General features: G+C 36.7%; 3 protein-coding genes across 6 annotated transcripts; 1 reads left to right on the forward strand and 2 right to left on the reverse strand.

The window, feature by feature from the left end:
- The first annotated feature begins 8,395 nt into the window (after positions 1–8,395).
- Positions 8,396–9,616, forward strand: LOC128233486 (protein mono-ADP-ribosyltransferase PARP11-like). The gene is made up of 2 exons (XM_052947174.1): positions 8,396–8,608; positions 9,070–9,616. Exons 1-2 carry the CDS (start codon positions 8,442–8,444, stop codon positions 9,560–9,562), a joined length of 660 nt encoding a protein of 219 aa, XP_052803134.1. The 5' UTR covers positions 8,396–8,441; the 3' UTR covers positions 9,563–9,616.
- Positions 9,617–19,683: 10,067 nt separating this feature from the next.
- LOC128233490 (uncharacterized) lies at positions 19,684–32,004 on the reverse strand. Of its 4 annotated transcripts, XR_008260703.1 has the most exons (10): positions 31,765–32,004; positions 31,338–31,485; positions 28,328–28,485; positions 27,776–27,916; positions 25,268–25,374; positions 23,958–24,156; positions 23,123–23,164; positions 22,544–22,667; positions 22,219–22,325; positions 21,297–21,427 (listed from the first exon to the last, which is right to left on the reverse strand). XR_008260703.1 is itself a non-coding variant. In XM_052947180.1 (9 exons), exons 1-9 carry the CDS (start codon positions 31,826–31,828, stop codon positions 21,205–21,207), a joined length of 1,206 nt encoding a protein of 401 aa, XP_052803140.1. In that variant the 5' UTR covers positions 31,829–32,004; the 3' UTR covers positions 19,684–21,204. The 4 variants fall into 4 exon arrangements, 3 of the variants coding, with proteins under 3 accessions (XP_052803140.1, XP_052803142.1, XP_052803141.1); XM_052947180.1 differs by lacking the exon at positions 22,219–22,325 and having other exon boundaries at positions 19,684–21,427; XM_052947181.1 differs by lacking the exon at positions 22,219–22,325 and having other exon boundaries at positions 19,685–21,427; positions 31,338–31,482.
- A 6,980-nt stretch (positions 32,005–38,984) lies between these two features.
- Positions 38,985–56,457, reverse strand: LOC128233489 (uncharacterized). The gene is made up of 9 exons (XM_052947178.1): positions 56,281–56,457; positions 55,969–56,113; positions 50,839–51,002; positions 48,211–48,357; positions 46,043–46,149; positions 43,831–44,023; positions 42,738–42,779; positions 41,894–42,020; positions 38,985–40,848 (listed from the first exon to the last, which is right to left on the reverse strand). The coding sequence occupies exons 1-9, from the start codon at positions 56,357–56,359 to the stop codon at positions 40,221–40,223; spliced, it is 1,632 nt and encodes a 543-aa protein (XP_052803138.1). The 5' UTR covers positions 56,360–56,457; the 3' UTR covers positions 38,985–40,220.
- Between the last annotated feature and the right edge of the window lie 15,632 nt (positions 56,458–72,089).

Below are 72,089 nucleotides of genomic sequence, written 5' to 3' on the forward strand. Positions count from 1 at the left end.
GTGACCATAGTGTTTCATAATACAATAAAACTGGGAAAAAATAAAGAAAAAAACATTATTGAAAATAAAAACGATATGTATTAGCTACCTTTTCTTCCCAATGATTACCTTTGTAAATATTGTGAAGGAAAACACATCACATGCCGGAACATTCCTAGTCAGCTAAATACGGTTTTAAAGGTAATTTGAATCTGCAAAATGTTCATAAAATCAATGGACTAGTTTAGTTATGTATAGTTATGTAAGGAGGCTATATTCAACCTTAGATTTTGTTTGTGAAATTCACTTAAATAACAAGAAGGCAAGTCCTCTTTAAAGTATATCCTCGGTTTAAATAAACTCCAAGCAATTGATTGTATCTACCAAACAACCTGCTTGGAGCATTTAAATCTTACGATTTTCTTTAAGACAGCACCATTAAAATGATGAGCATTACCTTTTGCAATCAGCGACTTAAAACCACTATTGTACTTTGATGTAATATTAAAATGACCATTAACAAATGTTGAGAAAGTTTTCCTTAAATGATGATATCTAAAAACCTTTTTTAGAAGTTTTTCCGTCGTAAGTTTACTGCGAGAGATGAACTTTTTGACATAGTTGCTAAACTAGGAACATTTCACTCTAAAGAAAGGTTATTAGTTATTTTAAAATTCCAATCATCACGTTTATCATACATATTGATATTCAATATATATTATTTCAGGGTAATGAAAGTGAGAACATGGGAATATAGGTTTTCTTCATACCCTTTATTTAGTTTGAATATGCATGATTCATAGCTTTTAACGGGATTTTAAGTTTGGTACATTTATAGTTCGATATTAGCCACTTTAAATGCATGGCAATGATATGAAAATTTTCAATGATTGTACTTCCTTGTATCCTGTTTCATTTATCGCATTTTTAGAAAATTGCGACCGCATAGTTTTCTGAAAAAGCTATTAATTTTAATAATTATTTGTAGGTTTGTCAGTGAAGGGTGAGTAAAATGGATTCTGATGATGAAAATGAGACGGAAATAACCGATGGCGATGACGAAGGTAGGCTATGATGATTTTAATATACTATACATTTGCAAAAAATGATTGTTAAATTGTACTTTTGTGTCTCTTGTTGATTGGCTGTTTGGCTTTGGCTCTTGATCCAAGTCCCATTTCATAAGGTTGCAGTAAGTATTTAACTACTGGGCTTGTCGCGGTAGTTTGAATTGTACGAACTCTGTACTTAATTAACTGTATGGAAGAAAATCCAGTACTGTAGCCTGAGGACAATACAAATTGAGGCAGTGTAGGTGGGTTTGGGGGATGTTCCCCCCGAAAATAGTGTGGTGTTGAAGCGATTTCCTGCATTTTCGGGTTATTTGTTGGTTATTTTAAAGACACCCATAAGGTAAAAACAATGTCATTAATAGATCATATTTTAGGTTCATTTCAACAGCTCAGTTGGTTAGAACGCCGTGCTACTGTTCTGGTGGCAGTGTGTTCGAGCCCTACACTGGGCGTACTTTTCCTCCAAGGTTTACTCACATGTAGGCAGCGGTAAACGACAGGAGTGCCTTTTCGGCCTGAAAGGTTAGGTCCGAACGAGGCCTTCTATTTTCTGTAAAATTAAAAAAATATATAATATCGTGTTTAGAGGCTGGGGCAACCTGTGGACCTACGGGAATTTAGTTTTATTCATGTTTCTGTGTCACAGCTCCTGATTTACTGCTTGCAAGAGTTTTTGTCAATTGTCTCTACCTAACAAATCAAAGAATTTAAACTTTGTCAGTCCATTCCATTTCCAAATATATACAGCTACCAAGCGCTGATAGGCGAAATATTAAATAATTAACGCACGCACGCACGCACGCACGCACGCACGCACGCACGCACGCACGCACGCACGCACGCACGCACGCACGCACTGCGTTGTAGCATGCTCCCGAATCACCTAAACAGACGTGTTAACACATGTTACCCTTTCTAACTTGTGTTATGCATTTTTGTCACAAAAAAGAAAACAATGACGTGCAAATCTGACAAGTAGAGACTATCATGGCGATGCGTTCTAATAGATCCTCAAAAAATTCGAAAAAGTCGAAAGACTAATGTTAGTGTTAGAACTGTGACATAAAGGTAACGCTAACTCAAAAACAAGCACGCAATCAATTCTTAGGAGATATTGTACGACAACATAGATGCACCAATGTTTTACGCAACACTATTCTCCCTTATTCTCCAGGAGAAGATGAAGAACATATTTCATCAGGGCGTGGAAGAGTTGGCATTGGAATAGGTAGGGGGCCTGGAAACCGAAGAGGTCAGGTGGGTCGTGGGGGTCGAGGTGGACGCGATACAAACCAAAATCGTAGAGGTCGCGGCTGTCGAGGCGGTCGCGGCGGACGCGAAGAAAATCGAAACGCTCATCAACATTACCATGGACCGCATTTGAACCGTGGAGATACTATTGGTCGTGGGGATCGAGACGGACACGACGCGCAGCGAGATGCTTACAGGGAAAATGACGTACCCAATCAGGATAGCAGAGATCAGAATAGTTTCAGAGATGATCAAGGATCCGGATTTAGGAAACCCAGAAATAGGAACGACGTAAATGTAAATGAATACCGAGATGGTCGCCAGCATAACCGCGAACCGCACTCAAACCGTGGCGGTCAGGTAGATCGTGGGGGTCGAGTTGGGTTCGACGCACAGCGAGATGCTCATAGGCAAAGGGAAGAACCCAATCAGGATCGCAGGGGTCAAAGAAATTTAAGAAATGGTCAAGATTTCGGATTAATGCAACCCAGAAGTAAAAACGAAGTCAATGAATATCAACAGCATCAGAGGGGAAATAACCAGGATCAATTTCGAAGACCGCCAGATCCTAATTACTCTAACAGCGCTCCTCCACTGAACGCCAGCTATCAACAGTATACACCTCCTCCTCACATGATGCCAACAGGAGTTTACGGAATGCCGGCGCCTATGATGTCAACAGCACAAGGTGAGTTAAAATATAAAAGTAGACAAGGGCATAGATTTTAGCAAGTACATAAGTATATACTTTAAGTTACATCTAACTTAAACACATGAAACCGTTCATGCCCTATATATATATTTTAGGTCCGATGATGATGTTTCCTGTTGCAATGGCCCCTCAATTTAACCAAGTAGGTCAAAGTTATCAAAATAACCCATTTCCTTTCCCGCCACCGCTTTTGCCTAATATGCAATTGTCAAATTTGCATAGAAGCTCAAGCCAATCCGATATCAATGAGTTTCGAAAAGGATCGGCCAATCCTAAACAAGATAATCCAAATTTTAAAGGTGTGGACAGAAAAGGATTTTCTCGAAGGGAAAGTGCCGCCAGTCTTGATGATCAGGAAAACTCAATTGGTAATGCAGATTGCACCAAAATCCCAGTTAAACAAAGAAAGAGGACTGCAAAGAGTAAGGGTATGTCTGGAACGGAAAAGAAAAACACTTTTGACGACGCAGAAAGTGGCGAAAAATTTGGCAGTCAAGTCGGACTAACCGACTTGGGCAACAAACAAGGCAGAACAAAAGTCGCAATTAAAGGCAAAGTAGCGGCAAAGAAAAACGAAAGAAATGTAGAAGCAATTAATGGCAAAGTAGCGGCAAAGAAAAAGGAAAGTAACGTAGAAGCAATTAAAGGCAAAGTAGCAACAAAGAAAGAAGAAAGAAACGTAGAAGGAAATGACGATAACAAGGAGAAGGAAAATAACGACCGTAAGCTAGCAGATGATGTTGTAAGCTTTATGCTCAGTTCATATGGCTGCACCGGAAGTCCAAAGGATATTCAAAGAGAATGTGGATTGTTTCCGATAGATATTGACGTAGACGAATGGTTTAGATCTAAACCGCAATTTGTTTGTATCGAACGCGAAGGGAAGGTAATAAAGGTCTCCGTGTTCATAAAAGGTGCATCATATTGCCTGAACTACAACGCAAGTACCGGATGCACAAAAGATAACTGCAAACGGTTTCATCTTTGTAAAGATATGCTGTGTGGGCACTGCGCATTCGATAAAAAATGCAGTTTAAGTCACGATGCACTTGACGACAGAAACAGGAATGTAACCCGTAACCTTCGATTGCCCAACTGCACAAAAGAAGATATCATCATAATTTTGAAGGTGAGACTACCACGGGTTTGTGAAAGCTGGTCGGAACATGGCAATTGTACAGACAGCACATGTACTGATCTTCATGTCTGTCCTGGATTCGTCGATGGAAAATGTAAAGAAAATAAGTGTACAAAAAGCCACGATTTGAGCTCTACACATAATTTGCCCATTATTTCGGCATATGGAATGACAGAATGGAACGAAATGAGCCTAAAAAGAAATATAAATCTACAACGAAAGTTGCAGTATGATACCAATGTTGAACAGGACGATAACGGTGAAACTCCAAATGAAACTGAACGTTTGGGAGAATCTGCAGGTAAGTGTTTGTGTTCGAATGTATAATTATCGTAAACTAGTCTGTAATTATGTGCGCCATTTACGGCTCTTATCTTACCGACTCCATTTTAGATGTAGAGGGTCATTCGTAAAGTTCCTGGACTCTGCTTATGATATCGAAACTGTTATAACCAAAATAATACAACAGTACGGTAGACAAATGTATTTAGAAGTGGTTTTTGTAAATTTTACAGGATACAAACAACGTACAATAGCATAACCATATTACACATAATCACGAACAACACGGAGCACTTTAAACGTTACGCCTTTTCAAAATATTCGCCGCACGCACGGACACATTTTCTCTCTACCCACTTATCAAACATATCGTATCCCCGGATATGCGTCCGAGCAGCAATAGCCAGTTCCTGTAACGATTCGAACTTCCGGCCTCGAAGCTTACTCTTTAATCTCGGAAGCAACGCTAAATCTATGGGAGCCAGGTCTGCACTGTATGACGTATGCTGCAGACGCACATATCCAAGGAAGTCAATTGTCATCAGCGTATCCTCAGCCCGATGACTTCGTGCGTTGTCCTGGTGAAAAATCAGGTTCTCTAAATCGGCAGCTGTACGCTTCTTCCGTATAGCATTTGTCAAGTCCCGGCGAATTATCTGCAATGATTTAATAAAAAATCATTTAACATTTTTATCTTTTTCACTTAATCACTTTTTTTTAAATAATGATGATTTGGCATATACATTACATTTTATATGCTGATAACGCTATAAACAGTATTAAAAAATGTTTTACAAAAATATCATTTTAATGTTAAGAAATAACAGTTTACCTTCTGATAGTACGCCTTGTTGACTGTCTGGCCAGATGGGACTGCGTGCTGAAGTAAGACTCCGCGGCAGTCCATGAAGAAAACATCGTCTTGTTCCGTGACTTGGCCATGCGCGCTTTCTTTGAAGGGGGGGGGGGATTGCGTTTTCCATACCATTGAGGCTCTTTTACTCTCGGGCTCGTGGTAGTGTAGCCACATCTTATCTGTTGTCACAATACGATCAAGGAAAGTCTGGCCGGAACGTCCCCAACGCCTCAGAAACTACCTTGAAGATGCTACGCGTACTTCCTTTTCTGTTACAGACAGCAATCCCGGCACCCAGCGCGCACAAACTTTATTCTACTCAGTTCGTTTTTAAGACTTTTATGAACTGTGCCATGGCTCAAATCCATGGTGTATGATATTTCGTCAACCGACTTTCGTCTGAAATTTCACCTGTTACAGCATGAACATCTTTGTCGCTGAATGTTGGCCGACCAGCTCTTGGGTTGTCTTTTAGTTCATCTCTTTCGTCCGTGAAGCGCCTATGCTATTCAACAACTAAGGTTTGGGTGACATCCTTATTAGGGTCCTTTTCCATGAAGTTAAGCGTTTCGGTAGGAGTCATTTCTGCACTTGCGCAAAACATAATCACTGCACGTTGCTCCGTACGAAATGACGTCGGTGTTTTTTCCATTGCAACAGTTGCGGGGTAGCGATACTCAACTTGCGATTTCTCAAGTGTTATGACGGATATGACGTCAAAACTTTCCAGAAGAATTCGCCAGATACGTTTCTGACCTCAGGTCTATGAAGTAAACGCGCCAAATTCAAAAGATTCCAGAGAAAATACATTTATGTTTTGTTTCTAATTATGTAAGATTTCAAACTGCTCCGTAACACCTAAATAACATAAATAATTTTAGATAAATATATTTATATCCATCCAAATTGGTTTTTGTTTATCTGACTATGACCTGCCGTATTTAAATATCACTGAGTATTTGAACGATTAAATAAAAAATGCGAATTTCATTAGGACAGTCCGGGAACTTTACGACTGACATTCGTATTATTTTTTTCAGTCTTAAGATAATAAAACCCAGAGTTTTAGATTTAAACATTTGTTTTTATGTTTCAGCCGACTTCAAGTCGGAGCATATTTGTGAACGGTTTTTGACCAAATCTTGTCTTCGAGACAATTGCAAATTGATACATAACGTTAATGGATTGCCATATATTTGGCAAGCAAACTAAAAGACAAATGGACAACCATTCCGAACTGCGACAGGCTTGAAGCGAAGTTTTGTGAACCAAAACATGAAGAGTCGGACGTCATTGCCTGGAAAGATTTTGTAAGTCTACTTTGATCGACCGGGGAATAATAGGGTATATAAAATCACATAATCAATTGTATAAATGAAACAGCAAAGCTATAAATACAGATATATTAAGAACAAGAATTAGTATCCGTTACAATTGTAAGCTAAAACTCTCTTTGTGTAAAACAAGTATTTTAGTGAAAGTAGTCGGGTTAAGGTTTTTTTGAACAATTTGTATGACAATGTCTTACAAATCGAAACAAAACATGAGTCACCTATCTAGGCACGTGCTTATTTTACGAACAAATGACACGTTTTAAATGTATCCGAAACAGTCACACAAACAGCTTCTTTGTGATGTTTGTTTCAGAACGAAGAAAAAACAACAATGTCTGTTTCGTTTGATCCAGTGCTGAAGGGCAAGGTTTATGAGAGCAAAATCCGAGAAGCCAAGACAAGACGTCTATCTACCTTGTCGTACATTCATGGAAAAACAAAAACGGATAGTTTCAAGACACAATGGAGATGCTTTTGGAAAGACAATGCTAGCAGATATATTCTTTTTGAACCTGTATGTGTTCACTTCCTTTTATGTGGAGTTTATTTAGGATTTCTTCAACGATACGTGAAACATTAAAGAGGAATGTCAAAAATCAATAGAATGATGTATTTGAAAAATATTGCAACCAGTTACATTTACTACCTTTCCTTTTCGAATGTGACATATTTTGACGAAATTGAACGATTACATTCGAGTCCTTATGATTATTCAACATTTATTGCTGATTTTTTTTATTACCAGGAAACACTACAGTATACAATTGAAGCCAAATTTCTTGCGAGACAGAAAAGTTATTTGTATGTGCAAGATAATAAACAGTACAGGATTGACTTTGAAGGAATGATACATCGCCGACTAAATCAAAACAGACCAACGTCAAATGGAATAAAACGGCGTCCATTATTTGTAAGCTCGAAAGACGTCGAAGGTAAAACATTGTATGTATGAAGGAAATATGTTCTAATTACTATTACTAACTTTTTATCTACAAATTAAATTGCTTTATAGTGTGTTTACTCCTACACTTGCACAAGTAGTTTCTATCGTTTAATTCGAAATAGCTGCTATATTTTCGAATTACTAAGTTTATTCTTTAAGATTTCTATATAACAATGTTTTCGATCACAACGCCTGCCAACGTGGTTTCCATGATTTAATCAGGAAGTGCTGCAATGATTTCCGCACTGTCTGAAAAATGCTATTTATAGAGATAGAAACTTCTGATTTTATTTCACATTCAACCTAGTGGTTAATCATCTGTTTTTCGAATACAGGAAAATTATGTGCATATAAAAAAAATGCGTTTAAAAAAATACCCAGTCATTAAAAGGCGCTTTATAATTTAACATTTATTGCCATCATATAAACCGGTTAGTATTTAATATATTACCAAAGAACTTATTTTAATATAACATTAACTTATTAGAACACATCTTACAGATACTCCTTGTGGTCTGACAAACTTTGTGTCAAAGGTATACTATGTCAAGTATAACAAAACAAAACCTCAATACAGCTACAGCGTTATAAGGGTGACGCCAAAATTGAGTTTTAATTTTTAGGACAGCCTATCATACTTATTTGTTCATATCAGTATCTGCCCGTATCCTTCATGGTTTTTCTAAAGAATTAAATAAACACAAACACATATTATTTTATTTTATTTTAGAATTATAAACATGGAATACGTCGGACATTTTTATATTCCGCGTTGTTCTCAATCATAAGTCGACATTTCAATACTTTTTTGTTCTCTGTAGCCCTCCATCACTCGCTGTTCAGACGGTGAATGTTCCTCGTCCAACGTTGTGGATGCCTTGGGATCATTTTCAGCCCTTTGAGCTAGTAGAGCTTCAAAACAATGAAAGCGATTTTTCTTCAGTGGCTGAAAATTTCTACAAAACTTTGGACAAAGAGAAGCAAATCATTTGTCGAATATATAGAGTGCAAAATCGCAAACTTTGGTCTTCATTTTGCAAGTTTGTATACTTTCAAATTGTCATTAATATTGTTTTATATGATAGTAAGTATGATTATGGCTTATGTGATAATTTTACACACAGTGCTATCTAATTTATGTTGATTCGGGGTCATGGCATAATTATGTCAGTCACACCGTATTTAGCAATTCATGGTTTCAATAATGTTAAATGTTATACGTTCAGTTTTACTTTACAGTCAAATTTGACAATTTGTTCTTAAGATCCACATATTTTGAAACCGAGGTGTTGAACAAATCTTTGAAGTCAATAAACACTCTCTATTTTAAGCAAGATTGTTTTATTTATGCTATTGATTTATATTTCAATGCATCAATGCATCTATATTCCTGAGTGTATTCCACATGCTTCTTAGTTCAAGTCTTAGATAATACCCAAAATAACAGCAATCTGTTTTGATGTGGATGTATATATACAAATTAGCTTGTTTTGTTTTACAGCCACGAGGAAAGTATGATGATGTCACAAACAGATCACTCCTCAGCGCTTGACAAACGGAACCTCTACCATGGCACTGATTCTGACAACGCAATTCGGGGAATCTGCACTAACAACTTTGACTTCCGATTATCTGGCAAGAACGCGACTCGACATGGAGATGGGGCGTACTTTGCTAGTGATGCCAAATACAGCCACCTTTACACTCACCCGCCGACGAGGTACATGTTTCAAGCCGTAGTTTTGGTAGGGAGTTACACGCAAGGTAAGCCCGAATATCGCAGACCTCCTCCAAAGCCCGGGCGCGAGCACGAACTGTACGATTCCTGCGTTGATAATATGGATAACCCTCGAATTTTCGTCGCTTTTGAGAAGACGCAATATTATCCAGAGTTTCTGATTCAGTATTGCGACAAGGGAGATCACCCCTCCACCACAACGACGTCGAATACTTCACAGGATAAGGCTGACCCACTCACTTGCTGTTTACAATAAACCTGACTTAAAGAACACTATCAACATTTTAATTGTTGAATTGTGAAACAATGAATAGAGACAATCAGCTGAAAAAATAAAACATTTTATTCTGGAACGAATTTGATTGTATCAGTCATGTTTGCCCACATTTTTTTACGCATCAATGACGTGCAACCTTTAATCCATCTATATTATTGATAGAATGTTCAAAGGTTAATGCAGTCAGGTTTACGAGAAGAATTTCTAAGTGTGGCAAATGTACGTTTTCTTATAATGGCTTTGTGTTTGGGAAATGTTTTTATAATTTATAAGTTTTCCAAATAAAAAAAGGATGACCTTTTTTCTGTATGACAATAATTATAAACAATGCGATTTTCATTGAAGCAATACACATTTAGTTGGCCATATTTTCTCTAGAAATTAGTTTCCTGGAAGGTTGTAAAGTGTCTAAAATTCACTAGCACATGTGTAAGCAATCATACCTGTTACAAAATGTATGTTGCATTACCAAAGTATACTGTCAACTTAACTGTACACACATGTAACTTGTTATGTTTTGGCCTTGTGGTTAGGTTTCTGTACACTTATCTCACGTTTTGCTTTGTATAGATCAATCAACTGTATGAACTCATTAGCCGCTATACATTAAGATGACATCCGCAGTACGTCTTATTGCTCATGTCTTTACCAAGGCTGAATATGGCATTCATAAATCATTATTATTTACAAGAATGTATTTCCATTTGTTTATAAGCGATTTAACGGAGACAAAATAGTTTTTACACAAAACAAATGATTCCTAGAATATCAAACATTACTTGAATTAGAACGGAAAAGCCGCATCACGCTCGTATACCAATCAGAAATTGCCGGGAAGTTTCAAAACGGTATGTCGCCAACTCCTCTTACAGTAACACATATCTTTCAAAATGGTGTAGCACATAATGAGCTGTAAATATCATTGTATTTCTTTTTTTGCTGGGATGTAAAGTAACTGTATCTGATGTAACTGTGTTAGCTCTCCACCCATTTGTATAACTCATGACATGACTATGGGATGTTTGTGATGATGTTAGGTATTTATGATGTTTTATCCTATGTATATATCTTTTTTTTACTGCTAATATAAAATTATAATTAAAATAATGTTTGTCTGTCTTATCAAAAGACAATATATTCCCATCAACGGTTTGTTAGTATAAATATTTTAATTTGATATTGCAAAATTAAAAACAGAAAATTTATTTGAAAAGCGAAAAACAACAGTAAAACAAAATTTTAGATTGATATTAAAAACTATTCATCACTGTTCGGAATTTAGTCTGTTGCAAAATGTGTATTAATGTGAGTTCAAGAACGGTGAAATATGGGATCTGACTACAATTTAATGTCTTCCATAAGTAAAATGACTTTGTTAAGTATATTTCATTATGGAGCCGTTTAGTTCCAAAAACTTTGCCAAATGAATATATTTTTTACTTAATAATAAAACTCATGTATCCAATACAATGAACACGTATATTTACACCTTTTGTTACATTATTTTCTTGCGTTTCACTGTCCTTCCTATCTCTGTTCAATATTTATACGAAAAACTACAGAAAAAAGTACAGTAAAGTACAATCGAAAGTTTAAGTATAAAGCCCGTTTAATGACAGTGGGTTAACACCAAGACTGCTCAAAGAATACTCGACAGCATCTTTATTTGTGTTGTTTTTATTAATTGTATTTTTTGTTAAGCTAATCCTTTTGGTTGGTACAATGACACAATTATTACGAGACAATATGGTCAAATAATTTTAAGCCTTCCATTTACTTTGGCGGTCTATGTTTTACATGCGAGGAGTTGACACTGATGCTCCGAATTTGATTTATTCATTGGTAAGCACTGTGTGTATCTTGTCGATGAAGCCTTGAAGTTAGTATATCTGTTTGATAGAATTTGCTTAATTTTTCAATTATATTTTTAATAATGTTTTCTTTATTTGTTCCCAGTCTTAGTACACTGATGTTTTTTATTATGAAACTCTATGATCACACAGTTTTAAACCTTTTATTTTATAAGGCAGACTGTGTGTGATGCTCATAGTTTTAAACAATGACTGTATCGTATCTTTGAAAAGTTTTTTCATTAGGTGCTCTGAATTGTATTCCTTCATCTGCAGATAGAGTTGGGATCTCTAATCATTGAAATACTTGGGGTTTACCTATACGTTTATTATTTTTTGTTTTATTATTATGTTTCCTCAAGTTAATGCATACTTTAATACGATTTACCTTTTAATATTTTTCTTAATTCAGGATTGTTGGGATAAGAGTGAGGTTTGTGCACGCAAATTGGTTTGAACCCAAATAAATTTACATTTTACTGACCGTCCCAAGGCGGTACCTAACAATTCTTGATAAACATACCTAGTTTTTTATATATAGTATGTATGCACTGTGCTGTTTGTGGAGTTTTATCATTCTTATCAATAAGATTTACTAGTAATTGTTAAGCATTTTCCATGAAAAAAAGTGCACGACATGTTCAATTTTAGCTTTTAGCTCCAATATTTTAAGACAAATACTATACGATTGTAGAAGGACAAATGCATGCAATTTAATAATGTTTATAAGTTTGTGTTCATCAATGTTTTGTTTAAATACATTTTAGGCTCAGATATAATGCTTAAATTTTTGTTGAACTAGTTGCAATAATATCAAATACTATCCACGAATAAAAAAATTGTAATCAAATTTTGAGTTTGTTATTATAAGTTCTGATGATGTTTGCTGACATTTAAACACTTGAAAACTTCGAAAGTATTATCTTACTGGAAAATATTTAAAAATAACTATCAGAATGACGTGTTATGTATCTGCTCCAACACACTGTATTGTCCAATAAACATGCATTCCTTCGCAAGATGGGCAAGGGAAAGCGGCAAATGAAACAGTAGAAAAGCAGGAGTTCCTTATAAGTATTTAAACTACAGTCGCAGTTCACACTGTAACTATCCTTGTAGTGTTCATTGTAATATTTGATTTCTTCGTAAAAGCCTCACTGACATCGCTCGAACATTGGACCCGGGGAACCGGTTTTATATTTTCAAGAATCAACGTGTCACATTCAACGCGTATCGCATATAATGTGAAATACTGATATTAAAATGAGAACGTCCGAACTCTTTTTTGAAACCAGATTCCATCAACCGTATTCGGGTCATACGGACCCACTTAACAACTTTCATTCGTTATCAACACATTTAAAAGTCTCGGGTACAATAAAATCAACCATAAATTAGTCGAACGAAATATACATCTTCTGTCATGGTTAAATTTCGTAGGAAATAGAGAGAAATATGCGAGTTTCGAACGATATATTGCGATTGTCATGAGCTTGTCCCACGTATTAGACCAAACAAATGGTACCCGCGACATGTCATTTTTCGTTCGAATGTCGTATTTATAAATTATTAATTTATGATTATTTATTGATCTGCACTAACACACATAGTTTAAAGAACACATTAAAATAAGTAGAGTAATCTATCAAATTGGACAGAAGTTGTTGGGCTATTATAAAATTGTAATAACGAAAAAAGTGATAATTTGTCGTTGTATGCGTTAAGAAACATCGCACACGACCTGCAGTCTCGTGCGACATTGACTTAACGAAAACAATTTGTGAATAGCGCAAATGAAATCCTTATACATTACATCTTAAAAATTGAGCACGGATCACGTCGACGGACAATAAATTATTCCCATGTCCATTGTTTTTTCCTCAATGATGGTAGACAGACAAACGAATTGACAAATGAAACCGCGACTCCTACATATTCCCTTTACGTCCACTAGTTTGTCTGTGTTTCTAGGATGGGGGAGGGGGTCTGGGATAAATTGAATAGCATATATCTCATTAACACGTAAAAAAGATTGTCATTAACTTGAGAACAATAAGGTAATGTTTTAATTAACACGTGGTTGTGACATATAACATTAAGCCAGTCGAAAAATATCACTTTTCGAAAGTTTATTATCCGGTGGCAATTTGGGCAACAACTTTCTTAATTCTGTTATAGCGAAGTTGAACGCTTCCACGCATTCATGATCTCGCGTATCATGTGAAGAGTGATACTTCTGGGTCGCACGACGTCTGTTTCGACGTTCCTCAGAAGTAAGTTAAGTATTTTTGTTTGGTTTGCGGCTCGTTGTTCTCGATCAGAGGCTGTAAAATCGTTATTTAAGTTGTCTCTTACGAGCCCGTACGTCATGACGCCGACGCCGTTGATGGATGTTAATGGCACAGTACAGTTTGACCATATTTTAACCAACACGGTGGTCAGGTCGGCCTCGTAACAGTAAACATGGCAAACGTCATTCTCCTGCAAAACAGATACTCCAGTACATAAGTATAATAAAGGGACTAGACACCAGGTGACTTGTTTGACTTAGTTTGAAACGATCACGTGACTTGCAAGGTGCTCGGAAAAGCCATCTCATCGTATTTTTTTTAAATTAGGAGACTCAGCTGAGAAAACGTGTGAGACGACATGAGCTTTCTGTATACTTTTAAAATCAAGTAAAATTATTTATTTTTGGCCATATAGAAGCTCGTATTGACAATTGTAGGCTTGTTTCGAGGAAATACTGTAATTGCCGATTTTGGGACAATCTGGTGTCTTGTCCCTTTCAATTAAATTTTACAAATGAGTTAACTCTTGATATGCTTTTTAAGAAGATTCGTTCATGTTCGGTAAAATGCACTCCTTTTTATGACCAAATAAAGTGTATTAAATCATCATGAGTGTTAAAACTAAGGAACTGACGACGGCTTGAAGCCATCAACAAATGTTTATACTGCTTTGAATATTTTGAAAAGTATAAGTAACACGATTAAAAAAAGGCTTAAAGGTTAAATTTACGATATGTTTATGTCTGAGTCCTTGTTTGCGAGCGGTTTTATTGCCATTTTTTTTCAAAAACAAATCTTGACTGTACCGGCGTATTTTATTTGTACTTTCTCTGCAACTTCGGTACCAAAACGTTAAGTTATAATAGTATTAGTAGTTTCAGATTCATCACCGTGAAATTAAATTTGGTCCAAAAACAGGAGCGAAACCCTTAAAGAATGAAAAGTGCACGTTGTTTTGTAAAAAAATGATAGAAACGAATCTTTTCTAATAGTATTTATGAGTATATATATTCAGCATATGGTAGTGTGGGGTCGACCGTTTCGTGGTTTCGACAGATACTTGATTACAAACCGACCTCAACTAGAAACAGGTCATCATAAAACAACGTCTTGTCATAGTATCCACTATATATTAACAAATGTAGAAGTAAAAAAGTGAACTAATGAATCCATGGTAAAGAAAGCAAGTTCAGTAAAGATTGGATACGGAATGTTCAAAATAGAGAGAGAAAAAAAAATCCAGTTAGAAAGGTAACATGAAAATGTAAGGCCGCGGACTGGGAAGACACCTCGGACGTCGGTGACGACACCAGGCAAATGAGTCATATAATATGTATGTTATACAAAGTCGACATTATATATAAATACTGTAGTTTGCATTTGCATTTACAACGGACTACTGGACTTATGCCAAATTCCTCACAAATATCACCAATTAATGTGTCCTTATGAAGATAAATTTCGAAAACAGTCACATGTACAAATGTAGTGAAGTATTCCTGCATGCTATCTTTACTAAAAATGCATCATTATTGTTTCTCCTTCTTATTGCATCGTCCCATTTAGAAAGTTAATGCTGTTGGTTTCAAACACGGGTCTATAAATGTCACTTCTAAGGCAAATGTCGTCCATATATGAATTTAAAACTTTTTTCAAACGTTTGAAATATAAGATGTATTTTTAATTAAGAAATGTCTCCTAGAGAAAACAAGAAAATACATAACAGTTTCTATTTTATTATAATTGCAGTTAAATCTACAAGGGAAACTCAAGTTAAATCATATTAATTCGTTCAAAGATATATACCAAATATATCAAAAATCAGATAGCAACAGAAATATGATGCGCCAATTACAATACATAGAAAACATCCTTAAATTTGGCATTTTGTATTGATGATTATTTCATTTGTAATTATTATGCTCATTTAATTTAGATATGATGAAGGTACAATTCTTTCGACTGCTCATATAAAGTGATAATTCAAAGAATGAGTTTATTATCGTTCTTTATTTTCAAAAATTGTTGTCATGAAATATTTTAACTCTTATATATAAAAAATAAACAGGAAAGCCGCTTAAAAAGCTAAATTCAACACAACAGAACAAATATGTTTTTTTATTGATTTAAAATATATTTCAACAATATTTGAAATTGAATTCGCTTGAATTTGTGAATTAATGACGTTTAGTGTTGTAAAATAACAAAAAATAACATGAAGGTCAATTTGATGACCTGTTGGTTTAAAATTCCCTAAGCTACATGTTATATGTTTGTCATGAATAGCTGTGCATTTGCGAAAACTATGCATTAAACAATAAACCCATGTTTGCGATACACCGAACATTGATCTTTACTTCTTTCTTTACATCATTTGTTATGTTTCCTGCATAGAGAGGCAGACATATATACCGGCGCCGCCGCCGTCGTTCTGGGTGTTGCTTTGACATTTTTTTTCTGCTCTCACTGACACATGTTTCATTGGTTCTTTACCAAACTTGGCTACAATTCTTATTGGCAAAATCAATAAACTGTCATATCTCATGATTCACTCCAGAAATCTGGCCAGTGAATTACTAAACTAAACTGTTTCACACTATTATTATAACTTTCCTCAAATAAGTTGTATCAACTAGATGACCAAGTTTGATAAATAGCCAGTTTGGACTATTTACTCTGCAGTTATGGCTCTAAGCACAATTTAAACAAAGTCACTGTACGCTCTCTAACACAATCAGTGTTTATTCAACCTTCAACAAGCATAGTAAACCCTGTTCAGGGCAGCTCGAAGAATTCTCGATAGCATATTTATTGGTGTTATTTTTTCTAAAATAAATGTTTGTAATTCTGGTTTGTAAAATGATTATTCATTATGAGACTAAATGAGCACATACTTTTAAACCTTGAATTTATTTGGGAGATCTATGTCCTACCTTTGAGTAGTTGGCACTGATGTCGGCTGTATTCATACGTTGAAAGGTGATGGTTGACGAACTTCAGACATCCCCTAACACAAATATACCAACAATGCTCTGGACCAAATATACATTCAAATAACTCTATGGTCTAGACTATAACGTTATTTTCACATCTGTACTGGTTTTCGCACATTGCGTGACCTATACAAACTTAATCCTGGAACAGACAGGCTGCTTCATGTTCATGGTACTTGGATACACTGTCGGATTTATCACCTTCGGCATTATAGATACACATTGGATCGTTCTTACTTTTGAGGTGCTTCAAGGTAAATATCAAAAAGGTACCTCTAGTGACAGCATTTATAAAATGTTTTAAGCGAAGTATTTGTTGAACAAATTTAGGACTGGCCAGGTATTTTAAGTGAACTAGATCCATGACCAATTGTTTCCAGTACGGATACTTTTTTCGGACTGGAAGTATGATATAATGTTTAACTAGTTTGGAATGAAAACAGTTGCATGTCATGAATATCTATTATATCATCAGGGTTAACATTTGCTTACTTACTGAACAACAAAAAAGGCTTATGTACGGTTGCATAAAGGTAACATGTGTGATATTTTTTATTATCGTGGCCGCGACTTAATTAGTCGCTCAAACGAGAAAGTTATACCGTGGCAAAGACTTGCTACTTACTTGTTCTCACGACTTAGTATGTTGTGGCGAAATCAAAATTAATTTTACGCCTCTATGCCTCTTTACTTATGCCATATTGTTGTGATTTGGATGTGTTGTTTTAAGTGTTCATTTCTCATAGTGAGCGATTGTGATATCGTATTGTCCATTATCTGACCCCAACACCTTAACTTTTTAATACTACATTTAGCCTACTGTTCATCAAACTTGGTTCGAATGCGCTACTTCATTACCTCTAGGTTCTGCTTTGAAGCGGGCTTCACCGACCTACAGGTAGGTTACCGTACGACAAATATAAAATCAACTTTGTGAAGAGGACATACTTTCTACTAATTGTTCTTTAAACATAAGTTTTATCTTGATACAATCTAGATCAAGTTCGAATATAGTTTATGTTCACAAGCCTGATCAGTAGGTCATATAAACCTTACTTTATTTAGATATTTGAGGAAACACATAAACTTAATGCCATTGAACTTCATTCTAATGTTATTTTTTTAAGATCTATGTTTTATAGATGTTTGACAATAGATCGGGAATCAGTATATGCATTTTTTAAAAAAGTATAGGTCAATACATCCAGTTTTGGAGAAAAAAAAATCAACAATTTACATTTTTCTAAACATTTTTCTAGATATTACTAAATATAAACTTGATCAGAATGTTTGACTTATTGAAGTCGTTTAGGGCAGTCTCGTATCGTGCATATTTGATTATTTAAATCTATCCCAAATTACACAATAATAATAAGTGAAACAACCATACGTGTTGATCACAGTATTTCCTTCCTTTGTTATAGGCTTCATGTTCAGCGGCATCTTTTCAGTTTACACACAAGCTACTTGTGCAAAGGTGTACCTAGCGAGTATCCGGGTACTCTCGAAGGTTGTTTTGCACGTGTCTATTGGGATCGGGACATGGGAGCGGGTACGAGTTACCATCTGGATGCTCGCTGTTGGCTGTTTCGTTAGCGCCGTTACTTTTCTCATTATTCTAAAGGTTGGTACATGCTTTCCCCATTTTGTCGAGACTGTTAAATACATTTTAATGAATTTTCCCGAAGCTTCGTTCGCAATGGTGTTGCTTTTCCCGTTCAGTTATTAAACAGCTATTTTATCGGATTATTATTGTAAACCCTTCAACTTCTGCCATTATGAGGAACTTTCTGAAGAAACCAAGCCTGCAGGATGAATAATCGGAGATACAATACCCTTCAAATTTGCTCGTATCTACAGGTGCTGGCAAACATCGCGTTTTAATATTTTATGAAGTTCGTTATCAACGAATTAACATAATTATCATCCGCAATTTGGTTTAAATACTGAATTATTAATTCCCTTGGCGCAACGCTTGTGCGTATTAAAAAAATGTTAATGCTTATCTTGTCATGTAAAACTCTGGGCGAATGTGGACGTCTTCCTCTGTGTGTTACTTATTTTGTTAACTGCATTAAATACTGGTGTAAGTTATTAACTATGTCTAATCATAGATATCCTAAACACTACTTCAAAATGTTAAAATCGTTAGATGACGCCGGGCGAAATTGTTGGGCATCCAATATCAAATCTTTGTTACGTACGGTTTTGGATATATTTGGATTGCTCAAGATGTAGGAAATATAGATCTATTTATATATACTTTTAGACAACGGTTTATTGACTGTTTCGTCCAAAACTGGCATAACGACATTAGTGAGTCCTCAAGGTGTCATCATTATAAACATTACAAAACATTATTAAATACAGAAAGGTACCTACATCTGGAAATTCCATTAAAATATAAGATTGCGTTTGCTAGATTTCGCTGCTCCAACCATAAGCTGAATATTGAACTTGGATATATAAATTCTCCGCAAGATGAGAGACTTTGTATATATTGTCTGAATCAACATTTGACAGTTATTGATTGTGAATATCATGCATTCTTTCAATGTCCTAAATTCGATATTATTCTTAGACAATATCTTTTTAACTGGTATTCATTTGGTAATAGTTTTAATGATTTCTACTCTTGAATGTCTACTGAAAATGATAATACAATATTGAAGATAACCATCTGTTAGACATGATAAATGTGTAAATAGTATGTTGCAACTACTATACTATGTTTGTTTTTTGTACATTTTGTGTATTTTGGGCCGGTGGCCTTTATTTACTTGAATAAAATGAATTGAATTGAATTGAATTGAATTGTCTATCCGACATTCAGTCGAAAAGAACACTTGTCTCACAGTTATCACTAGTGAACAAAAAGTTACGCTTTTTATTACATATACATACGAACAATTAAAATGTGTGTATGGATTTATTTGGCATTCGCAGTGATTTAATTTGAAAAGAGTGGAGTGTGTGAAAGAATCAGCGTTATGTACTTAAAAGGTGCGAGAAGTAAATTGAGAAATGAAATGTACGTATGTTGGCTAGTAGCTTCTTCTTATCGCTGATGCTGCAATGTTGTTGCACTGTAAGACATTTCAATGAAAATAAAATAAATCAATAGTCAAACAAGTAAGAGATGGATTTGTCGAGGATATTTATTATCTAGTTCTTTATGTATACGTACTGTTCAACACGGCTCATTACTCAACGTACTTAGATATTATTAATGTATTACCTGCCAGAATATAGCCATTCCTACGGATGCTACATGTAAGCAAACCATAAAAAGTCATTTTTCTTTAAATTTTTTTAAAAAACGTCTAATGATAACGCTGGGATTCCGTCGTTTCGCAGAACACATTTGTTGCCGAAATTGAGAACTACGTCGGTTTGTGTCGTCCATGTTTACACTTAACATGTTTTGGTGTCCATTTCCTCACATCCGCTAACCTATGATAAACATTTTCAGAATGACTAGTGTCGTTGTTGTTTGGAAATGCAATTATAATGTCATAAGATTCCGCGTGACATTGAGAACATTTTCGCGGACATTTAAAATAGGCACTTTCTCCGTTCGCTCGCTGCCTGTCGTGATTTCTTTCGAGTTCGTCTTTAGAGCAGCTCTTCCTAAGGTTTTGTTGTCATACTGCTTGACTTTGAAGAAAATCTAGACCATTGAGATTTTTTAAGATCTGCGGTATTAATATAGAGCTCAAGGGCCGAGTCCGAGAACCTCTTCGGAATATTTAAGAAGTTGTATAAGGTATATGCACTTTCATCTGGAATAAATCTGATTCCAAGTTTCCTTAAATGGTCTGGAGTAAGACAGTCTATACATACGTGATTAACAAATATATGCTCTTTAGGTTTCTAACCTGTGCACAACTGTTCAGGATTTATATTCAAAGTATTTTCATAACGTCACTTTCTTCAGTCCGCAGTTGTATTTTTTTCCGGACGTTTAGATATGCAGTCATCGTATCTATTTGTTTTGTAATGCTATTCCTTCGAAAGAACCGCTAGTTTTAGTTTGTTCCGCGGCGATATTTTCTGGGGATATTTCGTCACATTTGCAGCTTTTGCTTGCTCCGATTAGCACAGAATTGTCCGAACGATTAGAAATGCTGGATTCTGACGCGACTTTCCTCTTTAAGAATTCGGAATTAACAATGCTACTCTCTTTTGATTTATATGAATGTCTATTTCATCTCAAATCTAAACTGATTGAATCGCGCTGTTCTGTTTGATTAAAGTGTCTCTAAAGACTGAACACTATCAAATCCTCAAATGTTCTTCGTTTCAAACTAGGCTAGATTTATCCGTGTAAGTAGAAAAGCATATACATTTATCATCTGTAAATTTAATTTTTAAAAGATTCGACTCTTGTTTCGCTAAAGTGGTTGATATCATATCGCCGTTTTTGGTCAGCTTCATTATGCTGCTTAACCAAAGATCGAATGGGATCATCATATGTAACAAAATACTCATCGGTTTCCGTCTTCTGCAGGCATGCTATAATCATCAAGTACCAATATCTGATTGTTTTGACCTCTGGCCGGTAGTTCTGGTTTAAAGTCTTTGAGCTCACAGTCATTAATTATATTGTAAGTTTCCTCTGTACTTTCTTCAACAATCTCTCCACGACCGTAGGAGTGATTTTGGACGGAATTCGGTCGTTGACGTTCAATCAATCTTTTTCTAGACTTCCTAAAAGTTAAAATTATCATTAAAATGAGAACATGGTAGAGCAAAAACGAAATGAACGTCTTACAGCTTAATACAAACATTGAAATGAGCAACAAACTTTGCAGAATTAGTCCTTTTTAAACCTCGATTGCTGTCCAATAAATATCTGACTAGCATGATTGCTTTAACAAAATATCGAGTCAATGTATACGATGTACAAAAGGGTGAAATGTTGATGCCTGCATATTATTTGATATTATTTGAAAGGGTTTAGTGTGTTGATGAAGATAATTTAAATTTAACCTTGAAATATGTCCAAATCGGTTATTCACTCCAATTTCAGTTGAAATAAAGAGCAACAGTACACACTGCCAGAACTTAATCTGTAATGTTTTTGTTACTCATATTCAACATAAATAACCAGTACGCAATACCTTTTCGAATGATACCAAAGTTATATTGTGTCACCATACATTTAAGATAAACATTACAACCAATGACACAAACTACTGTTTGCAAATGGACTAAAAAACATACTTCTCAATCGGTTGATAACATTACTTTCGATATTCATTTTTGAATCGAAGATAATTTGCCAATTTGTACCCTCCCCCCCGCCAATAGCGGTTTTGAAAAGTTTTCGGCACTTCAAGATGATTCGAGTGTAGCCGTGTCGTTCTTGTTTCTTGTGAGCGGTAATTAAAACTACGATTCAATTGGTTGGTTGATGTAATAACAAAACAAAATGTACATGTATGGATGTTTTGTGCTGGTTTGTGCCCGTCCCTTAAGTACTTTGTTTGTGCTGATACCTGTAAGTATATTCCAAGTGACTGCATTCGATATTTATGTGGGTAGTAGATCGACAGTCTTATAGATGGTGCAATTGGTTGGACGTCACTTGTCGCAGTTGGGCAGACTAAAAGTCATGCTCATTCATTAAAAGCTCGACATACGAAGTACATTTGTTAAACAGTAGTTATTGTACATATGATACCCTAAGAATTTGACCTTCATAAGATTATATTCTAACTTTCCTGGTTGTTATACGATTGTTTGGATCATATTTACCTGCTTAAAGCATTTTTAGGCAAACAATTGAGTGTGAAATCTAATTAACATTATGTATTATCATACCTGATATGAAAGCACGCTATCAACACAAGGATAAAAATCAACGGTACACTAGCTAAAATAACGTATTGTGACCAAACACTTTCTTTTTCATTCGATGAAGGTGTGGTCAAGCTCCTGATGTTCTCTGAAAAAATATATAAGTTTATGCGTAGTACAACAAATATGACACCAATGTTATTATGCTTTGTTGAAACATGCCTCATAGCGTACCTTATGACTTTTATAAAATATAATACTGATTTAGCTGGACGTCTTTTTAATTCAATGATCATGTTTGATGTATATATATTTGAAATACATACTGGTTAAACCGTGTTCAATATAATTTACTTTTGAAGATCAATTTCAACAATAGATGGTAAGATCAATTCCAACAATTAATTGTAAGTCTTTCTTCCGAAGAGGGGAGACGCAGTAAGGAACTATATATATGTCACCTGGATGTTCCTGTTATTTGGATTCTATCTACAGCTGAACACAGTTTTAGACTGTAGGAGAATAACAGTATTTAATACGTTACATGGCTACAACATTGACCCATACGCGCGGATATGTATCTTGTATTATAGTTGGACTTACTTGTTGAATTTGTTGTTGTTTCCAGGGTTGAACATTTTTTGTCTGGAAGAAAGAAAAAACAACAGTTTTAATTATTATTAACAGGTATTCTAATATATTGCAATCATACTTTTTAACATAAAAGCATGAATGTTGTGTTTACAATATTTTTAATTATAATAATTTTAGACATGGTTATTTGTGTAGGTTGACAATAATAGCCAATTGTAGAAAACTGGATATTTCTTTCCTTTGGCTGAAGTTAGCTAAAATGTTTTTGATTTGTCAATATCAACCAAAATATCAGGCAATGAAAAAATCCCATTGGGCAGAAATTTGTACTCTTACAGATTTTACATTTTGAGATTATGTTTTTAGATATTTTGTCTTGGAATGAGCCAATTTTTGCGTACATTTCTGATAACCAGTGATACAAAAATGGTGGCAAAAGATTAGATCGCAGTTTTTCATGTTTGTATTTGAAAATTGATATTTTATAGCTAAAATCGTTATGAACGCTTTCAGAAAAATGATTTTTTTTCGGTATTTTTCCAAAGAATTGAGATCTGTTCTATTGTGAGTTATTTTATATGATTGAATTGAAGGTATTACTTCCAAAATCAGTTTATTCTGAGACAAAAATATTATTTATTTTTTTCAAAACTGGCAATATATGGAGAGAACAGATTTAAGGAGGGGGTTATAGTTAGTTAGTTAATTGCAGTAATTAATAAAGACTTACGCTAACTCCTCCATCAAAAGAAAACACGATTACGGATAAAAAATATGGTCGTTAAGTTCCATTTTATGATATAAAACTTAAGAACCAAAATACATTGCGACTTGCTTTCCATACCTATCTCTTGCTCAACGTCCAAACAAACTGCAGGTAGATACGAGGAACAGTGAGCTATTGAGAAGTTACTGGTCCCATTCTGTACTTCCACTGTAACACAATGTAGATCATCCATACTCGCGATATTATTCTCGACTAACTGGAAGGTTCGCACTTTTTCATCACATGTTATTCCTTTTGTCCATTCGCAGTTATCGCCCTTAAAACAAATAACAAGTTAGTCAACTACAAAGTTATACTGTGTTTCTTTCATTAAAAAGTCATATATATTTACACTAAAGTGGTTGCGTTAACATTTCATCTGATGTTACTGTTAATGTACCTAAACTGTTATGTTCATACTTTAAGTACATTTCATTCAAGGTCTTGAAGCGTCGTGCTTCCAGAATTTCTATAAACCACAGTGGTTTGAGGAAATGTTAGCGAATTACGGTCTGAATCTTTCTATTGGAGATAACCTCAAGTGATTTTTCTACCCTGACATATAAATCAGAAATTGAAATACTTGACATTAAAAAACACGCAACTTGATTGCGTCCAAACCACTAAATATTCTGAAACTGTTATGTGTATACACAAATCACAGCTTCAGGCGATTTGGTACTTAATTGATTTATCAATGTTTATGCATTTTTATTTCTGATTTCGGGTGAGGGTCTATACGCAATACAATTTTAGGTTTTCCTGTCATTGAATCACGGTGGTTTTTATGATTTCTTGCAACATACTATTGGCTCTAATAGATACTAACTGTATATTTTACTTTACTGTTTTTAGTGTTTTCTTCCCCTTACAATGACATGGTTGAACTATTAGTCGTAACAGTTTAAAGTCTTTGTTCTATCTAATTGTTCGATATAAAACTACAGTTATGGTAAAAGTTATTGTATAATGCAGTGCATAAATAGTGATGTTACATAAAAATCTTAATAAGGAGATTCCAGGTACTTCTTTTGCAAAAGACAAACAGGGTTTTCGGTGGTATCTACTGTTGCATATATGGAGCAGACTACGTGCTCGGTTGATATCTAGTTTTGTGCAAAGACACGTAAACCATTTTATATACATTTCGATATAATTATAGAACAATACATTGATAACTACAACTTTAAGGCTAGAAATAAATCAAAGATCTTTTTCAGAAGCAAATTTTAGACACTGACATTGAACTTCACTTGTACTAGCGTTGAAATTTATTTGGGTAACTGAAACATTTTTTACACGATTTACAATTTAAATAATTTTCATATGTTATCCTATCAAAACACACTAAAATGTGAACATACAGTTACTTTATAATGATAACTCACCTCTATCAATGCGTACGTAGTGTCTGGCTGGGTATGAATAGTCCGCAAGCACATGTTCAACTTGTTTGCCGTAGTAACGGAATAACTTGTGTTGGTCTTGCACAAATCTAAAAGACAACAAAAATAAATGTTAAACATGCACATTCTTTTGCTAAAAAACTTTCTTGGATGCCTCTCGAAATAGAAATACGCTTAAGCCGGTAACAAAGAAGGCGTTGACAGAAATAAAAGACCATTGCTGCCAATGCGCAATTCAAGTCAACCCAAAACGGCTGTGACTTACTTTGTTTATCCTTGTAGGTGGTTTTTTATTTCGAATTTATATCATCTCTTTGGATTCGGCTGCAGTACTTTTCATAACCTTAGGTTCATACAAAGACAAATACAATGCGTATTTGTAAGTATACTATATGTATGAAATATACTTCAGCTGGATGAAAATAATGAAATAAATTTGAAATTTGGATAGAAAAGAAAATATTAATAATATATATGTATTTGCATTGTATGTTAGTGTTACTATTGAATTCGAAATAGCATTGCGTTATTGCTGCTCACGTTTCTTGTATGAAAATATAAGAGAAAACAAGGAGGGTGTGTGATAATTTTAATATAAATATTTGAAGCTGTTGATTATTTTGCTTGTTTTATGTAAAGAAGTAGCAGAACGTTCCCCAGAAAACAGAATGCATTTTGGTGACATTGTTCCCAGATAACAGATCGCTCCCCGGACAACAAGAATCATTTTTCTCGGATTGGTAACAGTTGCACTCCTTGGACAACAGGTAGCATTTTGAACAGGTAACAGAGTACTTCACGAACAACATATATCATTTTGCACTAATTCATCACAGAGCGTTCCACGGACAACAGGAAGCATTTTGCTCTGATTGATAACAGAGCGCTCCCCGAACAACAGGCAGCATTTTGCTCTTATCGTTCTCCGGACAACACGAAGTATTTTGGTTTCAAAGAGCTCCCAAGCTAACAGAACGCTCCCCGGACGAAAGGAAACGTTTTGCTCTGATTTGTAACAGTGTGTTCCCTTTACAACATAAATAATGCTGCTCTGATTAGTTACGGAGCGCTCCATGGACAACAGGAAGTATTGTGCACTGATTGGTAATGGAGCGCTTCACAGAAAACAGCGCTTTGAACAACATGATATTTTTTGCTCTGATTGGTAATTGAGTGCTCCGCGAACAACATGAAGTATTTTGCTCCGATTGTTATAGAGCGCTTCTAATATAACAGAGCGCTTCCCGGACAACAGGAAGCATTTTGCTTACATTGGTTTTGGAGCGTTACCCGGACAACAGGAAATATTTTGCTTTGATTGGTAACAGAGCGCTCCCCTGAAAACATGAAGTATTTTGCTCTTATTGGTAAGAGAGCGCTCCTCGGACAACATGAAGCATTTTGCTCTGATTGGTAAAAGAGCGCTCCCCGAACAACATAAATTATTTTGCTCTGATTGGTAATAGTGCGCTTCCAAAATAACAGAGCGCTTCTCAGACAACAGGAGCATTTTGCTTTCATTTGTAATGGAGCGTTCCCCGGACAACTTGAAGCATTTTGCTCTGATAGGTAATGGAGCGTTCTCTGGACAACATGAAGTATTTTCTCTAATTGGCAAGAGAGACAACATGAAGCACATTGCTCTGATGGGTAATAGAGCGATCCCTGGACAACATGAAGATTTTTGCTCTGATTGGAAAAAAGCGCTACCCGGGCAATAGGAATATTTTACTCTGATTTGTAACAGAGTGTGCCACGAACACCATGAAGCGTTTTGCTTTGATTGGTTACAGAGTGGTTCCCGGGCAACAGGAAGTATTTTGCCATGACAAGTATTAGAACGCTCCCCGAACAACAGGAAGCATTTTGCATTAATTCAGGAATGAATTGCGTGGCTGATGTTATTATCGGGGTATGAACGCAGTTGGGCTGGTTTAAGTGTGTGGAGGACTCCATGCATACTTAAACCGGCCCAACTGCATTCATATCTTCGATAATGTCATCAATCACGCAATTCATTACTTATATTTACACGAATAATTAATTATTAATTCCCAGAATTGTTTAAACAATACTTAATTTCATTTAAGAAAACCTTTCAGGGATTCTTTCTCACCCGTTCTGGAAATAGAACGACCCGACCGTAACCAGAAACAGTTTTTAACATGACGTCATAATAACACGGGAAAAATAAACAACTACATTTTTAACGTAAAATTGAAACGCTAGTGACAACAATATTATAACCAATCATAAATTAACACTTTTCAATATGTTAATTCAAGTTTTTCGTGGCCTGCTGACACAATAAAAACAATAACAAGATAAACAAGTGGAATATACATGTAAATTTATACGCGATCCGAGCATATATGTTGCGTTTATCGGATTATAATCGCAATTGACGAAAGGCCGTTCATTTAACGAATGGAAGTTTAGGTGTAAATATTTAGATTTGAATTCATTTGACAAAAGTTTCTTTGAGAATACCTTTAAATGCTGAACTGGTCCAAGCTCTTGAGACGTTCTGATTATCATTGTATTTAAGGAAACAATGAATCCCGACAACTTTGCCAGTGTAGCAGTATTTTGTCTCAAGCCAATTTGAGCTGCAAAGACTTAGTTGTTTGCCTTAAATAAATAGAGGAACATACAAGTATGTATTAAATAGGTGGTACCACTCAAAATTGAGGTAGTCTGACATATAGCCATATTCAGGCAGCGTCTTGTCTTTTAGCAGAATATAAATGAAAAAAAAACAACAACAAGAACAACAACGCGTTAATTTAGAAGTTTACAACAAAACTCTAATTTATTTTTTGACGATGCCTTATCATTGAAACAAACTTTTTGATCGCTTTCCCAGAATATAACAAAAGATGGTTGACAGACATTATAATACGTGAACACCTAAACGTATATAAACATTTAATCTCTTTATGATTTAAATAAAACTAAACGACACTGAGATATAATGATGATAAATTCTTAAGAGACTGAACAGCTGAACTCCAATTAGCAACACACTTTAAACACACATACTCATCGGTTCGTCTTGGCAGCAGATTATAAATTTTGGACAAGAGTCAGTTTCTTCCATTGTGGTTTGGCAACTAAGGTTGTTTATTGTTATGTTCCCTTCACCTGGTTTGTTCTCATAAAGCAATGGCTCCTTTATTTTGGCCACAGCCTTAGTTTGGCTGAAACATTTAAACATACCAGTCCTTTATCGTTAGTTATATCAATGAAAGCACACCATTACATCTATAAACCTTCCTTGGAATTGTGAAGAGAAAAATGTTAAATGACCGTGGGTTATAACCGGAGATAAATACCCTCTGGGTTTATATACATTTTATAGGAAATACACAGTTGATTGCTAAACCCCCCCAATCTCCAGTATCGTTTCTTTCAAAGTTGCCGTGAAGTAGCGATTGTCCATTTACCTACCAATTCAACATTTTGCTGCCCTAACATGTCAATAGGTTGGGAGAAGTAACGTAGAAGTTCCTGCCCCTCCCTGCCAATAGGTCGGGAGAGGTTCAAAAAAGCTTCTGCCCTTCCCCGTCAATAGGTTGAAAGAAGTACGGAAAGGTTCCTGCTCCTACCTGTTAAAAGGTAGGCAGACGTAACGAAGATGTTCGTGTCCCTCCCTGTCAATTGTTTGGCAGGGTTACGGAGAAATTACTGCCCCTCCCTCTTGATAGGTCGCCACAGGAACGGGGAAGTTCCTGCCTCTCCCTTTCAATAGGTCGGCAGATGAATGGAGAGGTTCCTGCCACTCTCTGTCAATAGGTCGGCAGAGGTACTGAGAAGTTTGTGCCCCTCCCTGTCAATAGGTCGACAGAGGTACGGAGAAGTTCCTGGCCCTACCTGTCAATATGTCGGCAGAGGTAAGGAGAAGTTCGATTCTCTTCCTGTCAATAAGTCGAAAGGGGTAGGAATCAGTTCGTGCCCTTACCTGTCAGTAGTTTCACAGAGGTACGGAGACATTCGAATCCTTACCTATCAGTAGGTTGGCAGGGGTACGGAGACATTAGTACCCTAACCTGTCATTAGGTTGGCAGACGTAACGGAGAAGCTCATGTTTTTACCTCTCAATAGCAAGCCAAACGTAATACGGAAGTTTGTGCACATACCTGTAAAAAGGCTGGCAGACGAAACGGAGAAGTTGGTTCCCCTACCTGTAAAATGGTTGGCAGACATAACGGAGAAATTCGTACCATTACCTGGCAGACGTAACAGAGCAGTACGTGCCCTTACCTGTCAATTGTGTGCCAGCCGCAACGACAATTGTCTTGCCCTTACCCCCCAATAGTTGGCCAGACGTAACAGATAAGTCCGTGCCCTTACCCGCAATACTTTGCCAGATATAACGGAGATTGTCGTGCCCTTACCACTCAATAGCTGGCCAGACGTAACGGAGAAGTCCGTGCCCTTACCTGTCAATAATTTGCCAGACGTAACAAAGAATGTGCCCTTACCTCCCAATAGTTTGCCAGATATAACGGAGAAGACCGAGCCCTTACCTGTCAATTTGCCAGACGTAATGGAGAATGTCGTATCCTAACCTATCAATAGTTTGCCAGACATAACGGATTTTGTCTTGCCCTTACCTCTCAATAGTTGGCCAGACATAACGGAGAATGTCGTGCCCTTACCACTCAATAGTTGGCCAGACGTAACGGAGAATGTCGTGCCCTTACCACTCAATAGTTGGCCAGACGTAACGGAGAATGTCGTGCCCTTACCACTCAATAGTTGGCCAGACGTAACGGAGAATGTCGTGCCCTTACCTCTCAATAGTTGGCCAGACGTAACGGAGAATGTCGTGCCCTTACCACTCAATAGTTGGCCAGACGTAACGGAGAATGTCGTGCCCTTACCACTCAATAGTTGGCCAGACGTAACGGAGAATGTCGTGCCCTTACCACTCAATAGTTGGCCAGACGTAACGGAGAATGTCGTGCCCTTACCACTCAATAGTTGGCCAGACGTAACGGAGAATGCCGTGCCCTTACCTCTGAATAGTTGGTCAGACGTAACGGAGAATGTCGTGCCCTTACCACTCAATAGTTGGCCAGACGTAACGGAGAATGTCGTGCCCTTACCTCTCAATAGTTTGCCAGAGGTAACGGAGAAGTCCGTGCCCTGACCTGTCAATTTGCTAGATTTAACGGAGAATGTCGTGCCCGTACCTCTCAATAGTTGGCAAGACGTAATGGAGAATGACGTGCCCTTACCTCTCAATAGTTTGCCAGAGGTAACGGAGAAGTCCGTGCCCTGACCTGTCAATTTGCTAGATTTAACGGAGAATGTCGTGCCCGTACCTCTCAATAGTTGGCAAGACGTAACGGAGATTGTCGTGCCCTTACCTCTCAATTCAATAGTTTGCCATACGTAACGGAGAATGCCGTGCCCTTACCTCTCAATAGTTGGTCATACATAACGGAGAAGTATGTGCCCTTACCTGTCAATAATTTGCCAGACGTAACGAAGAATGTCGTGCCCTTACCTTTCAATAATTTGCCAGACGTAACGGAGAAGACCGTGTCCTTACCTGTCAATTTGCAAAACGTAATGGAGAATTTCGTGCCTTTACCTCTGAATAGTTGGCCAGACATAACGGAGAATGTCGTGCCCTTACCTCTCAATAGTTGGCCAGACGTAACGGAGATTGTCGTGCACTTACCTCTCAATAGTTGGCCAGACGTAACGGAGAATGTCGTGCCCTTACCACTCAATAGTTGGCCAGACGTAACGGAGAATGTCGTGCCCTTACCACTCAATAGTTGGCCATACGTAACGGAGGTTATCGTGCCCTTACCACTCAATAGTTGGCCAGACGTAACGGAGAATGTCGTGCCCTTACAACTCAATAGTTGGCCAGACGTAACGGAGGTTGTCGTGCCCTTACCACTCAATAGTTTGCCATACGTAACGGAGGTTGTCGTGCCCTTACCTCACAATAGTTGGCCAGAGTTAACGGAGAAGTCCGTGCTCTTAGGTGTCAATAATTTGCCAGACGTAACAGAAAATGTCGTGCCCCTACCTGCGAATAGGATAGCATATTTCACGACGAATGTCTTTATCATTTAAATCGTCGTTCAAGCAAACGTATTTCCAAGCGTTGGTCACATTAATCTGCAAGAACCCTTCGTTGTGTTGTGCTCCGCCGATAAGCTGGAAACATGACGCTGCTGACGAACATAAACTGATTATAACTGTTTGGTTGGTACGTGTATAATACATCAATTATTCACAGGTAAGTTGAAATTAAATAAGTCATATTAAGTTTCGGACCTGGTAGGTGAACAGTTTGCCATTGAAATTACAATGTAATTTGACAGCAACATACAGCACTTTAGAAAAAGCTATAATGGCAACAGTGTTGTATGAATATAATTAAATCTTATTCTATCAATGTATCAAACATTCTCTTTCTATTTAAAAGAAATAGTGTTGTGAGAAATTCTTACCTTCACAAAAAAACGAACCAAAAATGTATGAAATCCAAATCAGAATTGCTACAAAACATGTCATCTTAAGCTTTCAATGTTTGCATAAAATAAGTTCAAGTTAAAATTCATTTAGATAATGAACTTGGGACCTCAAGCTGCAACACTTTTTTGAATTGACACTTTCATATCCAACGTTCTTCTAATTCTAGAAACACAGGGCAATCACATATTTACGTTCTGTTTTTATTTCTGTAGTTAGTCAACAGTATAATACTGATGAAGCCCAAAGATATGTTGAATTTTAAAGCAAGCTTCTCACCGATAAAAAGAAACGGCTTGCAATTTCTTGATAACAGTATTGTTTATTAGTAGGTACATAACTATTCGCTTGAACCAGTCTGATGCTACTTATTTTAAAACTTTATGTTATAAAATTTATTTATTAAACAGTTCACTGTGATCACAGCAATCGCTTTAAAATACATCATTCGATTTTTAAATAAAATATGTCACGAACAAAAACGGCTCCTTTTTAAAGCTCTCTTTTAAAATACATATACAGGAATATAAAGGAATACAAAAGCATGCAATACCATCAGTAAAAACACAAGGCACCCCAGAAAGAATATCATCCTTAAAGCACAACAAAATAACAGTAACTAACATAAGTATGTGTATATGATGACATGAATTCCTGAAGAAGTGTTTTTTTTCATTAAATAACGTTTCATGAACTGGGGACATATCTTGACTGTTTACGAATATATAAACCTAATGAAATAAACATGTAAAACCAAAAAGTGGGATCAAGTTTTTGAGTGCCACGCCATACTTGTACGTGTAGATGTACGTGTGATCTAGTTTTCGAGTGCCTCGCCATACTTGTATGTGTACTTTGTAGAAGTTTACGTGTAGTCGGTGTTCTGGATACATGTGATACATGTGTGTATGGAAGGGGCATCCAAGAGCGCTAGGTAACATGCGTCTAAACACTGTATACAGGTTAAAGGTTCAGAAATAAGTCTTTGCAATGCCTTAACCGTTCCATTGTGTTGGTTGGTTGAGTTACACCCATTCCATTACTCAACTCAAAACAGACGTTCCTAATTTCGGATGAGTATTCGTATCTGGTATTGATTAGTCAAGATTAGGAGAGACCAAAAATGTAACTAAAATGCCGTCAACACCATCAATTTTGCGTGAACGCTAGTGGATGCTGAAAACTGCCTCAAATGTATAAACCTTCGTTATAATGACATTACTGATTTAAAGTTGGTTATACTTGCAATGTGTGATTGTTTCATCCTTACTTGTCAACTATCCGGAAATAAACAATTTCAAACGAGATTGAAGTGGGATGTTTTCGTAAGTGTCACTTAGTGCTTCCGCGCCTCTCTGAAACTCCCCCCCCCATGAGGTAATTGCTTTTCAATGACTTGATACATATGTTATCGAACATGGCATGAACAGATATGTTCCACATATTCACAAAACAATAATAATGTGATATAAGCATATCTGCTTACGCAAATCTCTGTCTTTTTATTTAACTTTTGACTCATTAAAACCTCTAATTAGTCTTTGAAAACATCCTAACATGGCCCGTCTCTAAATGGGTACCTGTACCAACAACTGTCGGCATCTTCGCCCAAAAGGTGTTTTCCACGAATACTTAAAGGTAGTTACATACGTAGTGAAACCATGATGATAACAGCGGTGATGATAATGATGACTGTGTATTGTGTATTATTTTCTTGTCTATATGAGTTTACACTATGAATGCTTTGCCTCATAGGGAGGGGATAGGGAGGTGGGGGCACACACAAGGGATTAAGACGTCAACACTTGAATACATTCCCGTACACCAGAGCAATGATGCTATGCGTTCGATTTCTTATTATCGAATTAGAATGCTAGATCAGGGAAATTGGTCCCGAAGTCGGGGATGCTTAAGGCATGAAAAAATCCTTCGAAAAATTCCTACAAAGACTTTAACCCGGTAGGTGGTCTCACCGGCTGTTTGGTATCAAATGCTGTTTGAGGTTCCCTTATTGCACCCACTCTATACACGTTTACACCCACACTATATACATGTGTAAGATTACTCGGTATTGAATTCCCTTACTTCAGAGCATGCTATACGGAAATAAGTGGACACTGGACAGCAAGCATTGGGAGTTTGCTCGCGCTCATATAAATATATACTGTATACTCATGCTGATGGATTCATGCTGATATAATGTGTGATATTGGTTATCTTAAGATCTCGTTCTCTTAACTTTACGCATACTAGTCAAAGTGTCCATTCGTTTGTTCAATTTCGATAATAATTAATAATACCATTGAAACCAAAGTGACGGTTGCCAAACACGTTGACATAAGACTGTTCAGACTCACCACTTTCAAAGGCAAACAACAATTTCACGAGAGACACACGAACGACTAACACGGAACACACGAGACACACACCAGATGCACACGAGACACACACAAGAAGCACACAAGATACACACGACACACATGAGACACACACGCACGATAAACGAACGAGAAACACATAGGTCACATACATCACATACATATAACACAATAATTAAGTATGAACATATATTAATAAATGTTGATTACGCTTTTTAGTGATATCATTTAAGGCGAAATAACTACTTCTTGCAGAAATTACCAGATATCAACATTTAAGAGAACATATTATCTGCTCATTTTGATCTTAAAAGCTTGCGCAATACATGTTATTACAATAAGGATATAAAACAGGAACACGAGCAAAATATTGTCTTTATACAAACAGATAACGCCCGACAGCTTCCTAGTAGCTTTGATTAAATAAACTTTCTAAACTATAAACTTAAACTGTTTGCCATTTTATGTATTTCTCAGTATATAAACATTTACATGTAAACAACATTAAAACAAATTCCAAAGAAAACCATCAAGTCTGCAGTACAATGAAGACATTGTCCCTTAGATCACAAAGTCTTTTTTTATTATTCCTTCGTAAGATATATTCACAATGACTTTTTCTCACGGCCTGGTAAGCACTGACATCTCCTTTGACAAACAGTCTGGCAACCGGGGACGAAAATGACAAAAAAGTGAATCTAGATAGATTCGCGCCTCGTCGTAGAAGAAAGCATTTCCTGTGCACAGTATTTTACCGGCGACACCAAACGGACAAAAGGCGAAAGGGTCACGTTCTTGCTCCCCCGTCTGCTTACATAAACTGATCTAGATCGAATCTGTGATCAAATTTGCAATATTCTAATTGAAATTTGAAATAGGGTCGATCGATAAGAAAGGTCAAAGTTGTTTAGAAATAGATATCTGAACATACTGTTTTCGTTTGTTTAAACTGTTAACTCTTATGACCTTATCAAGTCAGAAACTTTACATGCATGTCTACAATTACTTTACCTTGTCGTTTGGTCTGGTTGACGAATTTAATTAGTACTAAACAGTATGTCCAATACGTTAAACAAACAGCAACATTTTATCGTGAATTTAAATAAACTGTAAAGTTGAACAAACACTCGGATTTCACTTATGGAGAAATCTACATACGGCGCAACAAATAGCCGTAACAACCCAAACCAGCAAATTAAATACCTATGTACATTGGGATTTAAGCAGTAAATATAAATGGGCAGTAACTCGGCCAGATAAAGGTAATGGAAAATATACACGTTTCTGTCCCTTAATGTTTGCTTGAAAGCAATGTCAACTGATTAAATTTTAATCTGTTCGGACTGATTGCTTGCTTTAAAGCAATGCCAACTGATTAGATTTTTATCTGTTCGGGCTTAATGCTTGCTCTAAAGCAATGTCAATTTCATTCAGTTTCTCCGTTCGGGCTGAATATATGTCGACTTTATAATACATGTATATGATTCAGAAAAACTCTTTAAGCGCAAGTGTTATGTGCCATCATATACAAGTCTAATTGAATATTGCAAAATTACTGAGAATTTGTTATGTAAAAATACGAATATTCTATAACATGTAAAGTCTGTATAAATAAGAAAAATCACAGGAAAATATAAAAAATATGGTATTTGCTAGAATTCAATTTAAAATCTGTGTTCATTAAAGTGTGTCAAATAATGATAAATTAATAAGAAAGACATAAAATGAGTCAACATTTTACCTCACCCCAGCAGTCCGCATTATAATGTTATTTTTGCTGTCCATGTAACTGTCCTGTTTATGTTAATGTATAAGTGGGGTGATGTATGGAAGTAGTCAAACTGGACTATTTATGTTATTCTTTAGTTTTTTTGATATATTATCTTGAACTCAACTGTATTTAGTAATAGCTAGATGAATGGTAAGCCTTAATTCGTTTGCAAAAGTGTGTATTAATGAGTTGAAAAGTGGCGAAATAAACAAATAATAATATGAAGGGCAATTTGATGAGCTGTTAGTTCAAATCTATTTATATTACATGTTATATGTGTGTCATGAATAGCTGTGTACTTGCAAAAACTATGAATTAAATAATAAACCAATGTTTCAAATACACTGAACATCGATCTTTTCTCCTTCCCTTACATCATTTGTTATGTTACCTGCATAGAGTGACAGACATATATTTAAGCGCCGTCGTTGTCGTTCGTGGTGTTACGCTGTCATTTTTTCCACTTTCACTAACGCATTTTTACTTGGCCACAATTATTATTGGCAAAAACGCGAACAATGTCAATAAACTGCCATATCTTAGGATTCACTCCAGAAATAAGACCAGAGGATTGCTAAATTAAACCCTTTTACACTATTAATATAACTTTCCTTATATAACTTGTATCAGCTAGATGACCAAGTTTGATAAATAGCCAGTTTGGACTATTACTTAACTTAAACAAAGTCAGTGTACGCTCTTTAACACAATCATTGTTTATCCAACCTCCAACAAGCACAGTTAACCCTGTTCAGGGCAGCTCGAAGAATTCTCGATAGCATATTGATTAGCGTTATTTTTCCAAAATAAATGTTTGTAATTTTGGTTTGTAAAATGATTATTCATTATGAGACTAAATGAGCACATACTTTTAATCCTTGAATTTATTTGGGAGATATTTGTCGTACCTTTAAGTAGTTGGCACTGATGTCCCGGCTGTATTCATTCGTTGAAAGGTATTGGTTGACTAACTTCAGACATCCCCTAACACAAATATACCAACAATGCTCTGGACAAAATATGCATTCAAATACCTATATGGTCTAGACTATAACGTCATTTTCACATCTGTACTGGTTTTCGTTTCATGGAACGGACAGGCTGCTTCATGTTTCTGGCACTTGGATACACTGTTGGATTTACCACCTTCGGCATTATAGATACACATTGGATCGTTCTTACATTTTAGGTACTTCAAGGTAAATATCAAAATAGTACCTCTAGTGACAGCATTTATAAAAATGTTTTAAGCGAAGAACTTGCCGAATAAATTTAGGAATGGCCAGGTATCACAAGTGAATCATATCCAAGTCCTATCATTTTCTTAAAGTACGGATACCTTTTTCATACTGGACGTATATGCTTAACTAGTTTGAAATGAAAACAGTTGCATGTCAGTAATATCTAGTAAATCATCACGGTTTACATTTTTTACTTACTGAACAACAAAATAAGGCTTATGTACGGTGGCATAAAGGTAACATGTGGGATATTTTTTCTTATCGTGGCCACGATTTAATTCATTGCTCAAACGAGTAAGTTATGCCGTGACCAAGACTTGCTCCTTACTTGTTCTTATGACTTAGTATGTGGTGGCGAAATTACCTCATTGTACACCGCTAAGCCTCTATACTTATGCACTATTGTTGTGATTTGGATGTGTTCATTTTTGTGTTAATTGCTCATAGTGAGCGATTGTGATAACAAATTGTCCTTTGTCTGATCCCAACACATTAACCTTTTAACACTACATTAAGCCTACTAGTCATCAAACTTGTTGCGAATGTTCTACTTCATTACCTCTAGGTCCAGCTTTAATGCGGGAATCTCCGACCTACAGGTAGATTACCGTACGTCAAATATAAAATCAACTTTTTGAAGAGGACAATTGTTCTTTTAACATAAGTTTTGTCTTGATGAAATCTAGATCAAGTTCGAATAAAGTTCATGTTCACAAGCCCGTTCAATAGGTAATATAAACCTTACTTTATTTAGATATTTGAGGACACACATTTACTCAGTGCCATTGAACTTCATTCAAATGTTATTTTTCTAAGATCTATGTTTTATTTTGTATTATGTCCGATCAGAAGTAGGTCTTACAATGTAGATAACAAATACTTGAAACTTGTATTGATCACAACAGCTGCAGAACTTGGCCAGAGTGTTAACTGTTTGACAATAGATCGGGAATAAGAATGTGCCTTTTAAAAAAAATATAGGTCAATTTGGAGAAAAAAAAATCAACAATCTAGATTTTTCTATCATTTGTCTAGACATTAAGTATACATTAAACTTGTTCAGAACGTTTGTCTTATTGAAGTCGTTTAGGGCAGTCTCGTATCGATATATTTGATTCTTTAAATCCATCCCAAATTACACAATAATAATAACTGAAACAACCATACGTGTTGGTCACAGTATTTCCTTCCTTTGTTATTGGCTTCATGTTCAGCGGCATCTTTTCAGTTTACACACAAGCTACTTGTGCAAAGGTGTACCTAGCGAGTATCCGGGTACTCTCGAAGGTTGTTTTGCACGTGTCTATTGGGATCGGGACATGGGAGCGAGTACGAGTTACCATCTGGATGCTCGCTGTTGGCTGTTTCGTTAGCGCCGTTACTTTTTTCATTATTCTAAAGGTTGGTAAATGCTTTCCCCATTTTGTCGAGACTGTTAAATACATTTTAATGAATTTTCCCGAAGCTTCGTTCGCAATGGTGTTGCTTTTCCCGTTCAGTTATTAAACAGCTACTTTATCGGTATATTATTGTAAACCCTTCAACTTCTGTTTTTATGAGGAACTTTCTGAAGAAACCAAGCCTGCAGGATGAATAATCGGAGATACAATACCCTTATATTTGCGTGTATCTACAGGTGCTGGCAAACACTTTCCCAATATGGTTTAAATTCTGAATTATCAATTCCCTTGGCATAACGTATTTGCGTATTTAAAAATAAATGTTAATGCAGATCTTGTTTATCCGACATTCAGTTAAATAGGACACTTGTATCGCAGGTATCACTAGTGGCCAACAATTGTCCCTTTTTATTTCACATACAATGAACAATTAAAAATGTGTGTCTAGATTTATTTGGCCTTGGCTGTGGTTTAATTTGAAAACTTATTTGTAAACATTTGAAAGAATCTGCGATATGTACTTAAAATGTGCGAGATGTTAAAAAGGAATGACGCATGTTGTCTAGTAGCTTCTTCTTATCGTTGATGCCGCTATGTTTTTGCACAGGTCTACATTGGAAGACATTTTAATAAAAATAAGATAAACCAATAGTCAAACAAGTACAAGTTTGATTTGTAATGGATATTTGTTATCTAGAATTTTATGTATACGTCTTGTCCATCACGGCTTATTACCCAACGTGCTCAGATATTGTTAATGTATTACCCACCAGAAAATTACCATTCCTACGAATGCTACATGTTAACAATCCATAAAACGTCATTTGTCATTAAAGAACTTCCTAATAATACCGCAGGGATTCCCTCGTTGCGCAGAACACATTTGTTGCAAGTATTGAGAACTAAGTCGATTTGTGTCGTCCATGTCTACACTTTACATGTTTTGGGTCCATTTCTTCACATCCGCTAATTTATGAAAAACATTTTCAAAATGGCTAGTGTCGTTGTTCTTTGAAAACGCACCTAATATGTCATAAGAATCCGCGTGACACAGAGAACATTTTCTCGGACATTTAAAATTGGCCCTTTCTTCGTTCGCTCGCTGCTTTTTGTGAATTCTTTTAAGTTCGTCTTTAGAGCTGCTCTTCCTAAGGTTTTCGTCTTTTTCATCCGCCATACCGCCTGAATTTGAAGAAAATTTAGAGCATTGAGATTTTTTAAGACCTGCGGTATTAATAAAGAGCTAGAGTGCGGAGTCCGAGAACCTCTTCGGAATATTGAAGAAATTATACGAAGAGTCTGCAGTTTCCTTTGGTATTATCCTGATACCAACTTTCTTTAAATTGTCTTGATTCAGACAGTCTATACACACATGGTTATCAAATAGTTGCTCTTTTGGTTTCGCATCTGCGAAAAATTGTTCATGATTTACATTCAAAGTATCTTCATAATCGTCACTATGTTCACTATGCTTTGAAAGCTTAGCCGGACGTTTAGATTTGCAGTCGGTGTTTCCATTTGACGAATCGACAGACACTCTGTTTTGTATTGCAACTCAATCGAGAGAACCGCTGGTTTTGGTTAGTTCCGCCGCGATGTTTTTTGGTGATCTTTCGTCACTTTCGCAACTTTTGCTTGCTCCGGTCAGCACAAATTGTTAACCGAACGAATATTAATGCTTGGTTCTGAAGCGATTTTCTTCTCAGAAAATTCAGATTTTAAAAGAGTTGTCTCTTTCGATATATACGAATGTCTTTTCATTTCAAGACTGAACTGTTTATATCGCACAGTTTTGTTCGATGTCAATGTCTCTGAAGACTGAACACGATTAAGTTCAACATTAGTTTCGTTCAAATCAAGACTAGATTTATCCGTGTAAGTAGAAGAGAACATACCTTTATCATCTGGAAATCTCTTTTTAAAAGATTCAACTCTAGTTTCGCTTAGATGGTTGATATCATATCGCCGTGTTTGGTCAGCTTCATTGTGCTGCTTAACCAAAGATCGAATGGGATCGTCATATGTAACAAAATACTCATCGGTTTCCGTCTTCTGAGGGATTGAGTCAGGAGGCATGCTATAATCATCAAGTACCAATATCTGATTGTTTTGACCTCTGGCTGGTAGTTCTGGTTTAAAGTCAGTGAGGTCACAGTCATTAATAAGATTGTTCGTTTCCTCTGTACTTTCATTAATAACCCCTCCGCGACCGTAGGTGTCATTTTGGACGGCAATCGGTCTTTGGCGCTCAATCAATCTTTTTCTAGACTTCCTGAAATTTTGAATTGTCATTAAAATGTCAACATGGATAAGCCAAAACGAAAAAACAAAATGGACAACTAACAGCTTAGTACAAAATAAATGAAACGAAGAAGTAACTCTGTTCAAATAGTCCTTTGAACTTGAATTGATGTACAATAGATTTCTGACTAGAATGAGGCCTCTTACCAACTAAGGTGTTCAAGTACCCGATGTACAATTATGTAAAATGTTGTTGTCTGTCAAAATAAATATAACAACCTTAAAAATTATTAACTTCCGATTTCACTAATAATAAAGAGCAAAACTCCAAATTGCACTAACTTGATCAATGTTTTCGTGACTTATAGCCAATACAAGTAATCATTAGGCTTTACAATCAGATAAAAATCTGATTAAATCAGATACGCTTTTAAATGTTACCAAAGTTTATGCTGTCAACATGGATGGGACTTAAAAACTACAAAAATGGACCTGAAAGCTTACTTCTGTTTTTAAATAAACTTTAAATGAAATTTTGAAAATTATAATTCAGTTAATATAATCACTTCCACAAATAGGTTCTATAATGAAGATAATTTGTCTCTTTGAACCGCCAAACAAGATACAGTACTTCCAGGAGATGTGAGTGTAGCCGTGCCGTCATTGTGTACGTGATGTAAAGCTTCGATTTAATTGGTTGGTTTATGTAAAATCAATGCAAATTGAACTTGCATGAATGCTTTTCGGGGGTTAAGCCCACCGCTTGGGTAGTTAGTTCTCTATCATACGTCAAAGTATATGCAAATCGCTGCTGACTGCTGTCAGTTTCTTTTGATATGGGTAGTCGATCGAGATGGTTATATGTCTTACCATTTGTTCACCGAACTAAAAGCCACGGTCGTTCAAATTCTCGAAATGCTATGTTTATTTGTAAACAGCAGTGTGTGTACATATGAGACCTTAATAATTGTATTCAAACGTACACTGTTGTTATAAACGATCGTTCGGATCATATAAACACGCTTTAAAGCATTTTGTGACAAACAATTAAATTTTGCATCTTGCTTTTGCCATACCTGTATAGATAGTACGCCATCAGTATAATAATGATGAAAACGAAGAATGATACAAGAGCTAAAATAAAATCTTTTGCCCAAACACTTTTTTCTTCATTCGGTGAAGATGACGAGCTCCGGGAGTTCTCTGAAAAGTAATATGATTTTATACTTATTCTATAGTATTACCAATCTGACACCAATGATATATTGCTTTGTTGAAATATGCGATCAATCAAATAGCATACTTAAGGGATTATAAAATATAAAACTGCTTTAGTTGTTGCTAGTGTCGTTCACATGGATCCACCTGTTATTGATTGATTATCGAAACTAAATTTAGCATGTATTTTTGTAATTCAGATGCATTTAGATTTTGCGGATGTTCTCGTTTGGAGTATATTTCATTTCCAGTCGGATTTATCTAGAGTCGAATGATATTTTACATCGTTAGAACAAAATATCAACTATGATGTGTTTCCGAAAAAGCACCATTTTGCTAACTTTTCAATTCTGGGAAATTTCTAGTACTGTTATACCTTGCATTTGAACCTGTTTGAAAGCTTTCTAAGGTTTCTAATTTGTCAAATTCAATGCTCATTTTAGATGTACTTGTATTTGTGATAAATACCAGTTTAACCATCTGTAGTAGAAAATACAGTAATTTGACAGAACAATCCTGTTTTTGGATCCTATATGTATAATATCACCATTCTTAGACTACAGGAAAATAACAACTATATTTTTTATTTGAATCGAAACATGGTACACCATTATCCCCTACGCGCGGATATAGTTCTCGTTTAAAGTTATTAGCTCGCTCAAAAGAAATACCTTGTTTATAATCGCAAAAAGTGGGACTTACTTATTGAATCCGTTATTACGGTAGAACGTTCTGGGTGGTTTTCTGAAAACGAAAACAGTTTTTGGTATAATTCGAACATGTTTTCTATATATATCGTTGCAAACATACATTTTTTTAGCATGAAGAGTTGTGTTGAAAATATAATTCAGCTGCTTAGACATGTTGAATTTTGTAGTTTGACATTCAGTAGCCAGTTGAATAAAACTGGTTATTTCTTAGGTTTGGTCAACGTTAGTTTAAATGATATCCAATTACTTTTGCCCAAATGTCTTTTATGTTTAAATTAGCCAAAGCTTACTTGTGGATAACTTATCCCGATTTATACAATTGACTACAGTGCGTTTATTTGACGGACAACAACCGAGGCATAGCAACGACCATCAAGTTTCGTTTCGTACGATATTATTTTAGTATCATTTTCAGAAGATTGTAATTTCTTAACAAAATGAATTTCTACAATTATACCATGTTTATATCAAACATGTTGTATTAGGTTTGCGCTCGTTGATAAAAGGAACCTTTAATACATACCGCCCATAATTAATTATTATACAACACTTCTCTATAAATCCGATAGTCTAAACATATTTATTTTACAACGGTTACGAAACAAGTTATAACAACATTATATTTATCACTCTCGTTGGAACGATTTTACGCGAAAGTGTGGTCTTGTGTTGTGGGGGAAACCGGAGGACCCGGAGAAATCCAACTTGTTCGGCTTGGTGACCACAAACCAAATCCAATAGTGTATCATATAATAGTGCCACAACACTAAAACCCGATAAACAAAACAATGTTAATTCCCCATTCGACTAAAACGGGGTGATATTTGAAAATTGAAGTTAATATCAAAGACATCTAATTTGCGTTTTTTTCCAATATATATTTCGAATTCCGATAACTGATTCGTAATACTCGGATACTCTAACAAAATACGAACGCCATTTCATTAAGAGAAACAACGAAAACGTATAGAGAATTTTACGTAACAAATAAGGGACGCGATTCGTACAGAATTACGAATATTCGTTACAATCCCATTTTTATGATATAAATTATGTAGAACCATATTGCGCCTTGCGTTCATTACCTACGTCCAAGCAAACTGCAGGCAGATACGAGAAACAGTTTGCTATCGAGAAGTTACTGGTCCCATTATGTACTTCCACTGTTACACAATATAGGCCATCCATACTCGCGGGTTTTTCCTCGAGTAACTGGAAGGTTCGCCTTCGAACTGTACATTTTCTTTGTGTCCTCCAATGGCATGTACTGGTATTGTTCTTAAAAAAATAACAAGTAAGTAAAGTACAAAGCTATGAGTATTTTCCTTTTTTAAAAAGTCAAATACCTTTTTTCCCGGTATTATGTTACAACCGAAGGAGCTGCTGACATTGAATCTGCTGTTACTGTTAATTAATAAGACAAAGAGGAATTTCGATGCGCGTGTCCCAAGCTGCGCGGATCTCCGATCGGGGTAAGCCCCCTCTTACCGAAGGAGGTCCTAGATAAACGTAAGGGTCTCATGGGAGTAAACATGAAGGCCAGGCAACCGCGTAAACGAGTGTACTTCCGGTACGACCAGCTTACGCCTAGGGACAGTAATACAACGCACCGGAAGACTGCACAGACTTAGGACAGGAATGCGAAGGAAATGAGGTTCCTATCGTGGAAAGGTGAAGGGCTAACAAAAGCTAAACGAAGCAAATGAGATTTTACAAATTTTATTACGCAAACTGATATTATTTGATAATATAAAACGTGGACGTCTAATAAGGGCATTATTTAATTAAATGGTAATAGTAATCCTTTTCATACGACACTATCAAAATTTGCGTTAAAACCAAGCGGGGTAGTAATTATTTATATAATGGACAAGTTGCGTTTTTTATTATTAATATTTTATCATATTGACTATTTGATATGTTAAATTAGATAAAACTTTCTTCAATTTGGATGAGGACTGGTAAATTGTTTCGTATAAGCCCCCATAAAATTCCTTAATCCATGGAATGTATGTGATGATATATTTTATAAAATTTAAGAAGAGTTAGTGAGAAGGAGATAATTATTTAGATATGATATGTAAATGGTAAAAGTGTAACAATGTAATACATGACAGAATTTTAGACATTGACATAAATGATACTAAAACTGTGAACTTTGCATTATGATGAGTGAGATGATGAATATCATTTTATGATTGCATGTAATCTGTATAGTGACTTAAGAAGAGAGCATATCTCTTCGTTTTGTATAAATAGGCCAAGTATGTAAAAAATTATTCAACTACTAAATGTAAACAGTCAACATCTTATATTAACGTACATTGTATATAAACATGCATCGAAAAAGAAAAAAAATACACACAATTATCCATGCTTAATATCATATGTGTTGAATTGCATTTCCTTCTCTATTGTAGTTTTTGATATTTTATACTATGGGAAGTTGCTCATAGATGTTAATGCTGAACTCTATATAAATATATTCATTATTTAATGTTCTTGTTGTTAAAGGGGCACACTATACTGGTAGGGTTAACTTGACAGATACAGTTTTGAACTCAGTTGACTTTAATAATCGAAAAAATAACAATTTGGGTACAGTAAAAATGAAGGTTATTTTTCATATTTTTGGCATCAACCTATATTTCGCCACTGTATCTGAGCGAAACTGTTTGTTTTATACTTCAAGTACATATAGCTTGGAATTGGCTATAGGCTTTTATAGATACTAGATATATGTTTTACATTACTAGATTTTTTCTGTTTTACCCAGATTACCTTGCGATGGTTTATATATTAGTCTAACAATTGGAAGTCTTTGTCTTGACATAAAACTGCATGTTTTGGAAAATGTTATTGTATTACTTCGTGCATAAACAGTGATGTTGCAAAAATAGCTTGAAAATCTAGATACTTCTTTTGCAAAAGACACAAAGGGTTTTCGGTGTTTAAAATAAAGTATCCACTGTTGCATATACGGAACAGATTACGGACTCGGTTGATATCTAGTTTAGTGCAAAGACACATAAACCATTTTATATTCACTTTGACATAAGTTAAAAAATAATACAATGTAAACTACATGGACAAGCACAATAGGTAGAAATGAAACTACGACCGCTAATACTTGCGGTGAAAATTATTTGATTAATAGAAACATTTTATAGCCGATTTTCAATCGAAATCCTTTATATATGGTTTGATAGGTCATACACTCTACCATGTAAATTTCGTTTCAGTCGTGTTTCTTATCTAGCCATGGTTAACACACAATACTTTACAAAGACAACTCACCTTTACCACGGCGTATGTTTTGTCTGAGTTAACATTGATATTCTGCAAGCATTTGTTCAACTCTTTCGCCATGTTAGCGGAATAATTTGTATCGTCGTCGCACGAATCTTAAACAAATAACAAATTAGTACTAAATCTTCAACTTCTTTTGCTAAAAACATATTTATGGGTGCCTTCGAAATAGGGGTGGAACACTCCTTCAAATATAATAGCGCTTTAGCCTGGAAAAGAAAGAGTTTGATAGCTATATCCGAGGGCAACTACCATTGGTCCCAATGAGCAGTTCCAGTCAAACCAACACGGCCGTTTTCATACTTTGGATTTTCTAGCAGAGAATAACCATTTATTATTTCAAGACAACTGGTAAGAGTTTCGTGGAACTCCTGCGATTCAAATCCAGCGTTTTTAAAGAACTGTTATACTTCAAATTAACATAATACAACGTGTGTGTTCAAGTCAGTACAGCCAGATTCAAGTAATTAGTGCAAACTTGAAATTTGTCACAAGTATAAATGTATTATATTATATATTATATATTATCGCATTAAATAAATCTGTTGATATACTGACCGCATACAAATTACTTTTGAATTTTGATGAAAATGGAGTCTTCAGTAAAATACCTATATATTAAAGGCTACTTCAAACTGATATTACTTATTCCAAGATTACTTCATATCATGCCATGGTAGCTTATTTTGCCAGACGCCTTAGCAAATATAACTAACGCTACTTATTCAACATGTTTCTAATAGTCCACATATTGGTAATATATTATATTTAAATTCAACTTGTAAAAAATTATCAGTCAAACAATTTTAAAAGCACTTTAATTTAGTGAATAAAATCACACGTTCCTATCTTGTTACAAGTTTCCCCTCTATTACATGCGTATAAAAAACAGGTTAAAATTGACCTTTACATCCAACTTATGGGTTTAGCAAATACTCTGGATGACGACCGACTGTATTTCTATAATATAATACATGAGAGGTTGTTATTTTGCATAAACACGTTGAGGTATATTGGATGCGTACATAAATTGGAACACTTTCGGCATTTTTTAAAAATATTTTTAGTTAGACTTGCACCACAACTAAAATATTTATTTTTCAAGATACTACCAATCTGCCTGAAAAGTACTTTGTTTACTGCACAGTCAAGGACTGCCATTTTTGTCCTCGGGTACCTCAATATGGAACAGGACAAATTCCTTATTTATTTTTATGTTTCCTTTTGAAATTATTGCTACATATTTTGTTTTTGTAAATTAATAATTCATTTTATTTTCAGTTTTTTTTTGTCATTTGACAATTTAAGTAAAAAAAATACAGACTGTACCGGTATGTTGTGATTATGGCAAGCATGAACATTTTAACATGAACAACTTTCAATGATAACACCATTTGAAATATATACCGGAGTATTGTGTTCTTTGAATCTTGCATCTAAGGCAAGCGTCTTTATTGATTAAAATCGTGAATAAACCATTCGCGATCGGAAAAACAAAACGCTTTTATAATGGGTGTTACATATTTAGGTACTGTTTCGATTTAAGAACTTACCCAGGAGCGTTGAAATAAATGAGGATCACCAGATAAATGTAATCAGTCATTGCTTGTATTGCTACAAGTGACCGTTTAACATAATTTATTTCCCATTTAAATTGATAAATGGCAATTCTAGTGTCCTCTGTAACGACTCAGTTTGGTAAGGTTACAAGTTTGTTTCATGTTCTACGTACAAATTTATAAAAAATTGCTGGTAATTTACTAGAATGTGTACACAAATGTTTTAGTCATGTCACCCTTTATAAAATCACAGTTAAATTATTCGGAACATATATAAAAATGGGTATTATGGCACATAACTTACTCAATCGTATGAACGCCAGGTGTTTAGGTCATTTTTAAACTTTTCTTATTTTGAATTTGTATCGATTTTTAAATCCGGTTGCAGTGGTTTTCATAACCGTATGTTGATCTCAGATGAATTAAATGCTTATCTGTTAGCATTAGAAGGCTGTGTCTATTTAATATATTTAAATGTATAAAATCATTGATATTTTTAGTAACAGCGTGCTCCCACGGAAACAGCAAGCATTTCATTCTTTAGTTATTGAATTTAAATAAAATTGGCAATTGAATATTTTTGAATACGCGATCAACCTTTAAATGCCGAACTGGTCCAAGCTCTTCGAACATTCTGAATTTCATTGTACTTCGAGAAACTGCGGATTCCAACAACTTTGCCAATGAATGGGTAGCAGTATTTTGTCTCCAGCCAATTTGAACTGCATGAACTTAGTTGTTTGCCTAAAATGTAGAAAGGTATATTTATGAAAAATATATCAATAAAAGTGGTTATATTATTCAGAATAAGATTTTCTTCCAAATATATACATCCAAGCAACTATTTGCCTACATGAATGAGAGCAGAATATATTTGAAAATGAGAAAAGTCGATTTTAGTGTATTTGAATTTTATTAGTTTCCTTATTTTGCTTCCACTCTGTAATTACTTGGTATTTCCGAATGGATGTGTCAGCTTTCTAAGGCGGCATAGGGGTGACATAGGTGTGTTTTTCTTAATTATCTCGTAAACAAGTATTAGTTACTCGATAAAAGCGACTTACACACTCGTTCAACGACTTACTAACTCGTTAAAACAAATTAGCATTTAGTTTAAGCCACTTACTTATCTTGTTAAAACGACTTAGCAACTCGTTAAAAGGACGTAATAGCTCGTTAAAAGGATGTAGTATCTCGAATAAACAATCTACTTACCTCGTTAGATATGTAAGTCGTTTAAACGAGATGGACAATAACACTTATGACACTCCTATGCCACCGTAGGTTTTGGTTCAATAAAGTTAAAAAAAAACGTACGTAGCTCGTTCAAAAGACTTGCGTATCACTGAGCAATTCCTCAAAAGGACTAACGATACTCGTTAAAACGACTAAGTATCTCTTTTTTAAAAACCTACAATGGCTACGTCGTTAGATCAGTTAGTCGTTTTAACGGGATAAAAATAACACGTATGCCACCTCTGTGTCACTGTAGAATTTGATTTAATTATGTATTAATTTATATCCGTCGTGTAGCTTCGATGTGTCTGCAAGTATTTTCTTAGCTTTCAAATACTCTCCGTATAGTAAAATCTTTTGGACTGACATGTTGAACTAAAATGCTGCCCACGAAGCAAATTTGTTAATGAATATAATATATACAAATCAAATGGGGTTGATCACTTGTGAATAATACTCAACTTTTGCTAAACTTAATTCTTAATGCACCAGTAAAACTGTAAAGCTTTCATTTTATTCACATTTCCCACGAACTAACAAAATATCGATGATTGATTTTATTTAGTTTCTTTTAAAGATTTAATAAAACAATACGACCCTAACATATAATCAGGGTTCATCCTTAAGAGAGTGAATAGCTGTAATACTACTACTACTACTACTACTACTACTACTACTACTACTACTACTACTACTACTACAACTACTACTACTACTACTACCACTACCACTACCACTACCACTACCACTACCACTACTACTACTACTACTACTACTACTACTACTTATAATAATAATAACTTTATTTAAAGATGGTAACACATTAAGACATAGGCATCATATTATAAACATACATAACACACGACTTATTTACAATGTGGCCTTCTGAAAGAACATACACACACACAAACACATAAATGTTAAGAATGTAAGCATAAATTTATGTCATTTCAAAAGGGTACGTATTAAAATGTTACACGAAAACATAAAGAAACATAAATATAATACATTAATTATAACATAAATGCCGAACAACACATCCATTTGTAACTAAAGGTAAACAAACCGTATCATTAAAATTTATTAACTGAGTAAGTAGGACAGTCACACATGTATTTAACACCTTACTCAAGATGTATATAATGTGAAAACAATAGTCATAGAATTATGCGTACAATTCTTACAACGGTTTTTGCAATTGATGATGTAAAATGAACTTTGCATTTGAACCCAACAACATGCAATTCGTTTTCAGTGGATGTATTGCCATGTTGTTTATTTTGCACCACTCCGATATTATAACTAAATTTATTGGCAACGTACGTTCGATTTCTTGCGTATTTGAACTTTTTGCATATAGTGTAGTATCATCAGCATATAAGTCAATCAAGGAATTTTCTATTTCAAAGGTAATGTCATTAATACATATAAGAAAAAAGAAAAGGAGCAAAAATGGATCCTTGAGGAACTCCAGACTTTATACATCTTCGTGAAGATTGGGAATCCCCAAACTTTACAATTTGGTGTCTATCTTTTAAATACGAAGTTATCAGTTGAATGGACTTATCACTGAAATTGTATAATTTCAATTTATGTAAAAGTATTTGGTGATCTACTAGATCAAAAGCCTTTCGTAAATCAAGAAAGAGAGCACCTACATGGTTTCCATTGTCAATTCCATCAATCCAATCATCAATTATTCTTATCAACGCTGTGTGACAAGAATGATTTTCTCGAAACCCAGATTGAAATTCATGTATGATATTCGTATTTTTAAAGAAAATTGATTTGATCTGCCAAGTGCCGTCCAAAAACCTTTGACAGAGTAGGAAGGATAGAAAAAGGTCTATAATTATTTGGATCATTGCGACCAGAAGATTTATATATAAGCAAGACCTTAGCCTCTTTAAATGAGTCTGGGAATATTCCTAGCCGTATGTTATTATTTATAGTGTACTACAACTAGCATTCCTCTTTGAACAAACATACCGATTGATTTGTTTAAAAGCTGGCAGCATACTTTCAATTTTTGACAAGTATCAGTTTCGTCTATTGTGGCTTGGCAAGTTAGGTTCTCCATCATCAGGCCACCTTCACCTGTTTTGATCCCATAATGTAATGGCTCTTTCATTATGACCGCTTTGACAGCATTGCTGAAACATTTTTACATACTAGTATTTCATCTTTAATACGGCACATCATAAAATATTCCTTAAAGGGGCTAAACACCGTATGATGAAATAGTGATAAAACAGAAAATTGTAGAAAACTGACATAAACTTGGTATCGATGTGACGAACTAACTTAAGTTCCACATAGTTTACAATTAATTTATTTTTCGCAGTTTTTTTTATTAAAAAAGAATACTAGGTATGTATACCTAGTAGAATTTATTCTTATGCGTGATTGGCTAGTCGATGTTATCACGTGATATTACCAAGTTAGGTATATAGCTTTAATATTCAAACGAGTTTGGGTAAGTTTTTGTAGCACAGTGGATACAACACTGGACTGAAAATTTGGCGACACCAGTTCGAACCCGGTCTCCGACCCGAATATTTCTACATTTTGGTATTTTTTTACAATTATGATATCAAAGAGTAAAACATTTTATTAAATAATTGTCCTGCGATTCGTTACAGAAAAACAACAACGTTTTTTGGTGCCAATCTGGTGTGACCGTCAGTTTTAACCGGAGACAAAACCCCTCTTGGTTTAATCTTAATGTTTCATGCAATAACACTGCTTATACGATAACCCCCATCCCTGGTATCGAGAGTATCACTTTTAATCCGCATACGGACATTGCCGACGATGCAATTGTCCATTTCCAAAGCAATGCTGAAGTTGAGTACCCTAACATATTAATAGGATGGCAGAAATAAGGAGAAGTTCGTGCCCCGGACGGTCAATAGGGTAGCGACGTTAAGAGAAGTTGACGTCCCTACATGTCAATATATTAGCGACATCAATAGAAGTTAGTGGCCTTGCTTATCAATATGCAAGTGACGTAAAGAGAAGGTTGGTGCCCTTACTTGTCAATCGGTTAGCGACGTTAAAAGAAATTGGTTTGCAACTTGGTAATATGAAAGCGACGTAGAGATAAGTTGGTGCCCCTCTATGTCAATAAGTTATGGACGTAATGAGAAGTTAGTGCCCTCATTTGTCAATAAGTTAGCGACGTAAAGAGAAGTTGTAGTCCCAACATGTCAATATGTTAGAGACGTGAAGAGATGTTGGTGGCCCTACATGACTATAGGTAAGCGACTTAAAGATCAATTGGTGCCCCTACATGACTATAGGTTAGCGACGTGAAGATCAATTGGTGCCCCTACATGAAAATAGGTAAGTGAAGTAAAGATAAATTGGTGTCCCTACATGACAATAGGTAAGCGAAGTAAAGCTAAATTGGTGTCCCTACATGTCAATAGGTAAGAGACGTAAATATAATTTGTTGCCCCTACAAGTCAATAAGTTAGCGACTTAAAGAGAAGTTGGTGTTCCTACATGTCAATAGGTAAGCGACGTAAAGATAAATTGCTGCCCCTACAAGTCAATAGGTTAGCGACTAAAAGAGAAGTTGGTGTCGCTACATGTCAATAGGTAAGTGACGTAAAGATAAATTGGTGCCCCTACAAGTCAAAAAGTTAGCGACGTAAAGAGAAGTTGATGTCCCTACATGAAAATAGTTTAGCGACGTGAAGAGGAATTGGTGCCCTTACTTGTCAATCGGTTAGCGACGTTAAAAGAAATTGGTTTGCAACTTGGTAATATGAAAGCGACGTAGAGATAAGTTGGTGCCCCTCTATGTCAATAAGTTATGGACGTAATGAGAAGTTAGTGCCCTCATTTGTCAATAAGTTAGCGACGTAAAGAGAAGTTGTAGTCCTAACATGTCAATATGTTAGAGACGTGAAGAGATGTTGGTGGCCCTACATGACTATAGGTAAGCGACTTAAAGATCAATTGGTGCCCCTACATGACTATAGGTTAGCGACGTAAAGATCAATTGGTGCCCCTACATGAAAATAGGTAAGTGAAGTAAAGATAAATTGGTGTCCCTACATGACAATAGGTAAGCGAAGTAAAGCTAAATTGGTGTCCCTACATGTCAATAGGTAAGAGACTAAATATAATTTGTTGCCCCTACAAGTCAATAAGTTAGCGACTAAAAGAGAAGTTGGTGTCCCTACATGTCAATAGGTAAGCGACGTCAAGATAAATTGCTGCCCCTACAAGTCAATAGGTTAGCGACTAAAAGAGAAGTTGGTGTCGCTACATGTCAATAGGTAAGTGACGTAAAGATAAATTGGTGCCCCTACAAGTCAAAAAGTTAGCGACGTAAAGAGAAGTTGATGTCCCTACATGAAAATAGTTTAGCGACGTGAAGAGGAATTGGTCCCCTTATTTGTCAATAGGTTAGTGATGTAAAGAGAAGTTGGTGACGTAACTTGGCATTATGAAAGGGGCGTAAAGATTAGTTAGTGCCCCTACATGTCAATAGGTAAGCGACGTAATGTGAAGTTGGTGCCCTTATTTGTCAATAAGTTAGCGACGTAAAGAGAAGTTTGATGCCCTTACATGTCAATAGGTTAGCGACGTAAAGAGAAGTTTGATGCCCTTACATATCAATAGGTTAGCGACGTAAAGAGAAGTTGGTGTCCCTACATTTCAATAAGTTAGCGACGTAAAGAGAAGTTGGTGTCCCTACGTTTCAAAAAGTTAGCGACGTAATGAGAAGTTGGTGTCCCTTGCCGCAACTTACCTTAAGTAGGCCACGTATAGAGAAATTGGCACCATACTTGTGAATAAGTTAGCCAACACAAAGAGAAGTTGGTGCCGCAACTTGTCAATAGATTAGCGACGTAAAGACAAATTGATGCGACTGTTTGTCAATAAGTAGGCGAAGTTAAGAGATATTGGTGCCGCATCTTGTCAATAGGTAAGGGGCGAAATGAGAAGTTTGTACCATTACTTGTCAAAGGGTTAGCGAAGATAAGAGAAGCTGGTGCCGCTACTTGTCAATAGGTTAGTAAAGAAAAGCTGGTGCTGCAACTTGTTGAAAGGTTAACGACGAAAAGAGAAGTTGGTGCCATTAATTGTCAAATGTTACGAAGTTAAGAAAAGCTGGTGCCACAACTTGTCAAAAGGTTAGTGCCATAAAGAGAAGCAGGTCTCGCAATATGTCAAAATGTTAGCGACGTTAAGAGAAATTGGTGCCGAAATTGTCAATATGTAAGCGACGTAAAGAGAAGTTGATGCCCCTGCATGTCAATAGATTAGAAAACGTCAAGAGAAGTTGGTGCCCCAGTATTTCAATAGGTTAGCAGACGAACACAAAAGTTGGTGCCCCTACTTGTCAGTAGGTAAGCCGACGTAAAGAGAAGTTGGTGCTCCTTCTTGTCAATAGGTTAGCAGACGCAAAAATAATTTGTTGTCCCCTTTTTTCAGGTTAGCAGATATAGAGAAAAGATAGTGCCCCTACTTGTAAATATGTTAGCATACGTCAAAAAAGGTTGATTCCCCTACTTGTCAAAAAATTGACGACGTAAAGAAATGGTGGTAGACTTATTTGTCAATATGTTAGCATATGTGAAGAAAGTTTGATTCCCCTACTTTTCAAATAACTTTTTAATAGGTTAGCATGCGTAAAGAAAAGTTGGTGCCCTAACTTTTTAATAGGTTAGCATGTGTAAAGAGAAGTTGGTGCCCTAACTTTTTAATAGGTTAGCTTACGTAAAGAGAAGTTGGTGCCCCTACATGACATAAGGCTAGGAGACACAAAGAGTATCTGGTGCTCTTACTTGTCAATAGGTAAGCAGACGTTAAGAAGTTGGTGTCGCAACTTTTCAATAGGTAAGCAGAAGTAAAGAGAAGTTGGTGCCCGTACTTGTAAATATGTTTTACAGACATAGAGATAATTGGTGTCTCATATTTTAAGTTGGTTTGCAGACGTAAATATAAATTTGTGCACCTACTTGTTAATATTAATATGTTAGCAGACGCCAAGAAAGGTTGATTCCCATACTTGTCAATTGGTTAGACAACGTAAAGAAATGATAGTGGAATTATTAGTCCATATGTTAGCATACGTACAAAAGTTGATTCCCTTTTTTTCAAAAGGTTAGACGACGTAAAGTGAAGTTGGTGCCCCTCTATGTCAATATGCTAGCAGACCCAAAGAGAAGTTGGTGCTCTTACTTGTCAATAGGTTAGCAGTCATAAAAGGATGTTGGTGTCGCAACTTTTCAATAAGTAAGCAGAGGTAAAGGAAGTTGTGTCGCAACTTTTCAATAGGTAAACCGACGTAAAGAGAAGATGCCTCTTCATTTTTTGATAGTACAATGTCGTCTCTAAAAATAGATTGCGTGCCTGTAGTTGTTTGGTCGTTTTGTGATTCTCCGGAAATGCTATTAAATAACCCCATTCTATTATACTGTTCCGTAAATTCCGTTTGGTTTGTCTAAAATCATATGGTTTTTAAAATGCAGAATTGTAAAGAGTTTACTGAAGTGCAAATTCTTTTTGACTCACTTTTCGATGGGAATTAAAAAAACAACATGTAATGGGATCAATTTAATCCGATGAGTATTTGTGATTTATTGTCGTATGACTAAGGAAAAAAACAAACACAATAAGTTTTATGCTTGCCCTGAAAAAAAAAATCTATTATGTCGTTTTGAGTTTTTCACAAACTTAATCGTCAAATATTATCATTTCTGTTGATCACAATATATGTCTGTAGCAGGCTGAATTTCATCGTTTGAGGTATGTAATATGTCTTCAAGTAATAATTATTTCTTGTAATCTCCTCCATTTTATAAATTATATGTTGATATTTTGACTGCATCAAAAAATTTGCATACACATATATACATTATCATTATAAATTAATGGTTTAAACAACATATGAGAACGCGTATTAGTCTTCCGAGAACCACTATTTCCAGAAATCAAAATTCTTAAACAAGTTCGCGCCCCTTCCTGTCAAAAAGTTGACAAGCGTAACCAAGACATTCGTTCCCTTACATGTAAATAAGATGGCACACATTTCGGAGAAGTTCGTGACCGTACCTATCAATAGGTTGGTAGACGTAACGGAGAAATTCGTGCCCTTACCTGTCAATAGATTGGCAGACGCCACGGAGAACTGTTCTCTCATTTAGATCGTCCTTATAGCAAACGTCTTTCCAAGCATTATTCACATTAGCCTGCAACAACCCTTCTGTTTTCAGAGCTCCGCCGTGAAGTTGGAAGCATGAAGCTAGTGATAAAAACGAAAAGAGCTGATGATAACTTTTTGGTTGATATTTATATAATACATCAATTATTCACAGACACATCAAGTTGCATGAACATTTAACATCGTCATACAGAACAATAACATTCTATTTCTATTTAAAAGTAAATATATTATGAGAAATATCTTACTTTCACAGGAAACCGAACCAACAATGTATGAATTCAGAATCAGAATTGCTACAAAACACGCCATCTTCATTGTAGGCATAAACTTGAACAGCAAATCCAATTAATTATATATAATGAGCTGTAAGACCCCAATACATTTTAATTAACACTTTAATATCCAATGTATCTAGAAACTGATAATGTTCACATATTTACTTCCTGTTTATAACAATTATTATTCAACAATTATATACGACTGCTGAAGCCTTGAGATAATTTGAATCTTAAAGCAAGCTTCTCACCGATAAAAAAGGAACGACTCGAAGTTTTCTTATGGCATTATTATTTATTATTGCGTACATTATTATTATTATTATTATTATTATTATTATTATTATTATTATTATTATTATTATTATTATTATTATTACTGCAGGTTCAGTGACTTAAGGGAATATACAGATGACAGTCTTACACTGCAGGTTCAGTGACTTAAGATAATATACAGATGACAGTCTTACACTGCAGGTTCAGTGGCGTGCGTGAGAGAATATATAGAGGAAAGTCTAATATTGCAGGTTAAGTGACGTGAGAGAATATATAGAGGAATGTCTAATGTTGCAGGTTCACTGGCGTGGAATATATATATGGAGGAAAGTCTTATTTTGCAGGTTCAGTGGTGTGAGAGAATATATATAGAGGAAAGTCTAATATTGCAGGTTCAGTGGCGTGAGAGAATAAACAGGGGAAAGTCTAATATCGCACGTTCAGTAATGTAAGAGAATATACAGATGAAAGTCTTATATCGCAGGTTCAGAAGCGTGCGAGAATATACAGATGAAAGTCTTATATTGCAGGTTCACTGACGTGGAAAATATATAAAGGTAAGTCTCATATTGCAGGTTCAGTGACTTAAGAGAATATACAGAGGACAGTCTAATATTGCAGGTTCACTAGCGTGTAATATATATATAGAGAAAAGTCTAATATCGCAGGTTCAGTTGCTTTAGAGAATAAACAGAGGAAAGTCTAATATTCGGAGTCAGTTGCTTTACAGAATATACAGAGGAAAGTCTAATATTTCAGAGTCAGTTGGTTTAGAGAATATACAGAGGAAAGTCTAATATTTCAGAGTCAGTTGCTTAAGAAAATATACAGAGGAAAGTCTAATATTTCAGAGTCAGTGGCTTTAGAGAATATACAGAGGAAAGCCTAATATTTCAGAGTCAGTTGCTTTAGAGAATACACGGAGGAAAGTCTAATATTTCAGATTCAGTTGCTTTAGAGAATATAAAGTGGAAAGTCTTATATTTCAGGTTCTATATTTCAATAATGCAGTGAAAACCAGAAACCATTACACCTATCAAACACCCCGTTGTAGGCAAACACTTAAATATGAGATTCACGGCCCAACAGATACTCAACGAGAGTTACAACGTCACATTGCACAAACGACAGTTAACATAAACAATCAAACATTTTTATTCAGAATTTAAAATCATTTTCCCTTCAAGGCATTCGCTATGATGCATGACACATTACTTTGGTGTTCACAAAACAAACATCTATGGTAATATAAGCTAAACAGGCAGTGCTCAGACATCCAGCGTGTCTTTTATGGTTTTACAAAAATGTAGTCGATTCGTTTATTTGGGGGAAATTGCCCTTGCACCGGAAATGTGCTATTTCACTCGAAAGAGCGACTGCGAAACGTGTAGTGTACAGGTGTTATGTAGTTTTGTAATGCCACGACATACTTGTATGTGTATTTTGTAGAAGTGAACGTGTAGTTGGTGCTCATATGTGTTATGGAGGGATATTCAAGACCGCTAGGTTACGTTCGATGTCCGATACTTGCGGGAAATAGTTTTATGAATATGCATTGACAAGCCTGGACCGTTTTTTCTTGTTGTTTGGCATAATTACCCCAAGTCTATTACTCAAGTTTAAAAAAACGTCCCCAATTTTGTATGATTACCTGTATCAAGTGGGGAGAACTTTAGAATAAAAGAGACCTAAGCATATAACATAAATGAATTTAACACCATATCACTATCGTGTGACCGCTACCGGATGCTAAAAAATGTTTCAAACTAATTAACAACCATTTTCATCGTATTTTCGATATAATGAGGTTACTGATTTAAAATCTGTTATAATTGCAATGTGTGATTGTTTCATCTTTAAGTGCCAACTTTCCGGAAACTGAGAATTGTAAACGAGTTTGAAGTGTCACAAAGTAAGTCGGCGCATCCCTGAAACTCCCATCATGAGGCAATTACGTTTCAATGACCTGATACATAGCTTCTCAAGATTGAATTGCATATACATGATCTACATACTCAATAAATAATTTAATATTTACATATCTACGTATCTTCATATGCAAATAAAATTTATTCAGAATATTTAACTTTTGAATCATGAATAAGTGTGAGAAAGCATCCACTATTAGCCTATTTCTCCATGGGCTCCTGAATACGTATGCTTTTTATCAACAACTGTCCGCATCTACACCCAAGCGGTGTAAAGATAATTAGCTCCGTAATAAAATTATGATGATAACAGCGGTGATGATAATTATAACTGTTAAATGTGTATTATTTTCTTGTTTATATGAGTATGCCCCACATGGAGGGGGGATGGTGCAAGATTAAAACTCTTACGCATAAAATGGAATATTTGTCAAACTCCCTGCGATCGGGGATGTTCCATGCATTGAAAGTAAATATTTCTACGAAGTCTAATCCCCGAAGGTTGTCTCCCCGGGTAGAAATCTTGCCTGTTTGGAATCTACCGCTGTTTGAGATCCCCTTTACCCATCACTCCCTATTGATTAAATCGGTATTAACTGCCCTTAGATAAGAACATGCTTTACGTTAGACGACGGGCCCAGGAGAGCAACCATTGAGAGTTTCATCACTCTCATAGTCTTATGATGACATCAGATGCGATATATGGTTATATTACGATCTCGTACTGTTGTCTTTACGCACAAGTATTAACAAGTTCTTTAGATTAGTTCCCTTTTGATAACAGTACAATGGGAACTACAGAGAAAAGCCCTGTGGCCAAAATGTATGCATTGCCCTATTCAGACGAACAAGTTTCAATGCCAAACAGACAGAATAAAGGCGCACATTATAGGTGGATGCAAATACTACTGACGATATGTCGGCGCTTTTGACTGTGGACTTTGTATCGGGAAAAAACACACATACCGTACGCTCATTTGTATTGATCATAAAAGTCAAATGATTTGAACATAGTAATGCATTAAAATAACCCAAGTGTTTTTTCATCAACCTATATTGTGTATCTTAAACGAGAGACACACGAGCACTACACGATAGGAGAAACACATCAGAAAAAAACATAGATATAATGTTATAGTAATTAAGGTATTAAAATAGCGTTATAAATTTTGATAAAGCTTCCGGAAAAATATTTAGATTGTTTTTGTTGATACCAAATTAGTTTCAGTTTTGATCCAAGGGTTTCGGCGGTTTGGAAACAAACCTCTTTCGAAAGTTTTGCTTGAAGTAACAAATGCATGGTTTTGTGTACAGCTTCAAAATCATTATTGAGCTTCTGCATGTAGTCATTATATCTAAATTTCTTCAAAGTAATAATACCGCAGATGGTCGAATGTTTATTCTAACTGAATGGTGTTTCAACACACTTGTTGAATCACTGTCCACCATGTTGCTTTTTGTTCAAGTAAGCTGGTTTTGGAAAGAACGAACCGACGAAACCGCCTCAATAGTTTGTTTTTGTTTAAACTGTCACAACAATACAGAGTTCGAGAAACCAATATAAAACCAAAACTATTTCATTATCAACCAAAAGACCCTTAGTTATGTCATTTCAGGCGATATAACAACATCTTTTTAAATAAGCAGACGTCAACTATTCAGCGTTATTTTGGAAACACAAATATTCTGCTTATTGATTTTAAATAGGAAACAAATAATTGCTAACTCAGTACAATTATGTTCACAATACGGATATAAAACAGAAATGCTACACCATACACGTAATCAGTGTTCTGCAAAACACAGATAACACTCTACAGCTTCCTAATTTCACTGAGTAAGCACTTGAAGAAGCTTTATAAAAAACTTTTGTTTTCATATAATGTATCACTTAAAATATTAATATGTGTGTTTATATTTTAAACATTTTCATTAAGAAACACTATGTTATAATCCATGTAATCTGTATAGGTTAGCAAGTGTCATTTATTCGTTTGTTTAGCACTAAATACTAACTTGAAGAGAATCAAAATCTCTTATGAAGCCATATATTAATATGATCTAGTAGTGCATCGCTTTAGGTCTGCAGCCATGTATTCCATATTACGTTCCATATTACACCATTATGCTAGGTTATTGCATGAACTGTTTATTTTGCTGTTTTTTGTCGCAATTGTATATGTGCATGCTTTGCCATATATGACCTTTTGGATTTTTTTTCTGTTTTGTTCATAAAGACAGCTAATTTCGAAAAAACCCCCACATTAAATCGGAAGTATAATGAAGACATTGTCCCTTAGATTACAAAATATTTTTTATTTTCTCTTCATAAAATATTCACAATGACTTTTCCCGGCCTTGTTAGCAGGCAACATCTGACTGGAATCTCCTTTGACATACAGTCTGTCAACCAGAAACGGAACGAAAAGTGAAGCAAGATAAATCTCCGCTTCGTCGCAGAAGAACGCATTTTCTGTTCACAGGCGTTAACCGGCGAATCCAAACGGACAGATGGCAGTAGAATCACGGTTTTGTTACCCCGTCTGCTTACATAAATGATCTGGATCGAACCTGTGATCGAATTTGCAATAAAGTGATTGAATATTTAAAATAGGGAAGATCTATAACATACGGCAAAGTTATTATGAAAGTCTTAAACAATGTTTTCGTTTATTTTTTCGGTTTACTTTTATGTTCTTAAAAAGAAGAGTTACAAATAAAATGCCAGCAATTCGCCAAAAAACAAAATGCTCGAATTCATCCCAATACCCAAGACATGACTCTGTCACGTAAGATATTTTCCGTTTATGTTTTTATCATATCTTGTCGTTTGTGCTGGTAATTAACAGTATGTCAAACTTGTTAATGAAACAACATAATTCTTTAAGTGATTTTAAATAGACATTCAAGTTTAATAGTTTAATACCTTTCCATCTCTTTTCAAAAATTAACTTCTTAATATTACATAGTAATACCTTTGCAAACTCTTAACAATATCATTATTTGTATTTATTACTGATGGCTTTTTAAATATACACTTACTAGGTATGATGCTATGAACACCACCAAATACGTACACCAGTATGTCGCTATATTTCGTCATTTTCATCCATTCCGGTTTCAGAACGTCCAGTGGCGGGTCCAGGACTTTCTAAATGGGGGGGGGGCAACTTATTATCAAAATATAAACTATTTTGAATGCATTGATCAATTGAATTAAAAAAATTAAAGTATTAACTGATATAAGATAAACCTTTCAACAAAAATATCATGCCGGTTTAGGCAATCGAAACGGGGTCGAAGGATTTAAAGGCAAAGTCGTTTACCACTCGGTCACCTGAGACACACATTTATGACGTAGAATAAATACTGTATATTAACACCTCAACTTCCATTCCTTAAATGAACTGCCTTTCGGCAATTGCATTTATCAATCGATGAACGCAACATCTTCGGATATGTTCGGATCGCATAAAATATATTGATCTTGTTATTGATTGTTTTAGAAAGTGTTTATTTATTATATTTTAAATGAATTGTTGCCAGTGTTTCATTTTTATATTTAAACGTGATTTCAAGTGGTTGATCTTTTCCCGCATTATTGTGACGTCATTTGCAAAAAAATGTTTCCGGTTAAAGTAGGGTCGTTCTATTTACGGAATTGGTAAGAAAGGATTAGTGAAAGGTTTTCTTAAATGAAATAAAGTATTTTCATAACAATTCTTGAATGAAATATTGATCGTAATGGTGAAAAAACATCGTAATTGTGACACGAACATTTAATTTTATGAATATATTTGATTCATAAATTATATCAGTGGTTTCATTCAACCATGGCAGAAACCAAACATGGAAACATAAAAAGATTACTTTTCAAAACAAAATCTGCATAAGTAGCATTTTTGTGTTAAAAACGAAATCATAGGTGCCCGTTAGTGTTTGTACATACCATTACTTAAATGCCATGTTTAGGTGAGAAACACAATGGTATGTGATGTCACCGTATACAAAATTTAAGAAAAACGTTAAGTGTCACGGTTTATTTCTTTGATTTTTCGAATTTGAAAGGCGATAGCATCTTCAATGTCACATTCCGATATTCCGATAGATTATACTTTCAGACCAGGAATGAAAATGAACCTGTTGTCGCATTTTCTTCAATTCACCTCCAGAATCTGTTCGTCATATATCTTTCACAAACCCGAAATAAATGTATAATCGTGCAGATTATAAACTCCACGACATTTCCAGTTTTAAGTCAATTGTGAGTTATGCAAACAACATCAACGCAAGGTTATCTGTTTTTGCCCGATTGATTTTACTATTATGTCAAATAAGTGATTTATTTTTTTACATTTGTAAAACTTCAAATATACATGAATGTGTTTCCTTAATTATTTTAGGGAGCATGCAATTAACCAAAGGCAACGCAAGAAGAACCCAAAACGAACGTCTAGTTTTAAACATATTTGTTTTACAACGATTGCATATTAAATTATTAAAACATTAACGGAATCGCTCTCGTTGACACGAGTGTGTGGGGTTGTGGTGTGGGGATACCGGACAACCGTCAGAAAACCAAATTGACCGACTTGGAAATGTGTCCGGGCTTGGAATCAAACCCGGGTCACCTAGGCTCGAAGCGTGTGAAATTACCACTGCGCTTCTGGACAAAAACAGAAGTCAGCTATCGATCCAATCAGAGACAAGAAAAGAAAAAGAAACAATGCCCGGTCGGGAACTTAACCGGGTGAATTAATCATAATCAGGCAGCCAAGTGTGTTATTTTGGCGCAACATTGCATCGGAGTTTATAAAAAATGCATTTAGCTATCTGAAAAGTTTAGAACCCCTAGTTATAGAATCCGTTTGCCGGCCATCATGCCACCGTTGGGGGAATCGACATATTCAAGATGGCGTCCATGTTGGCCGCAAAACTTTTCCAAATCACCGATTGACTTGTTATTGTGCTGTATTGCGCGGGTGATACAGACTAATAGACTACTAATGTTTTAACAATTGATGAAATGGGTAAGATTGTAGAAGAAAAATGAACATCATCAGAAGAAATATAAGACACATCAAGCAACTTAATGATTCGTGTTACAGAGATGGATAGTGATAATCAGAAAGTAATACAATTTAACGAAAATGTGTGCGAGAAAAATCAAAAACATATAGATTTAGGGCTCTCGATGCCCTTTAAGAAACACTTGTCGGGGTGCCTGGAATGATATTCGATCACCGGCTCCGTTTGCATATAAAGATATTCTATACTGTAATATGCAGCGAAAAATGCCCAAAACAGGGGTATGCATGATCGAAGATATCTCAGCATCCCTGCATGTGATGAGGCTGTGACCAATTTTGCCATTTAGAGGACTCTAAACCCTACAAGAAGCACCCCTGGGGGTGCCTGGGATGATATTAGTCACCGGGAACTAACGCGTCAAATTATGCCAATTTTCGCGACTGTTTGTACTTTTAGCGCGCTCCCATATAGCCTCTAAGGGGGAGTTAATCTCGCAGATATCTCCGTAACCAAATATGGTATGAGGTCCGCTATGGTCTTAAAATTTAGGGCTCTCGATGCCCTACAAGAAGCACCCGTCGGGGTGCCTGGAATGATATTCTATCACCGGCTCCGTGTGCCTAAAATGTTATTCTATACTGTAATTGCAGCGAAAAATGCCCAAAAGAAGGGATATGCATGATCGAAGATATCTCAATATCCCTGCATGTGATGAAGCTTGGACCAATTTTGTTATTTAGGGGACTCTAAACCCTACAAGAAGCACCCCTGGGGTGCCTGGGATGATATTTGATCACAGGGAACTAACGCCTCATAATATGCCAATTTTCGCGACTGTTCGTACTTTAAGCGCGCTCCCATATAGCCTGTAAGGGGGAGCTAATCTCGAATATATCTCCGTAACCAAAAATGGTATGAGGTCCGCTAAGGTCTTAAAATTTAGGGCTCTCGATGCCCTACAAGAAGCAGCCGTCGGGGTGCCTGGAATGATATTCAATCACCGGCTCCGTTTGCCTATAAGGTTATTCTATACTGTAATATGAAGCGAAAAATGCCCAAAACAGGGGTATGCATGATCAAAGATATCTCAGCATCCCTGCACGTGATGAGGCTGTGACCAATTTTGCCATTTAGGTGACTCTAAATCCTACAAGAAGCACCCTGGGGTGCCTGGATGATATTTGGTCACCGGAAAATAATGCGTCAAAATATGCCAATTTTTGCGACTGTTCGTACTTTTAGCGCGCTCCAATATAGCTTGTAAGGGGGAGCTAATCTCGAAGATATCTCCGTAACCAAAAATGGTATGAGGTCCGCTAAGGTCTTTAGATTTAAGGCTCTCGATTCCCTACAAGAAGCACTCTTCGGGGTGCCTGGAATGATATTCGATCACCAGCTCCGTTTGCCTATAAAGTTAATCTATACTTTAATATGCAGCGAAAAATGCCCAAAACAGGGATATGCATGATCGAAGATATCTCAGCATCCCTGCACGTGATGAGGCTGGGACTAATTTTGACATTTAGAGGACTCTAAACCATACAAGAAGTACCCCTGGGGGTGCCTGGGATGATATTTCGTCAAAGGGAACTTACGCGTCAAAATATGCCAATTTTCGCGACTGTTTGTACTTTTAGCGCGCTCCCATATAGCCTGTAAGGGGGAGCTAATCTCGAAGATATCTCCGTAACCAAAAATGGTATGAGGTCCGCTAAGGTCTTAAAATTTAGGGCTCTCGATGCCCTACAAGACGCACTCGTTCGGGTGCCTGGAATGATATTCTATCACCGGCTCTGTTTGCCTATAAAGTTATTCTATACTGTAATATGCAGCGAAAAATGCCCAAAGCAGGGGTATGCATGATCGAAGATATCTCAACATCCCTGCACGTGATGAAGCTTGGATTAATTTTGCTATTTAGGGGACTCTAAACCCTACAAGAAGCACACCTGTGGGTGCCTGGGATGATATTTGGTCACCGGGAACTAACGCGTCAAAGTATGCCAATTTTCGCGACTGTTCGTACTTTTAGCGCGCTCCCATATAGCCTGTAAGGGGGAGCTAATCTCGAAGATATCTCCGTAACCAAAAATGGTATGAGGTCCGCTAAAGTCTTAAAATTTAGGGCTCTCGATGCCCTACAAGAAGCAACCGTCGGAGTGCCTGGAATGATATTCTATCACCGGATCCGTTTACCTATAAAGTTATTCTATACTGTAATATGCAGCGAAAAATGCCCCCAAAACAGGGGTATGCATGATCGAAGATATCTCAACATCCCTGCACGTGATGAGGCTGGGTATCAATTTTGCCATTTTGGGGACTCTAAACCCTACAAGAAGCACCCCTGGGGGTGCCTGGGATGATATTTGGTCACCGGGAACAAACGCGTCAAAATATGCCAATTTTCGCGACTGTTCGTACTTTTAGCGCGCTCCCATATAGGCTGTAAGGTGGAGCTAATTTCGATGTTATCTCCGTAACCAAAAATGGTATGAGGTCCGCTAAAGTCTTAACATTTAGGCTCTCGATGCCCTACAAGAAGCAACCGTCGGGGTGCCTGGAATGATATTCTATCACCGGCTCCGTTTGCCTATAAGGTTATTCTATACTGTAATATGCAGCGAAAAATGCCCAAAACAGGGGTATGCATGATCGAAGATATCTCAGCATCCCTGCACGTGATGAGGCTGGGACTAATTTTGTCATTTAGGTTACTGTAAACACTACAAGAAGCACCCCTGGGGTGCCTGGGATGATATTTTTCACCGAGAACTAACGCGTCAAAGTATGCCAATTTTCGCGACTGTTCGTACTTTTAGCGCGCTCCCATATAGCCTGTAAGGGGGAGCTAATCTCGAAGATATCTCCGTAACCAAAAATTGTATGAGGTCCACTAAGGTCTTAAAATTTAGGGCTCTCGATGCCCTACAAGAAGCACCCGTCGGGGTGCCTGGAATGATATTCGATCACAAGCTCCGTTTGCCTATAAATTTATTCTATATTGTAATATGCAGCGAAAAATGCCCAAAACAGGGGTATGCATGATCGAAATATCTCAGCATCCTGCACGTGATGAGGCTGGACCAATTTTGCCATTTAGGGACTCTAAACCCTACAAGAAGCACCCCTGGGAGTGCCTGGGATGATATTTGGTCACCATGAACTAACGCGTCAAAGTATGCCAATTTTCGCGACTGTTCGTACTTTTAGCGCGCTCCCATATAGCCTGTTAGGGGGCTAATCTCGAAGATATCTCCGTAACCAAAAATGGTATGAGGTCCACTAAGGTCTTAAAATTTAGGGCTCTCGATGCCCTACAACAAGCACCGTCGGGGTGCCTGGAATGATATTCGATCACCGGCTCCGTTTGCCTATAACGTTATTCTATACTGTAATATGCAGCGAAAAATGCCCAAAAAGGGGTATGCATGATCGAAGATATCTCAGCATCCCTGCACGTGATGAGGCTGGGATTAATTTTGCCATTTAGGGGACTCTAAACCTACAAGAAGCACCCCTGGGGTGCCTGGATGATATTTGGTCACCGAGAACTAACGCGTCAAAGTATGCCAATTTTCGCGACTGTTCGTACTTTTAGCGCGCTCCCATATAGTCTGTAAGGGGAGCTAATCTCGAAGATATCTCCGTAACCAAAAATGGTATGAAGTCCGCTAAGGTCTTAAAATTTAGGGCTCTCGATGCCCACAAGAATCACCGTCGGGGTGCCTGGAATGATATTCGATCACAAGCTCCGTTTGCCTATAAGTTTATTCTATACTGTAATAGGCAGCGAAAAATGCCCAAAACAGGGTATGCATGATCGAAATATCTCAGCATCCCTGCATGTGATGAGGCTGCGACCAATTTTGCCATTTAGAGGACTCTAACCCTACAAGAAGCACCCCTGGTGTGCCTGGGATGATATTTGGTCACCGGGAACTAACGCGTCAAAGTATGCCAATTTTCGCGACTGTTCGTACTTTTAGCGCGCCCCATATCGCCTGTAAGAGAGCTAATCTCGAAGATATCTCCGTAACCAAAAATGGTATGAGGTCCACTAAGGTCTTAAAATTTAGGGCTGTCATGCCCTACAAGAAGCACCCGTCGGGGTGCCTGGAATGATATTCGATCACCGGCTCCGTTTGCCTATAATGTTATTCTATACTGTAATATGCAGCGAAAAATGCCCAAAAAAGGTATGCATGATCGAAGATATCTCAGCATCCTGCACGTGATGAGGCTGGGATTAATTTTGCCATTTAGGGGACTCTAAACCCTACAAGAAGCACCCCTGGGGGTGCATGGGATGATATATGGTCACCGAGAACTAACGCGTCAAAGTATGCCAATTTTCGCGACTGTTCGTACTTTTAGCGCGCTCCCCATATAGTCTGTAAGGGGAGCTAATCTCGAAGATATCTCCGTAACCAAAAATGGTATGAAGTCGCTAAGGTCTTAAAATTTAGGGCTCTCGATGCCCTAACAAGAATCACCCGTCGGGGTGCTGGAATGATATTCGATCACAAGCTCCGTTTGCCTATAAGTTTTTCTATACTGTAATAGGCAGCGAAAATGCCCAAAACAGGGGTATGCATGATCGAAAATATCTCAGCATCCCTGCATGTGATGAGGCTGCGACCAATTTTGCCATTTAAGGGACTCTAAACCCTACAAGAAGCACCCCTGGGTGTGCCTGGGATGATATTTGGTCACCGGGAACTAACGCGTCAAAGTATGCCAATTTTCGCGACTGTTCGTACTTTTAGCGCGCTCCCATATCGCCTGTAAGGGAGAGCTAATCTCGAAGATATCTCCGTAACCAAAAATGGTATGAGGTCCGCTAAGTTCTTAAAATTTAGGGCTGTCAATGCCCTACAAGAAGCACCCGTCGGGTGCCTGGAATGATATTCGATCACCGGCTCCGTTTGCCTATAATGTTATTCTATACTGTAATATGCAGCGAAAAATGCCCAAAACAGGGGTATGCATGATCAAATATCTCAGCATCCCTGAACGTGATGAGGCTGGGATTAATTTCGACATTTAGGGACTCTAAACCTACAAGAAGCACTATTGGAGGTGCTTGGGATGATATTTGGTCACCGTGAACTAACGCGTCAAAGTATGCCAATTTTCGCGACTGTTCGTACTTTTAGCGTGCTCCCATATAGCTTGTAAAGCGGAGCTTATCTCGAAGATATCTCCGTAACCAAAAATGGTATGAGGTCCGCTAAGGTCTTAAAATTTAGGCTCTCGATGCCCTACAAGAATCACCCGTCGAGGTGCCTGGAATAATATTCGATCACCGCTCCGTTTGCCTATAAGGTTATTCTATACTGTAATATGCAGCGAAAAATGCCCAAAACAGGGGTATGCATGATCGAAGATATCTCAGCATCCCTGCACGTGATGAGGCTGGGACCAATTTTGCCATTTAGGGGACTCTAAACCCTACAAGAAGCACCCGTCGGGGTGCCTGGAATGATATTCGATCACCGGCTCCGTTTGCCTATAAGGTTATTCTATACTGTAATATGCAGCGAAAAATGCCCAAAACAGGGGTATGCATGATCGAAGATATCTCAGCATCCCTTCACGTGATGAGGCTGGGACTAATTTTGCCATTTAAGGGACTCTAAACCCTACAAGAAGCACCCCTGGGGGTGCCTGGGATGATATTTGGTCACCGAGAACTAACGCGTCAAAGTATGCCAATTTTCGCGACTGTTCGTACTTTTAGCGCGCTCCCATATAGCCTGTAAGGGGGAGCTAATCTCGAAGATATCTCCGTAACCAAAAATTGTATGAGGTCCACTAAGGTCTTAAAATTTAGGGCTCTTGATGCCCTACAAGAAGCACCCGTCGGGGTGCCTGGAATGATATTCGATCACAAGCTCCGTTTGCCTATAAATTTATTCTATATTGTAATATGCAGCGAAAAATGCCCAAAACAGGGGTATGCATGATCGAAAATATCTCAGCATCCCTGCACGTGATGAGGCTGGGACCAATTTTGCCATTTAAGGGACTCTAAACCCTACAAGAAGCACCCCTGGGGGTGCCTGGGATGATATTTGGTCACCATGAACTAACGCGTCAAAGTATGCCAATTTTCGCGACTGTTCGTACTTTTAGCGCGCTCCCTATAGCCTGTAAGGGGGAGCTAATCTCGAAGATATCTCCGTAACCAAAAATGGTATGAAGTCCGCTAAGGTCTTAAAATTTAGGGCTCTCGATGCCCAACAAGAATCACCCGTCGGGGTGCCTGGAATGATATTCGATCACAAGCTCCGTTTGCCTATAAGTTTATTCTATACTGTAATAGGCAGCGAAAAATGCCCAAAACAGGGGTATGCATGATCGAAAATATCTCAGCATCCCTGCATGTGATGAGGCTGCGACCAATTTTGCCATTTAGAGGACTCTAAACCCTACAAGAAGCACCCCTGGGTGTGCCTGGGATGATATTTGGTCACCGGAACTAACGCGTCAAAGTATGCCAATTTTCGCGACTGTTCGTACTTTTAGCGCGCTCCCATATCGCCTGTAAAGGAGAGCTAATCTCGAAGATATCTCCGTAACCAAAAATGGTATGAGGTCCGCTAAGGTCTTAAAATTTAGGGCTGTCAATGCCCTACAAGAAGCACCCGTCGGGGTGCCTGGAATGATATTCGATCACCGGCTCCGTTTGCCTATAATGTTATTCTATACTGTAATATGCAGCGAAAAATGCCCAAAACAGGGGTATGCATGATCAAAAATATCTCAGCATCCCTGAACGTGATGAGGCTGGGATTAATTTCGACATTTAGGGGACTCTAAACCCTACAAGAAGCACTATTGGAGGTGCTTGGGATGATATTTGGTCACCGGGAACTAACGCGTCAAAGTATGCCAATTTTCGCGACTGTTCGTACTTTTAGCGTGCTCCCATATAGCTTGTAAAGCGGAGCTAATCTCGAAGATATCTCCGTAACCAAAAATGGTATGAGGTCCGCTAAGGTCTTAAAATTTAGGGCTCTCGATGCCCTACAAGAAGCACCCGTCGAGGTGCCTGGAATGATATTCGATCACCGGCTCCGTTTGCCTATAAGGTTATTCTATACTGGAATATGCAGCGAAAAATGCCCAAAACAGGGGTATGCATGATCGAAGATATCTCAGCATCCCTGCACGTGATGAGGCTGGGGCCAATTTTGCCATTTAGGGGACTCCAAAACCCTACAAGAAGCACCCCTGGGGGTGCCTAGGATGATATTTGGTCACCATGAACTAACGCATCAAAATATGCCAATTTTCGCGACTGTTCGTACTTTTAGCGCTCTCCCATATAACCAGTAAGGGGGAGCTAATTTCGAAGATATCTCCGTAACCAAAAATGGTATGAGGTCCACTAAGGTCTTAAAATTTAGGGCTCTCGATGCCCTACAAGAAGCACCCCGTCGGGGTGCCTGGAATGATATTCGATCACCGGCTACGTTTGCCTATAAGGTTATTCTATACTGTAATATGCAGCGAAAAATGCCCAAAACAGGGATATGCATGATCGAAGATATCTCAGCATCCCTGCACGTGATGAGGCTGGGACCATTTTGCCATTTAGGGGACACTAAACCCTAGTAGAAGCACCTCTGGGGGTGCCTGGGATGATATTTGGTCATCATGAACTAACGCGTCAAAGTATGCCAATTTTCGCGACTGTACGTACTTTTAGCGCGCTCCCATATAGCCTGTAAGGGGGAGCTAATCTCGAACATATCTCCGTAATCAAAAATGGTATGAGGTCCGCTAAGGTCTTAAAATTTAGGGCTCTCGATGCCCTACAAGAAGCACCCGTCGGGGTGCCTGGAATGATATTCGATCACCGGCTCCGTTTGCCTATAAAGTTTTTCTATACTGTAATATGCAGCGAAAAATGTCCAAAACAGGGGTATGCATGATCGAAGATATCTCAGCATCCCTGCACGTGATGAGGCTGGGAACAATTTTGCCATTTAGGGGACTCTAAACCCTACAAGATGCACCCCTGGGGATGCCTGGGATAATATTTGGTCACCGGGAACTAACGCGTCAAAATATGCCAATTTTCGCGACTGTTCGTACTTTTAGCGCGCTCCCATATAGCCTGTAAGGGGGAGCTAATCTCGAAGATATCTCCGTAACCAAAAATGGTATGAGGTCCGCTAAGTTCTTAAAATTTAGGGCTCTCGATGCCCTACAAGAAGCACCCGTCGGGGTGCCTGGAATGATATTCGATCACCGGCTACGTTTGCCTATATGGTTATTCTATACTGTAATATGCAGCGAAAAATGCCCAAAACAGGGGTATGCATGATCGAAGATATCTCAGCATCCCTGCACGTGATGAGGCTGGGACCAATTTTGCCATTTAGGGGATTCTAAACCCTACAAGAAGCGTCACTGGGGGTGCCTGGGATGATATTTGGTCACCGGGAACTAACGCGTCAAAGTATGCCAATTTTCGCGACTGTTCGTACTTTTAGCGCGCTCCCATATAGCCTGAAAGGGGGAGCTAATCTC

The sequence above is a fragment of the Mya arenaria genome, chromosome 5, assembly GCF_026914265.1.
Source record: "Mya arenaria isolate MELC-2E11 chromosome 5, ASM2691426v1".
Taxonomy (NCBI): domain Eukaryota; kingdom Metazoa; phylum Mollusca; class Bivalvia; order Myida; family Myidae; genus Mya; species Mya arenaria.

Bases quoted from the DNA above. Each gene is read 5' to 3' on its own strand.
- LOC128233486 (XM_052947174.1), top strand. From the start codon at position 8,442: ATGCCTTGGGATCATTTTCAGCCCTTTGAGCTAGTAGAGCTTCAAAAC. The intron at 8,609-9,069 runs GTTTGTATACTT...TTTGTTTTACAG, and splicing joins CTTTGGTCTTCATTTTGCAA to CCACGAGGAAAGTATGATGA.
- LOC128233490 (XM_052947180.1), bottom strand. From the start codon at position 31,828: ATGACATGTTTTGTAGCAATTCTGATTTGGATTTCATACATTTTTGGT. The intron at 28,486-31,337 runs GTAGGGGCACGA...TAAATGTTTCAG, and splicing joins ATATGCTATCCTATTCGCAG to CCAAACTAAGGCTGTGGCCA. The intron at 21,428-22,543 runs GTATGATAATAC...TTTAACTTTTAG, and splicing joins ATAGCGTGCTTTCATATCAG to GAAGTCTAGAAAAAGATTGA.
- LOC128233489 (XM_052947178.1), bottom strand. From the start codon at position 56,359: ATGCCTACAATGAAGATGGCGTGTTTTGTAGCAATTCTGATTCTGAAT. The intron at 44,024-46,042 runs GTGAGTTGTCTT...TATTTTTTTAAG, and splicing joins AAACATACGCCGTGGTAAAG to AACAATACCAGTACATGCCA. The intron at 40,849-41,893 runs GTATGGCAAAAG...TCAAAATTTCAG, and splicing joins ATGGCGTACTATCTATACAG to GAAGTCTAGAAAAAGATTGA.